General features: G+C 37.8%; 1 long non-coding RNA gene across 1 annotated transcript; it reads left to right on the forward strand.

The window, feature by feature from the left end:
* Positions 1–14664: 14664 nt before the first annotated feature.
* LOC135410620 (uncharacterized) lies at positions 14665–17577 on the forward strand. The gene is made up of 3 exons (XR_010428789.1): positions 14665–15430; positions 16270–16333; positions 17213–17577. It is a non-coding gene; the product is annotated as an uncharacterized LOC135410620 (long non-coding RNA).
* The last annotated feature ends 54512 nt before the right edge of the window (positions 17578–72089 follow it).

The following is a 72089-nucleotide window of genomic DNA, read 5'->3' on the forward strand; positions in this document are numbered from 1 at the left end:
TTGTATACTCTAAATTGGCCAGATACACAACCGGCTCAGCTCTTACTGAACTGCCTTATACATATTTTTTCCCTTCCCACCTACAGTAACCACTGTTATTTCATCACTGACTGTGCATTCTGATGACATGCTCTCTCACCAGAACTGAGCAAAAGTAGAGTTTCCTCTGTGGGGGTGACAGAGGTCAGTTGACATCTTGATAAGTTGGAGTTGAGATCCCTCTACTTGCCTGGCAGCATACTAGTGTATGAACTATAAAAGCTGAATGGGTTGTTTTTCCTAGGCTTTGTTTAGTAAACATAACCTATAAGTGGTCTATAAAACCTGAGACAGTGTTGAGAAGATTCAGAAGAAACAGAGAACTCAAGGTAATGCAGGAGGAGTGGTCCAGTGGAAGGTGACAAAGATGATTAGGAGGCTGGAGCATCTCTCTTATGAGGAAAGGCTGAGGGAACTGGACGTGTTCAGCCTTGAGAAGAGAGGGGACCTCATCAATGTGTACAAGTATCTGAAAGGAAGGTGTCCAGAGAACGGACTTAGGTTCTTCTCAGTGGTTCCAAGGAATTGGTCATGAGGCAGCGGGCAGAAACTGATGCACAGGAAATTCCACCTGAATAGGAGGAAGAACTTCTTTACTGTGCAAGTGACCGCACACAGAAACAGATTGGCAGACCAGTTGTGGAGTCTCCCTCACCAGAGATATTCAAGAACCACCTGGACAGAATCCTGTGCAGTGTGCTCTAAGATGACCCTGCCTGAGGAGGGAGGTTGGACCAGATGACCCACAGTGGTCCCTTCCAACCTGACCCATTCTGTGATGTGGTGGTGCATCCCCTCCTCCCATCTCCTCTGACTGCACTATGATCTCAGAAATGCTCATTAGGCCTCAGCCTTGATGAACAGCACCTGGGCTCAGCTCCTTTTGATCTTATCAGAAACACTGTCTGCTTCCAGGAACCTACGCTGTCTAACGAGCTCCTCTTTTTTTAATGAACAGCCTTGGAAACTTATTTTTCTTGCTTGAATAACAACCCAAGTGGAACAATATTTTTATTATCAAACTTTCAAAGAAAGTAACTGACCTCAAAGAAAGTTACCAACCCAAACTGTGGCCAGGATGGAAAATTACTACGACCAAAGCCAACTCTCTTATGACCCTATAAACAGTGGTCCTAAGGGAGACCCTTTGGCCTCTCCTAGACTGCAATGGACTGTGACCACCTTCTGGGTGGGGCCTCTCAGAGCTAGTGAACTCTCCAGTTTGCTAGGCTGATAGCCCCATTTCTTGACGGAGAAGACACAAAGACATCCAATGTCAGCACTTCAGTGAACAAAAAAGGAATTTTTCACTGGTAAACCCTTAGGTCTGTGAGCATGCAAGTGAGAGTATCCTACAGCAAATCTACTATGAATGTTACTCTCCTAGATTCTGAAGTACTTTAGATTCATAAGTAACTTAGGCCTATAAGTGAGTTACAGTTGTGCCTATAGTAAATTCTATAGAATCTTTTGTTTAATTGTTTAAAATTAGGCTATCAATTAAGTTAAGTGTTGTTAAAACCTTAAGGTCTATACTGTTGGTCAAGCTGGGGGCTCCATTCTGAACCTTGTGACTCAGCAGGAGGGTCTCCCTTATCCTTTTTATCCTTACCCTTTGCTATCCTTATCTTTTCCCATCCCCAGCCTCCAAATAGATAATATTTGGTTGATCTTTTGTTTAGATTGATGTATTTTAGATTTTAGTTCAATTTTTCCCTGTGTTCTTTAACCATCTAGTAAGGAGTAGAGTGAACCTTCCCAATGAACCTTGTTATGCTTTCGCTTAAATATTACACCTGCTTTTGCCAATACCTTTGCTGGTGGTTCTTCGAGCGATCTAAAACTCTAATTCATAACGTGATTCTGGAAATGGAGATAGCTGTACATCGAACAACCCTTTAAATATGGTGCTGCCATTGCTGGTAACAGACTGCAGGCTTTGCATTGACTTTGGAAAGTTTCTGGACTATGTGCTTGCTCTTCTGCACTACATAGAGTTTTATTTTAGCTTGTTTATTTAGATCAGCAATAGTTTAACAATCAGGTAACTGTTATGTAACTTGTTTAGCTTTAGCTAGCATTATACACTTTCCTAGTGGTATAGTAATTTTTATGTCCTGCAAATTACAGGTAGCAATACCAAGCAGTTCTTCTGTGTACAGTGAACTGTCTATGACCCTCGAGTAATAATGTAGTGAATTAGAGTACACGTAAAGGATGATAGTGGGGCCCTTGAACATACAAGAACAGGAAGATGCCAGAGGCTGTAAACAAATCACCAGTGGTCAGTTATAGCTCATTAAAGTAATGCCACCTTGGAAACTCATTAAAACCATTAAGGATAACAGAATAAACCCCAAATAGCCAACATATATAAAACTCAGGATGTGTAGTATCATCATCATCATCATGGCTAGGCTTCACGAATGAAGATTTGGGAAGGACTCTACCCACATTTGCTACAAGTGCACTGGTGGCTAAAGAGGCCAATGCAAGACAGTATTTAGGAAAGATCTTGAATTATGGAACATGTAAAAAAGAGCAAAGTGTAGCGCAAGTTAACATAAGAAAATGAACAGTCAAATACACTCTGAAGTGAGGAGAAAAGAAACCCCACGACCAATATAAATATTCTCCTCTGCTTATTCTCCTCCCCTTCTTCATGAAGAAGTTTGAAGCAGTAATTGGTTAGTATAACAGCAGAGATAGGAGTGTGTATGTATGTATGTGTAGCAATTTTAACTGTATAATTTTGAGAATTTAACAGTGAAATTTTCTTTTGTGTTCTTCCTTGCTTTTTCTGTAATGGTTATATTGGAACTAATAGTTATTTGGTTAGAATGTTAATATTATAATTATAAACCAATGCATTATTGGTTTCACCTAAAAAGTATGTTTCTATGGCCCACATATACTGCACATAATGTAGTGTAGCAGGGCACAGGTTAGAATCACTTCTAACTATATCTAGAAAAGTTGTCCTTTATAATATTGCTTCTGAGTATTACTGAGGTTAGAGATGAGGAGGCAGATGGAGTGGCGAGAACAGACTGGGTAATGGGGTCGGAACATGTCACATGACTCTGCTCTGGAGCTACAAGTAAGAGTAGTAAGTGTTTTAAAATAAGTAGTCAAGCAGGATAAACATTACTGCTCAGTTTAATCCTTAGATAAACATTAAATCAAGAAATGAAGCTCCATCTAGTGTCATATATTCCAAGTTATTAATGGTTTATTCTTTTTTAATATTATCTCTACCTATTATCTACCTCCATTTAGTGTTAACTGTTATTAGAAAGAGGTGGATAAATTGACAGTTTTATGAGTGAGACAGCAAAAATGCTTAATGATATTTCTAGTTTATAGTTGAAAAAAGACTGGCTTGGTTTATTTAGAGTATAATGATAAAAGACATCCTATTCCAATAATAACTAAGAAATATGTGAAAGAACCTCTGCTAAAATGAAACATTTTGCAATCATCTGGCCAAGGTGATTTACATACAGGAGTTTTAAAAGAGCAGAGTGAATGGTTCTTCCAACAAATCTGGAAGTTTTTACAAAATTCAAGAGATCTAAAAGAAAAGCAGAATGCCAATATTTTTTAAAAGTTTGAAGAAGAGGACTCAAGATTTTGGCCCCTTGTATTGATTGGGGGTAAATGAGGTCCTAACTGATGCAAGGTGTTAAAAGTACTTAATGAAGTTAATGCTAAGCAACACATGTCAAGTTGACAAAAGACTTTTTCAAATTGTCAATTTGAAACAATAAGCTTAGATATTATAGAAATCAGTCTTAATATATTTTTGTTAAAGATTTAGTTTTACACAATCTTAATTAGAGGAGCAGTAGAAGCCTGATCCCAATAGGCTGATTTAGCACTCCTGAAGTGAACCTGTGCAGTCTCAGTACATCAGTAACAATTCAAGCAACTTGGAGCTCCAGGGGCCTTCTGACAGAAAAGTAGGCCAGCTAGGAGGGAGGAAGTGATATGAAAAAGATGTTATAACCTTAGAGGAAGGAAGTCTGCCTTTTTATTAGTAAACTAAGCAGTGCAAGCATGGGCACTGGGTGTAATTTTCCATACTATTAAATTGACATTAGGGAGTTCTTAGAGACTGCACTGTGGCTGCACACAGTCTCCAGAAATGGAAATGCATCATATTTCTGGTTATTTCTAAGAAAAGTCATAATGACTTTACATTTTTGTACCTGTAACATACAAAGATTCATGCAGAATTTTGTATTGCCAAGATCTCAAAAGAGGCTTCTTTGTGAAATAATTACTCATACCCATAATGCCGAGTAGTCTCAGGGCTGGAGGTCTTCATCTAGCTCTGCTGTTCCTACCTCTTTCCCAGCCACTTCTATTGTGACATAGAAAGAACAGCACACCAGCATAAGGTTATTAAACAATCTTACATGTATACAGTATCTTACAGTAGCAAAGCAACTGAGGAATTTTCACTTAGAAAATTTTCTGAAAATCGATATTGTGCCAGCAGTTGTCTTTTACCATGCTGAAGTCAAGCATAATTTTTTTAACCTTCTTTTTGAACTGCTTGCTGCTCCTCATTAGGCTAATTAATTATGGTCGGTCAGCATGACACAATAGATGCACTGTTATTAGCCCTTGTGTTGAAATCATGCTAATCATGGTCCTTGTCATGTCATACTTCTGTTATGAATTCAGAAATGCTTCTCTAATGCTTCTCTGGCCAAATTGCATTTCATGAGGACCTTTTTTTTTTTATATATGTGTTTGTATTTCTTCTTTAAATTAGATTATAGGATGCTGTGTAGCCACCCACATGGTTATCATGTACACTGAGAAGACAAACACTCGTCTGGTAAAACCAAACCACTTCAGTAAAGAGTTCTTAGTCATCAGTAACTTCCAGAACAATGTATTATGTTTTTGTCTTGTCTTTTTCTCTGACTTAGCATGCATTAGAAAGTGTGATGAGTGAATGTAAGGGGTGCACAATAAACCTTTGAGGAGAATCAACCTTACCTTACTTAGCATGTTTAATAGAAATTGATGATCTGACTCTGGAGCAAGACCTGGATGTCTTAATACATGTAGAAAGTTTCTGAAGTAGATAATGGCCCAAGCCTACATGATTGGCTGATGGCTATAAAAAGGTATGTTTAAGGCAATTACTTCTTTTGCAACTGCATTGACTATCAAAGATAAACTTTGCTATTGTGTGGGTGAAAAGATCAGAATAAATATTTACCGTGTCTTCTGGTAGATTGTGTGCTCAAATCCAGTTCTGTCATTGTCAGCTGTAGTTGTCTGGCTGAACATTCAAGAAGCCATGTCCTTTAATGCAGCATTGCAAGCATGTTGCTCAGCATCAGTCCAAGTACAGTTTGAGACAGAGCTGACAAGGAGTTGAAGAGTGCCTTTCTATTACATCTGGAGCCTTCTTTGACTGGCTTAGCTTCCTGGAAATCACAGTCTTGTATCTAAAGTGATGTATGATACAGATGGGAAGATGCTTGATATTTGTTACTCCAGCAGAGAAAGTTAACATCTGCCATGAATAAATCCTGAGCATTTGTTGTTTTGTTGGCGCTGCTTATTTTGCCTCCTGTTGGCATTATCAGAGATAGCCAATATATACTTGTTTCAGTGGCACTTCTGTCATCTACTGAGTGTTGCAAGGCAGCAGCTGGTTGCTGAGAAGAAAGTTGCGGAGTCTCCTTCATTGTCATACTGATAGTGGGAAGGATGTTACCTCTTGTACTCTTCCTGTGGTCTTCACTCATCATGCTAAGAGATCAATGGCACAATGCAATGATAACAGCTACATTTATACCAGAAGGTGCTATATGGCACACTAATTTGCTCTCAGGGGAAATTGTTCAAGGCATATATTCCCTGTGGCATTTTCATGGGCACTGTATTCCAGCGCACAGTTATCATGATTTAAATGTCAGTTATAGTTCTTCTTTCAAGAACTGATGTTGCATTCAGCTGTATAAAATGCGCTTAATAAGCACTCTTGATTGTACTTGTATTGCCAGGCATTAACACATGTATCCTTTGAGGATTAAAAACCCAGAAACTTATCTTGTTTAAGGAAACTTGTTTAGGTGTTTACTCAGTAAGGGACATTATTGTACCTGACAATATTTTATAACAAAAAAAGTTGCCAAAACTAAGATATAAAGACTAAACTATATACCTTGTAGCTATCAAATATCAAATAAGGTTTGATATTAGGCTAGAATTATATTACTAAGTTTATGGAAGAAAAATCAGCTAAATTCATTAAAGTTTTCAAAAGGTAGGAAATTGAAATTTCAATTTCAAAGCCTAATGAGTGGGGGTTTTAAAGCCAATAGGATGCAAAATGTGAATGATTAACTTTCATAATAATAAATCTTAATTCTTCTGCATTGCAATGTTTACTTCCAATAAAGGGTCACTAATCGTTCAGAGGATGGAGGACGTGTTTCGTGAGGCTTCACTGAAAAGATCTTCTCTTGAAAGAAATTGCAAACCTGGTCAGTATGAAGGGCTTTTGAGAATGTAGGATTTTGGGCGATTCATGCTATCGCTGGGGAGATCTTATAGCAAATGCAAGAATTTTATGTGGGGGCAAATGAAGGATCACTCAGGATATCAGTAGAGAGCCAAAGCCATTTGTATTGACTGAATGGAATTGACTTTTAGTATGTAGTATCTATTCAAAATTCCTATTCTCTACTCTGAAGTAACACAGGTGGATCACAAGAATACTCCTGAGACCAGCAGTCAGATTTGACACTAAATATAGTCTACCATCTGCCAGCCTTCTACCATGAGCTGACGCAGAGATGGGTGAGCGGTGGAGAACTAAATTCATTCATGAAGTCACTGTTTTCTGCAGAAAGCACTATAATCTCAGTAAAATAAGAGAGAATCTAATCTTGACCACACTAGTGATCTTCTTTCAGATGTTTTTCAAAGTTTCTCTGGTATTTTGGTCTTTGGTGGTCTTATCCCTATCAAAAGTAAAGTGGCAAATTCTCAGCACAGTATCACTTGCGCCTCATAATCTGACTCATTTCCTGGCCCAGAGGTGAGTGACATATAAAAATGCAACAGCATTAGGACTAATGGCAAAGGAACTTGATCCTCCAACCACTAAGGCATATGACATACGAACCCAAAAGCTGGAGATTTGGAAGAGGGTAAAAGCAAGGACCCTGTCGTCTATGTTAATATTCTTTACAGTGAATGGGAAGATCTGGAAGGGCTGATGCCCCTTGTAGCTTTACTCAGTCTTCTCTCCCAAACCTTGGTGTTGGCAGTAGGCAGCTAAGCAGAAAGACCAGACACTGTGGACATGTGATAGTAGTGGTAACCTCTGGTTCCTTTCTCTCTGGCAAACAGGGACACAGAAGCATTCCTAATGTGTTACCTGCTATTGGGCCCTGACTATTGAACTGAGGGAAACAGGAGCTTAGAGACTGCAGAGATTTAATCCAGCTAATATTCATATATGCTATATTAGTAGCTGTTAGATGGCAGCCTCTGTTCTTTACTTTATTTTGAACATAAAACTAATTTTATATAATTGTAAAAGTTATCTTATAAAATTACCCATTATGTTAATATTCTATGTGGAACTTTACTGATTACCAGTGTATATGCAACTTTTAAAAATAAAAAAAAGCTTAAAATTTAAATGGACATACTTAAAGTACGCATCTTCAATGTTCCTGGACAATTCAAGTGTGCAGCTTATACTTAAGACATGGAAATAGATCTTGCCTTGGAATAAGTTTTTGTCAGCTAGCCTCAGTTTGGAAAAGTTCTGATTACATTACAAAGGAAGGAAAAAACTCCACAAGCCCAACACATTTTCTACAACTCCAACCCTACTGAAAGTCCAAAAAGAATTAACATAAAGTATGTATGATCACTCATTCAAAACCTGGCAAGACAAATATATTACAGTCTGCAACTAGCTTTACTGTAAAAATTGACAACTAGAAAAGCAAAAGAAGAAGAATATTCATTATTCAGCAAAACCAAAATTAAGTTCAAGGCAGTAATTAGTTTCATCAAGTTTCTCCTAATCAAAACATAGAATTATACTTGTTAATGCTATTTTATCTGATAGTTACATTACTTCTATTTTGAAGCTGCTATGTAGATCAAACAGCTGAACTAGAGAAACATCTTTTAGTATGGAAAAAAAATATTTTAAAACTGTCTTTATATAAAATTATTTTCATGTTGTTAAGCTGTACATTTCATAAATATATGTATCCTTTTCACAGTGTTTTCCTAGTATGGCTTAGCTCCTTACATAAATCAAACTTGTTATCATGTCAAAGACAGATTTTAAAAATCACCTTTTCAATGAAAATGTGGAGTTTTAATCTTAATTGCAATAAAGATCAACCCTTCAAGATCTGAGGATTAATAGTACAAGCCAAATTTCTCCATTATTATTAATCTTGCTGCTTGATTGAGCCTGATTTTTGTCTTCTTCTGGTGATCTTTTTCTGTGCTTTTTGTTCTTCGTTGTGACTTTTCAATACTTAACAGGGGCCTAGAATAAAGATGGTGACAAACTTTTCAGCAGTGCCTGTTGCAACAGGACAAGGGTTAATGGTTTTAAAATAAAGGAGGGTAGATTCTGAGGGCAGTGAAACACTGGCACAGGTTGCCCAATGAGGTGGTAGATGCCCCATCCCTAGAACACTCAAGGTGAGGTTGAATAGGTCCCTGAGCAACTTGGTCCAGTTGAAGATATCCCTGCTGATTCCAAAGAAGTTGCACTAGGTGACCTTAAAAGGTCCCTTCCAACCAAAACTAGTCTATGACTCTATGATTCCCCTCTTTTTCTTCTATTTTAACTTAGTTGTCTTTATTGATGTGGTCTATGCCATATCAATATTCTGAAATGCCTGTTGTAGTGGGTTTCTGTGGCTGGGTTTTGAAAGTGAGGGGGCTACAGGGGTGGCTTCTGTTAGAAGCTGCTAGAAGCTTCCCCTGTCCCATGGAGCCAATGCCAGCCAGCTCCAGGATGGACTTCCTGCCTTCCGGCCGAGACCGAGCCAATTAGGAGCGATAGTAATGCCTCTGTGATAACATATTTGAGAACAGAAGACTGTTGCGCAGAAGGAATTCCAGCCAGGGAAGAGTGGAGTGAGAACATGGGAATAACAACATAGACACCGATTTCAGTGCAGAAAGAGGGGCAGGAGATGCTCCAGGCTCCGGAGATGAGGCCCTGCAGCCCGTGGTGCAGACCATGGTGGAGCAGCTGTGCCCCTGCAGCCCATGGAGGACCATCGGGGTGCAGAGACCCACCTGCAGCCCATGGGGGAGCCCTTGCTGGAGCAGGTGGATGCCTGAAGGAGGCTGTGACCCCGTGGGAGGCCCAAGATGGAGCAGGGTCTTGCCAGAGACCTGTGGCCCATGGAGAAGGAAGCCCATGCTGGAGCAGGTTTTTTTCCCAGGTAGGACTTGTGGCCTCTGTGGGGGACCCACGTCAGTACAGCTCATTCATGAAGCACTGCATCCCATGGAGGAATGACCCATGGGACAGCAGTTTGGGAAGAGCTGCTGCCTGATGGAAGGACTCATGCTGGAGAGGTCCATCAAGGACTGTCTCCTGTGGGAGGGACCCCCATTCCCCATCCCCCTGCACTGCTGGGGGGGAGGAGGGAGAACACAGAAGGAAGGAGGGGTTGGGGAAAGGTGTTTTTTTTAAGACTGTTTTATTTCTCACTCTTTGGCTCTTATCTTGTTAGTAATAAATATAAGTACTGTCCCCACTTTGAGTCTTGTTTTGCCTGTGAAGGTAGTCAGTCACTGACCTCTCCCAGCTCTTATCTCAACTCATGAATTCTTAGCTGGTTTTTTTCTCTCTCCTCTGTCCAATTGCAGAGGCAGAGTGAGCGAGTGGCTTTAGAGGGTACCTGATATCTGGCCAGGGTCAACCCACTACACCCGTATATAGAGGTTGTTTGGTTTACATTTTCTATAGATATTTCTCTTTGTGCTGTGCTGATTTTTTTTCCTCTAAGTTGGAATCTATTAACATATACAATGGTGCTTTTTTTGTTCATTTTTTGTCTAATCCTTTCCAAAATGGAAATCTGGCAGAAATATAACACTCAAGAAATATTTCTCTATTTACATTTTATTTGTATGGGAGATCTATGTTGATTTTTTCACTGGGCAGGAGGTTACCTTCCAGTTTTCTGCATGTCTGTAAACAGCAGTGAGGAAAGCAATAGCAAATTAACTCACTACATGGTATGCATGTAAGTTAATAGATTTCTTTGTATTTGCCTTGAATCTGATGACTCTTTTACCACAGAGCAAAGTAAAATTGTCTCTGTCATTGCACATTGTAGATACTTTCTCTAGTTCCTTGGATCAATTTTATTTAGTGTATGTTTTGTGGTTATATTAAATATGTGTTGCAATACAAAGTCTTCTACATTCAGCTAATGTGTTTAGATAAAAGTCAGCATCGTTTTTATGGCTCTCATATTCAGGGTCAATTTGTATGAGTGTCAAGTGTGAAAAGATTTTTTTTCTTTTTATTATCAGTCTGGATACCAAACACTGCAGTTACATCTGGAGAAATTACAAGTACTCCCTCTCCTGTGTTCTGCAAATAGATAGCTTACTTCTTGGCATCTGTCTTCTACCATGCTGGCTTGTTCAGTTGAGGGCATAAAGTGCTATTGTAGCATGGAAAACCCTTTCACATAATTTTATCAGGAGCGGATTCAAGTATCAAAACATACAACAGGTTGAAAAAAGCAAGGCGTTAGGGCAAAAATACTATAAAAATGAAAAAAAAAAGATTTTTTACCCTGTTTTTATTTTTTCATTACAAGATACCTCAAGTCTTAAATCCTTATAAATGAATAGCATATTCTACCCATACCCTTTGATCACTTGTTCTCAGAAGAATACTGCTACATACTTGCTTTTTTTTTTTGCTATCTACTAGATTAAAAATAGTCTTTCCTGTCTGAAAACTATATTACATACATACATTCTGTGGGAAACTAAAATGAGTGTTTATGAAATAATGTTCACTTAAGCATCTGGTTTTGTGTAATTGGTGTCATTAAGCATTCCAAATTAGTATACTAATGCAATGAAACTCTACTAAAAAATATGTGTTATGAGTAATCCCCTCGCTTAAGTTTTCAGTGTGAAAAAAACTAAACTTCTTAACGAAAGTGAAGGCTTTACTGGGGAAAAAAAGAAGAAGTCTGATTTATTTTCTGATTTATTTTATAGCTTGGAAATTAATTGTGTTGCATTATCAAGTAATTTTAACTTTGAGTCTGTTTTACACAAGAAATAAAAGAAGGCAGGAGAACAGTTAAAGATTTAGCAACAAACAATTCTCAAAAACTGTCCATTCATGTTGAAAATAACTACTTTGTTTTGAAGTTTGTGATCAATACCATGCTATATATCTTGTAGTGGGTCCCACAGCAAGCATCTCTTCCACTGACTTTATCTCTTAATTATATCAGAACAAGAGGAAGATGGACTAACAGGCACATTTTAAGTGGTTGAGTTCTTTTTCTCAAAATTTTTATTCTAGATAAATGAAAGCTATTAGTTTGTTTCAGGAATAATTACATGTCAGGGACAGAAGAATTTGTAGCAATCTGTCACTAATCCTTTGTCTCTGAATCAATAAAAATATCACTAGAATCTGAGTAATGAACTGCTATAGGAAGGGACACAGTCATAGGAAGAGAGAATTGAGTCTGAGATTTCTGGCACTACATCTTGAACTAACGATATCTGTGTGGAATTTGATTAAGCTTGTGATTTCCATGGTTCACTGTGGCGTGCCAGAAAATACTCCAGCTCTGTGTCTGTGCCCAGGGTAGTAATTTCAGCAGTATTTAGATCCCAGTTTTAATGTCCTGACATGTCCAAAATAACTGAGAGGTATGCCAGTCACTACTGTCACCACAGCAAAGCCTAAGCAAGGCTTGTGCAGTGTTCACTAACTCAGATATATTTTTCAGTTTTAAAATAATTTTATTTTTATATGGAGACTTTTGATATCAATGCTTAATGATCAGATATATGTAATTTTTTCTCCTTGAATATGTCTAGAAGAATCTCAGAATCTGTGGAGTTCTTACCAGGCTGATATTTTGCTATCCATGGAACAGTTTCCAGAAGAGTCCTGTGCACACTGGCCAGCACCCGGAGTTTAGCAGAATGCTAATTTAGGGATTATCAATTGTGAGCTCCTGTTAGCCATTTGCCACCTTCTCTTGAAGGCCTGTAGAAAAGGATTTTGAGGTGGAGCAGAAACCATGACTGATGAACTAACTGTGTCATTTATGCACTGGTGTATGCTAAAGCAATGGATCTGTCATTTATCACTGGAGAAAAAATAGTTGCAGTTCTCTACGCAGTGGCAAATGGAACTGGCAGCTGATAGCCAGTGTTTGCTCTAGGAGTCTCTAAAGCTTTGATTGATTTGGTGTACCTTGTCTGGAGAGAGGATATTCCTAATATAATGGCTGAATTCCAGATATTTACCCAGTTGAGCCAGAGCAGCTGATAGCATCCATTTGCCAAGTAATTGTCTACTAAGGAGTTTTCCAGAATATGCAAACAGAAGACGACTTTTTCCCTGAGCTTCACCTGGCTGTTTCACTGCCTCTAAGCTGAACCTCTGCTGTTCTTTCCTTTGCTTTCCTTTGCGTGATATTGCCTTAAGAGACCACAGAAAACAGGACTCTGAGCCAACTTAATCTATAAGATAAAATAAAGAGTGTAGGTCCTTTAATTTCAGGCCTGAGGCCCACAGGGATACACATGACACGTCTCTTGTGTCCATGGGGTTCCACAAATTAAGGTATTATCCTAACGAATCCCAGATCTATCCGCCCCCCAGCACCTCCCCTGGCACACCCCTCTGGAAATTGAGGCAGGGTGTGGGGAACATTTTTTAGTGATGCTTGATGATGCATCCTGGGAGATGTAGTCCCAAATGTACTCCAATAGACATGGGCAGTGAGATACCCCACGGGGATTGGTCAAGGGAGTCACGTGTTGCTTTGAAGTGCATATAAAAGGCGTTGTTTGCTTCCAATAAAAGGATTTGGTTGCTGAACCCCCAACCAGCCGGGTCGTATGGGTTTATTTATTTATTATATTAATAAAGCCATAGCAGGGGCTCTGGGACCCCCTCTTCCCCATCTTCCTCTTCATCAGTCCTTGGAGCTCCTCCAAAATTCTGGGTTTGAAGGTCGCCGTGCCTGCACGGTATCTTGTTTTCCAGGCCAGGGTGCAGATGTTCTTAAACAGAATGAAGGCCTACCTTGAGGGAAGTCTAAACAAGCTAAGAGAATTTTGAGGGAGTGATATGGAATGGGGTAACAGTGTTGGGAAAATGTGTAAACTACTGTGATAAAGGGTGAGGGATATAATACAGCTACTTTAAAATCTACAAAAAGCTAAAAATCCAAAAAATCCATAGGCATCAATGAACATTCTCACAGGGTGTCTTGGTACACCACTGGGTGATTGGCTGTGGTCTTGGAGAAGCATCCACAAAGAACCTTTCACCACTGGGTTGCAGAAAACTACCTCATATACAGAGTGCAGCTGCTCTCCCTGACTGCTGTGCCAGGGATAGTGCAAGCCCCCAATACGTAACAATGTCCTTCAGATGATCCAGTAGCCAAAGACAGCAACAAAGGGAATTATTTCAGCAGCCGGTCTACAGTAAGTATGAACTGTTGAAAGTAAAGTGTACAGTGTTGAATATCAAAACCCCACAGTTCTCACTAGATGGATTTAAATTCATTCTTGAGAACTTAATGCATCTCTGGGAGGAAACTTGAATGACTCTGGAAGGACTATTACTAAAGATAAATGGGAGTCATTGCTGATGGCAGGGTATTTTACACTGTGTAGCCATTATTCTCTCACATTTCCATCTGTTGTTTGTTTAATGTGGCCTGTTATGTTTGTGCTAAGAGATTAGCAGGTTAACTAAAATGTTAATGTGAGCTCTAGCAGAGCCCAGAGAAAAAGTGGAAGTGGAGTGTGTGAATGTTAGAAGCCTATTATCTAAAATTTACAAATGCAGAAGGAACAATCCATTGCCTGCAGCTAGCAAAGTGTTTTGATTAGACGAGGACTACACAGACATCCATTATCCGTAAAAAGAGTGCTGGGCAGTTAGACATTTCATCTGTTATTGCCATCTACCTTCCAAACTTCCTTTCCCTACCTTTTCAGAGAAAACATATTGTGCAGAAATATTCTGCTGACATATAGAAGTAATAGCCCTACACATCCTTTGGTGGTGTGGGCTAGAAGGGGGATCCAGGGTACTACAGGCCTATCAGTCTGACCTCTTTAAGGAGCAGATCATCTTGAATGCCATCATACAGCACATACATGCGGGATAACCAGGGGATCAGGCCCAGCCTGCATGTGTTTGTAAAAAGTCCTGCTTGACCAGCCTGATCTCCTTGCATGACAAACTGGCCCACTTAGTGGATGAGGGAAGGGCTGTGGATGTTGTTTACCTTACTAAAGCCTTTGGCACCACTTCCCATAGCATTCTTCTGAAGAAACTGGCTGCTCATGGCTTAGATGGCTACACCATTCCCTGGGTAAAAACCAGCTGGATGACTGGGCCCAGAGAGTGGTGGTGAAGGAGTTACATCCTACTGGCAGCCAGTCACAAGAGATACTCCACAGAGCTCAGTATTTGGGCCAGTTCTGTTTAATGTTTTTGTCAATGATCTGAACAAGGGGATCATTCAGTTTGCTGACGACACCAGGTTGGGTGGGAGTGTTGATCTGCTGGAGGGTAGGAATACTCTGCAGAGGGACCTGGACAGGCTGGATTGATGGGACAAGGCCAACATGTATGCGGTTCAACAAGGATAAATGCCGGGTCCTGCGCTTGGCTCACAGCAACCCCGTGAAGCAGTACAGGCTGGGGGAAGAGTGGCTGTAAAGCTATCCAGTGGCAAAGGACTTGGGGATACTGTTTGACAGCTGGTTGAACATGAGCGAGTAGTGTGTCCAGGTGACCAAGAAGGCCGTGATTGTCCTCAATGATTTTAAAGATCTTTTCCAACCTAAACAATTCTATGATCTATGAGTTTGTAATTTTGTTTTGTCCTTCTGTAACTGATTTTTTGAACCTAAGGACCAAGAGAAGCCGTAAAACAAACCAATGACAAACTATTGCTTGTGGTTGGTAACTATAGTGATCTCTGGCAACTGTAGTGATGTCTGAGAGAAGTGGAGAACGGACCTGGTCTATTGATAGAACCAGAGAAAAGAATAGTGTGATACACCCTCAGGAAACATGATTCATACCTACGCTGCCTTCTTTTTTAGTAGTTCCTGTGAGGTAAGATTTTCCCCGATTTCTAACCCCCTGCAAAATTGCCATTTTTACATCTATGTGGCTCATTCAAGGATCAATGACCCCTGACATCTCAGCTGTGACTTATCAAAGCATGGAAATACTTTGATGCTATATGCAGGATGTGAGCTAATTAATGTAAAATTTCAGACGAAAATAGTTAGGGACTGCAGGCAATACATTTTATGAGAATGTAAAATCACAGTAGTGCTTTGATTTAGGTCTCTGGCTTCACCAAAATTACCTTTGATTTTTGTAAGTGTGGTCGTACAAAATTGTAGTTTACCTTTGTTTAGCTGATGATCTACTTTTATTGTTGCAAATTTTCAAAGAGAAGAATGTAATGCACCCTTGTTCAGTGTACTTTTAATCAAACCAGGAGCAGCTTCTTTTTCCTTGGTTACTTCCATTCCTTTATTGCAAAACACCTTGAAAGAAGTAACAGACATTATTGACCAATACCTTCTTTTGAAAACATGTTTGAAAACATAGGTGGGGGACTGGGAACTTTTAGCAGTACAGATTGTACATGAAATTTCTAGATGCAAGTAATGTTTCATTAGTGAAAAATGGCAGTAGTGGAGTTGGTAGCTTTTGTTTGCTGTCTGTGAACTTGGCAATTATCTCTCCTGTCTTTTCCTCTTTTGTGATTAAACCTCCTTTTTTTGTGACTTGCATTTTCCAGTTCCTTGAACTGTGTTTTCTATTGCATAGTGATTCGGGTGAGGCCTTGGAAAGATTGGGAAGGGTGGAAAATGTGCATCACATATCCTGCAGGCTGTGGTTATATTTGCTTTACCTTGACTAGGGTTCTCCTTTTCCAGACCAGCTGCTATTGATTATGTTCATCATGTCCTACACCCTAATCTGGGAAAGACACCTCTCTTTGTAAGTATGTTGATAACCTGGATCATGCAAAATGACTGTTTTTATGCTCCTGATATTTGTGATAGACTCTCCTTTACATCCCATTTTCATTTGGGAAAGGGATGGACCAGCACTCACAGACTGAATCTTCTGTATTATTCAGTGCCTTAAGAGGTTCCTTACTCCCAGAGCAGGATGAGAAAATGCCTTAACACACTCTCCATTTGTTGCCTGTTGTCTAATGCATACCACTCTACTTTTCCAGTTCCTAACCAGATACATGCAGTCGTAGAAATCTAAATTGTTACTGAAATATTAAATAAAAAATTTACTTTAGACTACTATATCTGTATTTCTACATCTATTTTAAAATAAAAAAGGAAGAATGAAGGTCAGAAAAACATGGTAATGACAGTGGTTAGCAGATTATGGTGTTAAATGATCTTTGGAGAATCTCTTAAGTGAGAGATGAAGAGGAGATGAATAAAAAGATATTACTAAAATTGCCTTGTTAAAACTTCATCCTGGGACCACATCCTGCTTTCACTAATGCCCAGTTGTTTAATCAGTTCTGAAATGATGTCAGGAGTGTGTGGGCTTTTCTTTGCTATACCAAAATCATGTTCAGCTCTATACTCCAAAAAAACCAAACCAAACCAAAACAAAAACCCAAGTGAATTCTGTTTCTGTGTAAACATCTTTATTTCTCTGCTAATCAGTGTTATGTTGGCTAGCAAAGTAAGGAGAGATGAAAGCTTAGATCTACAGTGTTACATGGCATTGATAGGCATAAAATAGGAATGATTTAGAGAAAACATTATCTAAATGATGAATAGCTAGAGGGGGGATGGGTGACTAAGGCTGAGCAGATGTAGGAATTTTGCTGTTTTCTTCCTGCAGGCTCTGTGAGAGGAAACCTGGATCCAAACTGGTATTCTGACCTAATCTGTGCAATGAGACAAGTTGGGTGCTACAGTCTAATCCATGATCTCTGCCTGGCTGAGATCAGCCCATGTTAAAAATCAGTCTCAACCACTGTAGATTTTATGTATGGATCCAAGACACATCAAAGCATTTTCGTGACTCCAGAATCACAATAAATCATTACATCCAAAATTAGATTTTGGGTCATTTTTATGTTTGTTAGTATGCTTTTCTTTCTTCACAATTATAGATCAACTTCAGTCAAGTGATGTTTTCATTTCAACACTGTTGTTTTGTTCAAATGTATTGAAACACTGAGCAAGTTTACATGCAAAATTCAAAACATGAGATAAAGGTCAGTCTAAACCCATAATTTATTTGTATGACTTGGAGTTTAAATAAGAGTAAACAGAAAATTCAACAATAAAACTACCAGGTTTCCAAGAAAACAAGTAATGGTATTTTAGTTTTTAAACACCAAATCCAGCTGTTAAGTCCCACTCGATATTACTGAAGTGTTGTCAAAATTAAGCACAGCAAATGATGTGACTCTAAATATCTAAACTATCCATATTGAAAAAAGAATTATCCTACACTGGTGTTGACATGCTCATGCTTGCTCTGTATCTTTTTCTCATGTCTCGCAAGCTGTTAGGTATTTTGTGTGGTAGCCTGGATTCCCTAGTTGTATGAAATACGCATCAGGATACTTTTGTCAAAGTCTTATACTCTTCAGAATGTCTTTCCCCCTATTTCACAGTCAATGTGTAGAACAAAGCAAGCAGTCATTCAGAGGGCATTATGGACATTTCAGTTTTTTCCCTGGCTTAAGGGTTTGTTTTGTATTTAAATTATCTGTGTAGTAATTGGCTATTAGGTGCTGCTCAATAAGTCAAAGTAAGTTTTAGGTCACAACACATATTCCCAAAAATTCTGTTGCTTGAGCATCATAGTGCAATGTCACAGTTTGTCTGAAGGTGAAACAGATGTATTTTGTTTTACTAACCAATTGAAGGGAAAAGAAAGACTAAGAATATGATGAAGGCTGTCCATTATTTAAAGTTCCACCTTACTTACCTTTGGCCAGAAAACTGATGGGACCTTTGGCGAAAGATCCATGTTGTTGCAATTGCACATGAGTATAGATAAAATAACATTCTTTGTATATGACTGTACAAAAAAATTCATAGTTCATGAAGTAGGGCTTGCCTTCTAAAAGTAAACAGTGATTGTTCCATCAAAGCCTCTGTTAACTTGGTTTTTTACACTGTGTCACTGTCAGAAATTATTTCAAGAAGCAATAGGTTTAAGTCGCTCAACATAAGCCTTTCATAATTCTTGGGCACTGCTTTTTGCTCAAAAAGGAGAGGAAAGGGGAAATGAGGAATTGAGGCTGAAAAGTCTGTTACATGGAGATGCAGTATGATCACTGTATTCCCAAAACTTTTAAAAGGAATTTTTGACTAGCAGCTATGACATAAATTCTCAAGGTAGTGAGCTAGATAACTTCTAATTTACTCTTGTCCCTGGGTGCTGATTTTGATCACTGAGTGCTGATTTGATAGCAAAAGATAGATATAAGATCTCATTTCAAGTGTAAAATGAGAATCCACTTTCTGTATATGCATAGATAAAGTTCTTCACATATTAATGACATACTGTGCAAAAAGTTAGCTATGAAATACTAGAAGCAACCAATTCTAAAGCCCTGACAGTGTCTTCATACATCACTCTGAATGGAGGATTTGTTCTCAGAGAGAATTCTTTAGATAGATAGGTTTATCTGTATAGACCTATTACACATTCTGTGGAGTAGATATTCCTCTCCTAACATGAATAAGTGCTGTCATGAAATAGAACATCACCTTTCAACTCCATTTGGTCTATCAATGGAACATCAGCCTTCAATGGAACATCACCCTTCAACTCCATTTTGGCCTATCAATTTTATGCTAATGTAGTTTGAAACTAACATTTTTTTACCATGTGTCTCAGGACCTCCTTAAGTTAAAATTTCTTTATGTGGTGGGTATAATGTGGGCCGTGTCACATTTTTCTGGACTCTGCAGGAGAAATGAAAAATTGTATAGTTCTTTCTTTTCAGCTATTTGAATTAAAACTAAGATATTTTGTCTCTGTCTTTTACTTATTTCTGTACAAGCTACAGAACTTTGATCAGAGGTGCTTGGAAACAAAGAGGTTTCGTGCTATTAAAATTAAGGTTCTGCTTATTTCCTTAGACAGAGTTTTGGGCATTAAAGATGAGTTTGTGTTTTGTCTCCATTCTCTACTTTGCATGAATATCAGTAGGCATAAAAAAATTGTCTTAATTCAATTCTTTGTGCATACTGAAAGCTTATCCAAATACTTATTTAGAAATGTCAGTGGAAATGGAGTAAGATAAGGCATTCTCCAGAAGTTTAACATTCTTCTTTGTCTCACTTTCAAATCATTATATGAAAAACTGAGAGAGATTTGGGTACTTTTGTTTTGGAGCTGTAATGTTCTAACCCTATAGAGGCAAATCCACACAGTGAAAGCTGATGTGATCCAGCTGCTTGGCACTTTGTGACCTTTAGATACCAGTAAGCTTTACAGTTACACAAAACCTTAGCATTTCATAGGTCCAAATATCTGATAGATTGCGGCAGTCATATCTGTCCTTTGCCAAAACTTCTCTTTATGCAAATAGAGAGAAATGCTCAAAAGTCACTTGAATTTCAGTGCTATCTCCATAGGGGTATGGAGATATGGAGTACATGCCCACTGGGGCAATGTGCTTTAGGTACCTTCCTGTGTCATGACTGGCATGGAAGTGGGCAGCTTATGCATTTGTCACCACTGCCCTTCAGAGAATCCATAGTAAAATCTCTTCAATGTAGGCTGAGCAAAGAATTCTGTGGGGATGCTGTATTTTAGCCTCAAAGTGAGATAGACTGCCAGAACAGGAACAGGTTTATTGCAACACTTGGAAAGGCACAGAGGTGCCAGCTCTTGATCAGGTGCAGCAAATATAGTCCAAGAATTACCTTCCTGGAAGGGAATTGGCCAACAGAAAGACCAATGTGAAAGGCATGAGCCAAACAAAACTGCAAAGTGGGCTGGGCAAGTGTGCTCAGGCAGCACCTGCCAGGAAAGGAGAGGCCGCATCCATATGTTCCAAAATGGGATTACATCCAATTGGCAGAAGCCTTATTGGGTGTTTTCAAAGAAATCTGCATCCCTATGTAACCCCCTAGACTTGCTACACTATACTGTCTGTATGATATTCTCAGGACTAGCCTTGGTCCAGACATGACCTTATGTATTTCAGAGCTGTTTGAGACACGGTTCTGTGGCTGCTCTGGCTTCTTGATCATTTTACTGGCTTCTTATAGCAACCAGTTTAGCATCATCACAAAGATCAATCATCATCCACTGTCCCAAGGCTTTTGTCATTGTGGATTGTTCATTGTATAAGTAAAATTCATCCTGCACCACAGAAACCTACAATTTATATCAGTGAATATATACTGCCCCTTAAATATAATGGCTGAGTGCAATGTAAACATTACTCCTTATGTCCTGCCATTCCTGGTTTATGATTCATCATATTCCACCTTCAGCAGGCTGGACTGTTTTTTTGCTTGTCTAAACTCTGTATGCATTATGTAGGACCTGAAGTACATTCCTTAGTTGGATTAAACAGCCCTCTCCCTCTACTGCCTCCTTCCTTCCTAGCATGGGTAAGTACCTAAAGTACAGATCCTGCAGTTAGCATCCCTGGAATAGGTTAAAGTTGATTTGCTTTTGTATTGTTGTGTGTCCTTTCAAGATAGCACATGTATATGTAAGAATATTTTCTCCCCCCTGATTTAGTGGTCCCGATATAACCAGTGCCTATTTGTTAGTCCAGATTTGTGCTACAAAATGGGTCTTGAAAAAGGAGTGAGGAAAATAATGGGAAAAATCTAAGTCATTCTCTGGAAGTGGCAGTCTTTCTTTACTGACTGTAGAGGGAGTTGAGACTCTAATTTAGGTGTTTTAATTAAGTGCCATTATTATGTGGTAAGGATTCAAGTGCGGGAATCCACTGGAACAAAAATGTTTGTATGTATGTGACCACAAGGGAAGTAAAGCAGTAGACTGTATATGTTTGCTTGTATGCCAGGTGTGATCTGACATTCCATAAATTTCACATAGCCTTAGGGAGGAAAAATGGGGGAAATTGCTGAAGTTACACACTAAGGAAACATCTTTCATTGTGTTAGTTTTGCAGCCTATCTGTCCAATTTTGAGTCTGCAACATCCACAAATCTTGCAGTCTTTAAGCTCCTCGGTGTTACAGAAGTAAGGAAAAAGTTCCTTTCCATTATCAAAGTATATGTGTAACAGGAGATTTATGAAAACAAACAGTAAAAATGAAACAAAACCATAGAAGCTATCAATTCATCATTCAAATAATGAGCCAGAGCAAAGTGACTTTTAACATCACCATAAATGAGTATTCGCATTGGATTAAAAGAAAATTTATGGAAAAGTGAAAGTAGGTAAAGGTAGCTGAAATCTCTCATTTCTACTTACACAACATTTACAGCTGCTGTTAAAATAAGATTTTTACTGTGCAAAGGAGGAGTCTTTCAGCAAAGCCAAAATTCATTTTGTATATGACCTTTAAAAGTCATCAGTTTCAGATGACCTCCTCACATACAATGTAGTAGCCCTTTTCAGGTAGTAATGAACTGTCTGCTCCAATACTTCGAGGTAGAGCAGCAGTTAAAGTTATAAATATGGAGAAAATAAGCTCCCAGGCTTATCTCATTGGCTTCACCTTTTAAACAACATCAGACCTGTACAACAAACTAAGTTAATATAGCCACTAACTGAAGTTATCAAGGCACCAGAAGCAGAATGCCTTTCATTTTTCATTTAAGGAAAATGTGTGGCAAAGCCTAACTTGTAAATACGTTGAAGAGTGATAAATTCTTTTTATACTTGGCACTGACTAGAGAATAGATTTTAAATTTTTAAAGTGCTATACTACTACTGGTTGCTTCCTGTCAATATTAATATTAGAGAACAGTAAACTAATCCAGTATTTACATGATGGGGGAGGCACACTTGGTACAAAATAAAGCATAGCATCATTTCAATTAATGAAAACATCAGTTTTTAAACTCCTCTTGAAAATGCTGAAGAAAGTATTTTGATATGTATCACTTCGAAGAAAATGTTGCTAATACTCTATGACTTGCTTTCAAGATAAAATCTGTTCACTAGTGTAGAGAAACCATTTTTGAAAATGCAGAATATTAAAATGAAAAGAGTCAGTCAATGAAAGTACTGTGAGGGGGAAAACTCATTTTTTAAAAGTAAGGGTGTTGGGATCAGGGACTTAATTTATTTACTGTGTTCTGGAGGGTTTAGAAAGATATAGGTTTACATTTTTCCAGGCTGTATGTATTTGAGGATAAACTGAAGTTGAATTGTTTCAGTTCATTATAATTGTTTTGGGGAGCACTGAGAACAGTCCATAGAATAGCACACAAGATTACAAAAAATGTTATAAACTGCAGTTAGTCTAATTCCTGTATAAATAAGAAATGTCTACCAGCTCTGGTTAAAGTTTTGTTAAAAATAGTTTTTTTAAAACCTTAATACAGCATTTCTACAATGAATATTTATTTCACTTCATACTGTTTTTCAAAGATATTAATTTTTATCTCGTGTTTTGTTGTCTAAAGAAGCAATTTAAAATATTACTTGCACATTAAACTGATAGTGTGGTTAACTTTGTACATTAACATTTTCTGTTTAGTTAATTTGGGATTTCTTGTATCTATAAACCCAGAATGATAAATCAGTTAATGAAACTGTTTAACATCTGTGTGTCATCCAATTTTTATCCTTCAAGTCTTAAAGAGTTTTGCTAATTATTTCACAAAGAACAGAGAAGAAGCTTGCAAAAGTGGAAGTTTTGATAAGAAATCAGTTGTTCATATTAAATAATTGAAGAGGAAAAATGGATGGGTGATGGTTGATAACTGTTTAATAAATCAAATATGCTTGTCCTTGGAAACTCATTTACTGATATTTGATGTTTGCAGTTTCCAGTGCCTATGTTTAATAAAGTTGGGGTGCCTAGAGGAGCTGCTTCATTTTCTGTACAATCAGAATTCCTTAAATGATCGATGGTTAGCTGTACCTGATGCAGGAGCCCCTGTGAAAAAAAACACAACTGTACTGAAAAAGTACAGTTGTACTGAAAGTGCTGAAAAGGTGGTTTGGACAGTTATTCTCAACTATCATATTTCCCGAATATTTGTCTTTCCAACAGGAAGAATATTATCTCAAGGGGGTTTTTTTGTTTGTTTGTTTTTCTTTTCCTCTCACTTTCCTAAAATTTGATATCATAGGATTTTTTAAAAAGCAAAAAAAGTGTGTGTAAAACATGTTGGAGGTTGGAAGGAACCATAGGATGTCATCTGGTCCAATTCTTCTGCTCAAGCAGGGTCATCCAGACCTGGTTGTCCAGGACTTTGTTCAGACAGCTTTTGAATGTCTCCAGTGAATGACTTGACAAAATGTCCAGGCAACCTGTGCTAGTTCTCAGTCATCCTCTCAATAGCAAAGTGTAGAACTCTGATGTGCAGAGAGCAACTCCTGATTTTCAGTTTGTGTCCTTTGCCTCTTGAACCACTCATGGCATCTTATTTCATTGTTCCTATAACAGCAAATTTATCCTCTCAAAGAAACTCATCAAAAAACCCTTGAAACCCCTAAAAAATATTTACAAAAGAGGCCCAAATATGAATTGGTATATCTTAGATAGAAGGTGATGGTGTACAAGACTACTTTGTGCCTCGTTAGACAATGCTCTCTGAGCAGCTTGACTGTAAACTGCATAGGCAGCCTCTTGATTCCTCCATTCCTGAAACAGGGAATATATAGTTTGCTCTGTTACAGAGTAAAATGGCCAAGTCTAAGTCTGTGGAGAAGCTTTATGTGAATTCAGCTGTTACAGTTCAGTGAAAAAAGTGTGGCCTTATAATTCCTATAGTTAAATTCAGTGAGCTTTCACTGGCATTGTGTGGATGATAGCTAAAAGACACCTTAATTTATCTCCTGCCCATATATTGACTCCTGTGCAATGCTTTCCTGTGGCATTGGGCAGCTGTATGGACTTTAGAAATCAATAGATGTAACTAGAAAGTTTTGAGATTTTAGGAGTTCAGTAAGAAGTTTTAATGTAAAAGGTATTTCTGTTATTACAGAATTAGACTCTGGTTGTGTTTCAAACTTCTACTGAAGCCTCATGCCATTATTAGAACTCTTGAAAATCCATCTTGGAAAAAAAGAAACCCTTCAGGGATGACAGTAGCCCATATTCTCTTCTAAAGTTAGTGTTAAAAACTATTTTATTCCTTATATAAAAAAGCAAATGGATAATGTAAAAAAAATAGTTTGAAGAACTATTTTGATTTAAATCAATTGGAAGAAGAATTGTGTTTATAATTGTGCTTCCAGATAACATATGTGCATAAAGAATATTAAAAAGAATACAGTACAGCTACGGTATATAGTTCTGCTTGAAGAGATTGCTGTGATGTCAGTGTTTGCAGAAAACACAGCCAACAGAAAACTTCTAGATTGTAAATCCAGTCCCTTATTATTACAGTTAGAAACTGCAGATTATAATTCTTTTCATAAATGTCACCTTTTTGGGTCTGAAGTTTATTTGTATTCAGACTTGGCTGTCTTGTCTTTTCTTGTTCTTCTGTCTCCCTCCTACAATGCTGTTTAATCTTTTATTTCCTTCCTAAAATTACCCACTGTTAATTCATACCTGTATATTCTGGATCCTTGGTCTTTATTTTAAATAGCTATTCTCCATTCCTGATGTATGTTCCTAGATGTATTTACAGACAGTAACGAGGTCTTCTGGAATTAGTTCTTTTAAAATAAGTATCACACTAATTACCTTCTTGCAAATCTTACAGGCTGGAAGCCCCTCTCTACTCTGGACTACTAGATTTTCTAACTTTGTTTGCAGGGTGGTCTTTGTTTTCCTGATTCTCTACCCTGTAGGAGCAGATGCTCAAGGGGTTACAGGCAGAGAAGATGAAGGTAGGAATACTCTGAGCTTCCCTGCTGGCAAGGTGTGATGGGTTGACCCTGGCTGGCTGCCAGGTGCCCACCAAGCTGCTCTATTGCTCCCCTTCCCAGCTGGAGACAGGGGAGAGGGAATAAGATGGAAAATGACTCTTAGGTTACAATAAGGCAGTTTACTGAAGTGAAAGTTTGTACACACACGTTTATTCTCTACTTCCAGTTAGCAAGCCATGTTTGGCTACTTCCTGGGAAGCAGGGCTTTCAGCACACATTGTGGTTTCTTCAGAAGCCAAATATTGTAAATAATTAATTCCCTCTCCTTTCTCCTCCTTTCCTTGGCTTTTATACCTGAGCTGACATCATATGGTATGGAATATTCCTTTGGTTAGTTTGGGTCAGCTGACCTGATTGTGTCCTCTCTCAGAATCTTGCCCTGGATGGAAGGGGATGGTAATGTGGGGAGACAGTGCTAATGCCATGCCAGCACTGCTCAAGCAGAAGCCAAAACACTGGTGTGTTATCAACACCCTTATAGCTACCAATGCAAAGCACGGTACTGTGAGGGCTACTGTGGGGAAATGAACTCCATCAGACTCCATACACAAGGGTTATGCGGTTACCTACCTATGACACCTATACTCCTGTGGTTTTATATTCAAGACCTTCAGGAAAATTGCTTTCCTTTGCCTTTATTTTTCATTAGCATTTGAGGAAATACTTTGTCTTTGCAAGTGTTGAGCTAATCTCACTCTCAACACCTGCGTTAAAATGGATTCATTTCATAAAAGAGAAGCAAGAATATCATCTTTGTTTCCTACAGTTAGATTCCAAAAGACATTAGAAGGCAAAATCGGACAAACATCTGACTGAATTCCTAGCTATTTATTAGAATTCCAATGATGATTAAATGTCATTGACTTATAAACCACCCTTTCTTAGTTCTTTTCAAAGGCTATGTCATACTTTTCCCTTCTCCAAAAAAGAAAGGGGTAGTATTAACAGGTGTAAGTATTAAATGTTCCCACAGTTGATACCTTTACACCAGAGCTATAAATGGATAACTGCAATCCAGGGACACACTCTTTTGCTAGCAGAGCAGAACTACAGATCAGACTTACAGGGAGCAGAAGGTAGAACAAGCTTTCAGCCAGACTGCCTCTACCACCTTGCTAAACATTTTACAAATGCGATTAAAGGTCCCTTATTGTATCTGAGAAGAATTTAGAATGGGCTTAGATGGGGAATGTCCCCCGTTCCCCGTGTCTTCCCTGTGAAGGAAATAGGTCATAAGCATAACTGCGTTCTGATGTCTGGATTTCTCGCTTGACAGTCCTCTGTCACAATCTGTGAATGAAATTCAAAATAGTTTGAGGGCATCACGGCTGAAAAGCAGGAAGATTCAAGAGGTTGTTGGAAATCACTTTCTCCTGGAGTTCTTTGTTCAGTTTGTTCTCCTAGTTCACCAGGAGGAGGTGTGAATAAATTCAGCCCTCAAAAAGGAAGTAAACCACAGAAACACTTACTTACAAAGGTCACAGAAACGCTTGAAAAATCCTTGCCCAACAACTTATAGGAACTTAGATAATGATGCCTGATATCAAAAGAGAGGAGCTTAAATTAACAAGACTGCTATGATTGTATGGTACATAGAATTACAGTACATTAAATAACTGTAACTGAATTGGGCACAGTTATTTCTTCTTTTGAGAAAGCGCTGTTGCCTGTACCTGAGAGGATTTTTGTCCATATCCTTTGTCAAATCTCTGTTTATGGTCTCTTTTTGTGTGTTTCTTCTAAACCAGATGTCAGTTGGCCATCTTTGTTTTAATGTTTCAAAGGATCAGAAGTATGAAGAAAACTTTGAACTATCTAGTGACATGGAAGACAGGTCTATTACAGTTCAACAAAGTCAATAAAGACTATGAAAGTAAACAGTCTGTATTAATGCTTAGGCATTACTGACTTTCTGACTCCTGGGCACCAAAAGATTAATCAGCTTTTATTCTCACAGAAGAAATCACTTAGGTTTTGGGTTTGGATTTTTTTTTTTTTCCGTAAGAGGCATTTTTGGTTTCCTGCCAACACTAGTAAAATTGCACAAACAGACAAATTGCACTGGGATAGTATCTGTAGTCTGTGAGGGGAGAGGCTGCTTGCAACATACATTTTTATAACATGCTTTAAAAGAGATGTGATTTGCACTTTTTGACACTGAATTCCTTTATCACAGCCAACCAAAGCAAAGCAAATCACAGAGTGTGCTTTTGTGTGTTATACAGAATTTATATATGCTTCCTCAGGTTTTATCTCATCTGGGAATTTATATTGATTAAATGTGTGATTGGAACGACCCATTACATTGGAACGACTCAGATTACAAACATCTAGGGCTTTCTTTTCATCTTTCTTTCTAGTCCCATTAGTTCATTAGATATATTTCTACGTGAGATTTAGAAATGCAGGCTTTTGCGAAAAATGTGGTAGTAGATATTGTTGTCACAGTTTTTCTCTTCCAGCTATACTTGGGGTTTTCTGTGAAAAAGCTGTCAGCTAAGGAGCAGTAGTATGAAAGCGGTCTTCTTCTAAATTGTATGCATTTTATCATGTTTTTCTGTTTGCTTCCTGCGCTGATTCTGTAATGTTGTTAGAGGTTGTTAGACGTTACATTTATTTTATACTTCTCTTTGCAGTGCCTTATCAATATATATATTCCTATACATTAACCGCAAGTTTTGATTTATAGTGTTTCTTGATGTAATTCAGGAAGAAATAGCTGATCTAAAGAGTTTCAGGTGGTTGATTGACTGTGAGCAAAAGCATGTCATATTCAAAATGTTTCTTTGTGATGACTTGAATAGCCATTTAAGTTTTACAAATTACCTGTTATTTCAATCATGTGGACTGGTGAAAAAATATAGCATTGAGTGTATAGATTTCCTACAAGGTGCTTCTGTTCTACCACTGTAATTAACATAATTTCTATCTTAATAATGGCATTTTCTGTTGCTTAGAAGTCAGTACTGTACTTTCTTCTAATGCTAATGGATTTTTTAATGGATATGGAAGTATGCATTACTTTATAGGTTGGGTCAAACCAACAAAGGTATATGAATCCCTACATGAAATCATCAGATATGTTTGCCTCCCTAGAAATCCCCTATTTGCGAAAATAATTTAGCCAGTGCCACTTTTTTTTTTTTTATTATCAAAAATACCCACCTATTAATGTGGGTGAGGAACACACATATTCATCTGATAGTGAATACAGAGGCTAGACTTATGGCTGCTGGGCCAGAAAATTGTGCCATGAAAGGTCTCAAGAAAGGTAAATTCAAGGCTTATGAAAAGAAAGAAGGAGGGGGAGGCGCCTTTTTTTTTTTTAAGTCATCAATATTTCATGGAAGCAACATAAAGAGAATTAAATTTGTTTGCTTTTTGTTGATTTCTTCTGGTCGAGGTCTTAATTCCCATGGACACTTTGAGTAGTTTGAGTTTTTTAGTATCTCATTGCTCCACAGTAATAAATTAAAACCTTTCGCTGTCCAAAGGAAGATGGAGTTGCCCATGAGTCTTATGATTTTGTGCTTTCTGTTTCCTAGTATGTTCCATGTGATAACAGCCTCCATAGCTGTGCACTTCTTTTGACCATATTTCCATTTCTAGTTAGAGTAGGGAATCTTCTATCTATTCCTAAAATGGTAGCAGACTTACTCAGTCAAGGTGTTGTCTGTTCTGTGCTCCAGTTCTTCTGTTTAATGCTTCGTTCTTTCAGCACATCAAAGTAACTTCTGAGAGACCTTCTTATTAATGTACTGAACTGAGAGACACCTGAGGTGACACCTGAACTGAGAGACACCTGAGGTATGGTCGTTCTGATTTGTTATTCAGCTTTCCTCATGTTGGTCGTCTTCTTTATAGGGTCTGACAGATACTACCTATGAGACCCAACCAGTGAGGGATGAGAGCTGACAAAGAATGAAATGCATTAAAAACTGTGCACTAGCTGGTCATAATCTTGGGGATGGAGAGTGGTGACTGCTATAAACAGGGAAATTCAAAGACACCCAAATCCATGTTTCATGACTTATCCTTAATGTGGTTTCAGGACTTTAGGATGGAAATACTCAGATTAACAGGTAAGAGGGAGAGCTGCCTGGTTGCACTAGGCAGCATGTATGCTAAAGACTTCAAAAGGGAATTGGTTTGGTGTTTCCAGGGAACCAGATTGCAAGGCTAGTTGTTGGTTTTGTTTGATTGGTTCTTGATTTTTGTAAATAGATTTTAGAGACTGCATTGTGCATCAGGTATATGACCCTCAGAAAGATGTTTTTCTACCTGTGGTACTGAGAGTAGGTGGGAAATAGGGTAGGTGGATGGTCAAAGAGAGGAAATGGGCAAAAGGGGGTGTCCTGTGATAGCTACATTTTAAAAGCAGTGGTATGTACTGTAAAGCTACATTTCCTCACCTCCTTTTTCATTTATGCAGTCACTATTTGCTTTTGTTTATCTTCAATCACATCTGGTCAGAAGAGAGTCATTGGTTTACTAACATTCAGGCTTCATAGGTTTTACCTTGTGATGAAACCAAGTTTCTCTGGAGGTTTCCTTCCTTGTCTTCTCTTCTCATTTCCCCAAGGCTAAGACTGACACCTGTTTTCCCTGGCACGCTCTTCTTCAGGGTATAGTGGTACATCAGAATCCACTAAATTCACATTAAGTAGCAAACCCAAAGTAATCTCTGACAACTGTCGTGGTTTGACTCGTTTAGCCTCCTCTGGAGCTGGAAATGGTTAATCCCAAGTAAGTTTCCGATATAGAGCCAATCAGAAGCTGCAATTTGCCTCTGTGAAATCAGCATATTACACAGACCAGAAGAGAAGTTGTTGGCAGAGAGAATTGGAGCCATGAGGTAGCTGAGGGAAGCCCCAAGTTTGGGGGTGCCCCTGGGCACCCTGCGGCCCCGGCGCTATGGCCAGGGCTGCGGCAGTTCCTCGCTGTTTTCCCCCCCCAGTGAGCAGAGGAGGCAGCAGCGGCAATCGTGAAGCAGAGCAGAAAGAATTCCAGGCAGAGAAGAGAGAAACTTCAAGCAGTCTCGCTGCCACCTCCCCCACAATTGCGGGGGGAGGGAGCAACCCGAGCTGAGACTGGAGCAACAGAGACGCGCTGAGGGGCTTGGAGGTGCCCTGTGTGGGGTTTGGATGAGGGCAGCCGAAAACCAAAGGACAAGGAATGTGGGGGATGTCCCCCCTCTTGCCATGTGGCAGCTGAGCTGATGCCTGCAATTGAGACAGAGAGAAGCCAAGCCAAGCAGGCTTTTTCTTGGTAAGGACTTTAATGAAAGCTATTCGGGGTATAAAACTGAGCAAAAACCCAGAGTCCTGCAACCTGGGGAGATGAGTGGACTCAAAGTGGAGAAGACCCTGAATTTTACTCCCTGGGAGGAACCTTCATGAAACAGGGGGAAAGGACTCAAAGGCTGACTCCCTGTAGCTCATAATGCAGACCTGATGTAGCAAGTGTTCCCTTTCAGTCCAGGAGGAGACCTCGGCAGAGACCAAGCAGCTGGTGGGAGTGCAGAAGACTCCTCCCCCATACCCCAATGAGAGAGAGGCTTTAGCTATCGTCATGAAGGTTCCTCTTCTGGATTGATGTGGGAGGGCCCCAGAGGTGGTAGATATTGTATTAATACTGTGTATTTATTTGCTTTTTTAGTTTTTGTAGTTTTCATTCTGTTAGTAATAAATTTTGATATAATTCCCCACGTTGGTAGTTGTGCACGTCTGAAAACTTCTCTCGCACTGAAACAAATTGCAGGGGGCTTGGAAATTGGATTTTGGGGGCTCAAACCACAACAACAACCCACAATTTACTGTGAGGGATGGCAAGGAATTTCAATCTCATATTTCAGTCTCATAATTTGTTTCCATTCCTGTACTTGATAAGAGTATAATTGTCTGATAAATGTGGAACATTTGTCTTTGAACCAGTGTCTTAGACTGGCTTTACACTGAAGGTGTAGGCTCTGTTGGTACAGAATGATGATAACAGAAATCAATGCCCAAATGTTTATCCAAGGATAGCCTCACTTCTGTCCTGGAAATACTGTCATAATCAATTTTAAAATGGATGATTCCACTTGTATTAGATGGAAATGAGAATCTGAGGGAGGGAACAGGACAAAAATGATGTGAGGCCTTCTGTGCTGGGACTTAGAATGTCCTGTCACGCAGGTAGATCTCTAATAAACCAGTTTTATGTTGCATGCAAAGGAATGCAAAGCTGAGAGTCCCCTGCCTGGAAGCTGTCTATTCTTGGTCAATATTAATGCTGATGTGGGCTTCTAGAGAGGTTTTAAAGAGAGGAAAAAAGCAAGACAGTAGGCACAACTGTTCTCTTGAGGAAATTCTGTCACTTTTTTATGCTGTGATTAAGCTACTCCTTTTGAGAGAGATTTTAATTCTACAAGAAATAAATAATGAAAAAGACAGAGTTGCTTACCAGAAAGAATGATGCACTGTCCCACTATGTTCACTAGTTCTTTCAAGAACTTTTTATTTTTAACTGTAATTTTCCCCCTCAGCTACTAGCACCAGGCATGGTTTACCTGGTTCACATGATTTATCTGGCTCTGTACAAGACAGTCAATTTCCACTCAAGCATGCACTGCTCTAGTACAGTCACAATGGTAGTCCCTTGCATGTAAAGTGCAGAGAACTTTTTTTTAATTATTATTAGGACTCTAACAAGCTTTTTGGAAGTGTCAAGCACTATTAATAAATAGTAATTAGTAATAAATGGTGTTTGCAAAGGAAAAAAACTCAAGCCACAAGACGAGCTAAGTGTCTTCTCATCTGGAATCAAAGGAAAAAGTTAGAGAATATGTACTTCTCAAAGCTCATTTGTTTCAGCAGTTTACCAAGGACATCCTGTATGTCAAAGAGTAGTCAAATAAAACAATTTCAAACTCTAAGATGGGGGCATAGGTTGAATATCCCAACCAACTTGCCGTGTGAGGACTTTGAAGTTCATGACTTACATTAGCTAGTGTCTGATCTTTCAAGAATGGGGAGTAGTCTTGAATCAGACAGTGACTTGAATTTACTGTGATTACTGATTGGTAACATTGATGTGGAGAGAGGCATCACAACTGCGTGGAGATGTAGCTGGATAACACTAGTTAAGTTTTGTTTGGATCAAAGTTCTGGGAAGGAAGTGGTAGGAGTATGGGAGAACATGTCTGTTCTGCAGGGTCTGCACCTGGAAAGACAAAATGAGAGAGGAGAAATGGATTTAACAGGTTTAGTCATAAAAGATATGAGACCACATTTCTAAGCAGCTCTGTTAATTACAATGGCAATTTAGATGTTCACGATTAATGGTTTGAATCACACTTCAGGAATGATTCACTATCCCAGTTTGGGGCTGTGAGTTTAGATTCGTTTACTATTTCAATAATCTCTTATTCCTGTTAGTTAAAATTTCCACTGAAGTCCATGAGACAACTTCTGTAAGACCAGACTTGATTTCCACAGACTAATTTGGATGTGTATTTCCATGTTCAAGCTCCAGTAAAATTCTTGGGCTGTCAGACTTACTGTAAGGACCTTTTGTTTGTTTCTTAAAAAAACACAAACATTTCACCATAGAGTAATCCATCAAAACCTTGATTTAATGTATTTTTTGGTATTTTTATATTATTTTATTTGCCCTTTTAACATAGTGCTATCAAAATTGTTGTTGATTATTTGCAGGCCATACGCATGGAGACAAAGGTAATTTTAACAATAAGTTCAGTGGGTCCAGAGTCAACTGTTTTGTGAATAAATAATTTTATTTTCAACAAAGTCTTTCAACACTGAAAATATTCTAATGTCAAAGAATTCCTCCCTCCATTAATATTCATTAAGAACTGAAAGAAATACGTATTACATTCCACTGGGATAAGGCTTTACTTTTTTGTTCCTACTGAAGTTTCTTTTAATGTATTCTGAAAAGTCTTTGGTAACCTTTATGCTCTTTAGTTGTGTGCAAGCTTTTATACTTCTTCCTCCACAGAAATCACTGTCTAGTTCTGAATTTATTTCTGTTGTTTTCTGTCATATTGCAGACCTCCTTTGTAGCTTGTTGAGACTGAGTGAATCTTCTGCTCATCTTGACTGAAACTTGGTACAGAAAATTGGACACATTCACCAGGGTAATTGCATCTATTTGCAGTTCAGCTACCAGTGGTTTTGTTGCAGTGAAAGAATTGAGATGTTAGGCTTTTTGATGCAAAGCTGGCTAAGACTCAAGTATGATGGATTCAATTAATTCCTTGTTCTATGGCAAAGACCTGCAGTACAGATATTTGTTTTCCCAGTAACTGTCATCTAGACTCACTGTCTTTCGCTTCCATCGTCTGTATTAAAATGTTGCCTGTGATTACAATGTACTTATATTTGCTTTGAGTAGTTGTAAGATGTTCTCCTGTGTTGGAATATTACTATATGCTAAGAAGTATATTGAAATACCATCTTCACAGCTATCAATAATACACTTGGTAAATGTGAGGCTCAAGATAATTGATAGATTGTTAATTGTTTTAATTAAAGGGTAATACCTAGGTTACGTAGGTAATTACTGGATAATTACAGGGTAAATTTCTGATTTTCTAGTATTATTTTTATTTAATTGGTCTTTGAAAATGTTAGTTCCAATGTCATTTGACTGTTCTTAATTCTTCAAATGATTCTGTGACAAACAGATGAATGCATAAATCATGAAGAAAACCCATTTTCATTCTCTGTACTGATGGAGTGCAAAAAGAGACGCCACCATAATTCTGTGAAGATTTAAAGAAAAAAGGTATTCATGGCATAGATTTACCATCAGAAATAGATATGCTTTTCAAGTTATTCTGCTAGTGGCAAATCATGTTTTGTAGGTGGAAAATTATTTATTGAAAAACGTAAATCTTCTAATATAAAGCAGTGATGAAATCTTAAGTAAAGATCACATTTTTTCAGCAATATTTGCTGAAGTCAATGACAGAAGTTACACAAGTTTTCAAGCAGATGGATAACCTGAAATTTCATGAGCAAATAAAAATGTATAATTTTGCACAGAGAGCTCCAACCCAGGTTTTGACTGGTATCTTTTAAATGATTGCTTTAAGAAGTCATATGAAGAACTTAATGAAGATCTCAGTAGCAGTGGTACTCTAAAATTCTGAAACATCAGAAGGAGAAAAATGTATACCCACTCACAGCAAGGTATTTTTTGTGGCAACTAAAAGAAATTTTCATTAAACAGTTTGAAAGTCAATCAAGATATTGACATTAATACAGTATATGCTTTTCAGTATTGATTAAAGCAATGTTCAGTGACAAATGGCTCTTTAATCCACAAGCTGTTCAGAACTAGCAACAACAACATGAAAAGCAATTGCAATCCCTCACTACCAAACCTCAGCCTTAGTCTCCTTCTGGCACTATCACTCTTGCGCTGTGTGCTACCTAATGACACAAATTTGCCAGGGGATAATGAGACCTCTCGGCTTGTTGACTGCAGCACTTTTGCAGTAGATGAGAGATGTGGTCTTATTTTCTCTCAAGCTGCAGAGAAGGCTCCTCTGTGTTTTAAAAGTAAAAGCATGAAACAGCTGTGTTACACAAAAGATAGATCCAAAGGAATCAAAGTGCAGGAACAAGTTCAGGCTGTGAATCCCTAACACAGAAATAAGACCAGTCTCAGGAAGAGAGGGATTTCAGACATGCCTCTGTCTCTGTAATGTTTAGGTATTAGAAGGATTGCTGAGACTTGCCTGATTTTTTGCCAAATAAAGAGGTAAAATGACTAAGTATGCGGTTTAAGTATTTAATTTCCAGTTGGATTCTTAAAACCTAGGTATGACAGCCCAGAAATTCCTTGTGAATTGAGGCCTGCAACTTTTCTCACGTAGTTCACAAAATTCCTACATGTTTCTGTGAAAAATGAGAAAAGTCAGTGAATGCTCAATTTGTGACTTAAGAACATGGATTGTTGCCGGAGAAAATATATATGAAAATATATATGACACGTTTATAAATTTTACATCGTAAAATACTTTATCTGTCTGGGATAATTCTGTAACATGCCTTGTCATTATTTTATTGATGAAAAAAAACATTCAGAACATAGAACATGCCATGAATAATATGGTTTAGTAGTGATTAGGATAGGCCTGATGACTGAGGTCTAAAAGGGACATGAATCTTTCTTTCCCTCCTAAAGGAGTAGTTTGGAGCCCAGTACGAGCTCTACTACTGACATATGGTGGAGATAATGAGAGATAATTGAAGATATTCCAGTGAGCAATCATGAAACATGTTTACTTTATAGGTGGGATTTGGGATTATTTTTTGGTACACATTTTTGTTTAAAAAGGGAAATGTGCTAAATAGGTGGTGAAAGTTGATAGTTGTACAATTTACTATCACAAATGAAAGACCGAGCATGCCAGTTGTGTTTAAATGTTCTTGAAGTTCATGACCACCCATGTTTTAGCAGCTTGCAATCCCAGCATCCTTAATCTACAACCCTAAGAAAGGAAAATTAATAGCCCTTCTTGGCCCTACCTAACCTTTCCCCCTCCAAAGGAACCAGGAGACCCATTCTCACTCATCCCAGGGCCCCCAGTACTGACTGTTACTGGTCAAGCCAGTGCCTAGCCCTGTTCCCTCACCTCATGGCTGGATTTGCTGGATTGATCTTGGATCTGACTTGTCATTTGCACCCATCTGATATGACTCTGCATTGTGAGATGCAACCATAAATTGTGTGGAATAATCAGAGAAACAGAAGTGTTTAGGGATCTCCAGGAGGCAGGAGACAGATTGTTCTTAACACTTGTCCTGACTGAGGAGCCGAAAGCACAAGGAGTGGTAGTCTGTAGCTCAGGGCATGAGCGCAGGGTGAAGGGGAGCAGCTGGTGAGGCCAGGAGCGGCTGGGAGGGGTGGTGCCAAGAGCCAGAAGGGTGTGGGAAGGAGATGGCAGTTTCAGACAGGCTTTGCCGCTGGCTGAGAAGGTGTCAGAGCCCCACACTCTATGAATCCCAACCTGGGCACCTGATGTTACTGAAGAACAGCTAATGCAGTAGCTTTGTCAGAAGGATAGAGAAAAGGATTGCAAAGCTATTATAGGCAGACATTAGAAGCAGACATTGCCTCTTAATCTGCTTATGTTTCTTTATTTCCTCTAGTATGATAAAATCAGGTCTGCGAGTAGGGAATATCAGCTTATTAAAAAAATCTGAAGCTTGGGTCATTATTCTCAGTCTTTTGAATAGGAGTTTAACACCCTTTTTTTCCTGACTTGGAAACTTGAGTTGGTTTTGCTATCTGTAAACAAAGAAGAACATACCTCATAGTATGATGGTTACTACTCTGAGGTGTTTTATTATTATTAATTCCAAAATGGAGAGTTCTGAGAATTTTTCCATGCTCTTATGTGGATGATACTTGAAGGTAGTAGTCGAGAAAGCATGGGTATTCACAGTGTGAAGGAATTCTGATCTATCTGTCATTTGGAGGAAATGACCCTGAAGTGAATGACTTCTGTCAATATTTTGACACTGTCAACACTGATCAATATTTTTGTCTTAGCAAGTGCTCTCCCTACATAGTATTTCTTTTATTGAGTACTGGTGATTGGTTTCATTACCATGTTACATAGATAATTTTCACAAGTTTTAAAGGAAGCATGCTTTAGTTGTGCTACCATGTGGACTAAAATATTACCAAGAAAAAGAGCAAGGATATACACATTGTGTTTGTATCCTCAGTGCTGGAGACAAAATTGCTTAGTTGCTCTAAGACTTCTACTCTCTACAAAACCTGATAAATACCCACAACATTTTGCCCTCTTTGTGTTGTTCTTTCTCCTTGCTAAGGAGTTTATTAGTAGTTATAAAACAGATCCTTTCTTCCCACTGCAGAAGACATAAACCTACACATCCTCATAGAATGAAGCTGTTTACCTTTCACTCAAAAATACTAGACTCAAATCTCACTGGACTCTTTATAAAATGATATCTGTATATAAGAGGTGGTAGTACTATTTGCCTTTTATGAGGCTTCAGCAGAGAATGAAGAGTTATTTCTCTATTAAGCAAACATTAAAAAAAATATTAAACAAACTGGTATAGACAGAAAATTGTAAAGATTCCTGGTTACAGCAAAACATAGTCATGTGGCTTGTGCACTTTTTTTACAGCATATAAACTTTTGCTGAGATGTCTTCTGATTACTGCATCAAGAAAAGAATACAGTAACTAACATAGGCAAAAGAAATCTTAATCAAAGAATGCTAAGGAAGAGCAGTAAGTGACATGAAGTTTCCTGCTCTATTATGTGGTGCCTTTATCAGAGGGAAGTAGTTAAGAAGTGAAGAAAACTTAATCAAGAAGGAAGCAACATCAAGTTATTCTAGCTATGCAAGAGAATGTACATGAATCTCAGGTTTTTTTCTCCTGAGAATAACTGCAGTCATCAACTAATGAAATTTTTAGGTTAAAGGAGTGCCAGTGCAGGTCGAAAAAATAGGACATGGAATTTTCAAAGCTATTCAGCTGTCACAGTGTGATTTACAGGAAATTTCAACATAAATTAAAAGAAATTTCATTCTGTAGAAGATCTCTGTATTGTAATATGAAAATGTACAGAATAATTCTGTTTGTATTATGTAAATGTAGTATGAATGAAGCTCAGAGCTTGGTGTGCTGTTCATATGGATGTAGATCTGTGTTTAAAGAGAGCTATGGGAACTCTAACAAAAATTCAGTTTCTCCATATACTGTTTTAAGAGATCCAGGTTTAAAAGGATGTGCTTTCATGGAAGATATATGGATTATTTTGAGAATTGAATTGAAGAGGCTCGTCAGGGACTGCTTATAGCTAGGAAACCTCTTCTATATGTGTCATTACCTGGAAGTGAGGAGCTCACACGAAACTTAGTGTTGCGTTTGTTACAGTGGAGATCAACACCACTCCTTCCCGATTTGTTTTTTAGTTTGTATTATGTTTGTTTTTAAAGAGAACCTGTTCTATCTGGTGTCTTTTCTCGTATTTTTAAAATCATTTTGCAGGCTCCATCCCATCCTGTGGTACAGGGCCTCTCTGTACCAGTTAATCCTGGGATTTTGCTGATGCCACAAGAGCCTAATGAGCCACATGAGTGGTTTGTCGTGCTTCTCTTCAGAACCATCTGGGAACTTTCCGAAAAGGGGATCATTGTGTTAGAGGTGCTGTTGGCTCTATTCATGTTCTTGTGGATGTATGTGCATCTCCAAGTGTCAGAACACTGTTTCATGTCCACTGGAGATGTTATTTGCTTTGATTACCAAGAAAACACCTACTTATCTTGTATAGCAGCAATTTTTCCTCAAAGATGCATGCAACACTTCTTCAAAAAGAATATCTTTCAAGTAAAAAAAAAAAGTGAAAAATACTTAAAAAGAGATGTTTTTCAAAATGTTCACAATGCAGTTTCTATTAATTCTGACTTGTCCAAACTGGTCAACATACAGCTGTTGCAAATTAGCTTCCTTGTTAAGATAAAATGTTATGTGAAGCATTGAAGTAAATTGCAAATGGATCAGATTAGGAACTTTTGCTGTCAAGAGAAATAAAATATAACATCAGAAATTGCATGAGGGCCTGCTTTTCAGTTGCTGTTTTGAGAAGGATACAAAGAAGTTAGATTATAGTTGTGCCTGAGTTCTTAAGTGCGCTTTGCATATTCACTTTAGTTTGCTTTTCACCATCCATTGATAAATGTGATGAGGTTTTTAATTTTGTAAACAAGCAAAAGTTGCCTTGTTGAGGACATGGTCTCTAACTAACAACTTGAATGGCTAGCATGAAAAATGAGAAATAGCATCTCATAAATGTTTTGATTTTATTCTGAGTTCTTCCCTTGCATAGTGCAGAGCTAATTTAAATTCTTGTATAGATTTGCCTTTGTTTACAGTTACACATTTCTCTTAAGAAGTATTCTTTGACTGTTCTCTGGTCCAACTGATGTGTTCTAAAAATACTCTTAATAAACTTTTCTGGGAAATTCTACCTTATTTATTAACAGCATCACAATGCAGCAGTTTATAAACCTACTTTTTTACTGTGGGGGCACAGATGTCCTGGAGAGGCTGTGAAGTCCCTCTCCTTGGAGATAGTCAAAAGCCATATGGACATGGTCCTAGGCAACTGGCTGTGGGTGGCCCTCCTTGAGCAGAAAGTTTGGATCAGATGACCTCCAGAGGTCCCTTCCAGCCTCAACTGTTTCATGATTCTGTTGTTCCACTCAAGCATCCCATGGTTGTTCTGAGCTTGATTTAGACAAGCAAATCAGCTGTGCTCCAAAATTATTACATGAAAACTATTGAGGAGAAATTGATAAGATCTCAGTGCCTTTAAGTAAAAATTAACAGTTTTATTTCCTTAAATGATTGGAATTGCATTGACAGCTATCCCCTTTCTCTCATGAATGCGATAGTGGACTTACTCATGTAACAATATGCCCCTAGACAGCATCTTGTCTCTTGAAGGCCCTTGATATCAAGGTTCTCAGAGGTTAAAATTTAAAATTTATTTTTCTTATAGACTTGTAAGCCAATTTTACCTGGAGAAAGCGCTCTGTAACTAAAGGCACTAAGTCTTTATTCTATCAGTTGGTCTAATAAAAGATATTATGTCTCTCTCCAAATCTTGCCTCTTGTATAATTGAGGATGTTTCAGGATTTTGATCTAGTTTTATAGCATTTGTTGTCAGTGAAGATACTTTCAGCTTTGCAGATGACCTAAATTTCACTTGACCTACAACTGAGATGTGTAGTATCCAAACTGGTTCAAGTCTACTCTGCTGCAAAGAGCTTCAAATCACTATTGATTATACACTTACTAAGACAAAAGTTCTTTAAAAAGCAATATATTCAGTAATGTTTTGCACCATCCATCTTTATCATAACATTAGTATCGCCACACTACAGTGTAACTGAATGTGCTATAGTTTTATTACTTCAGTTAACTAATAATCAAACTGAATAACAGTAGTAGAAGAAGTAACACTGCATTTTTTCTTGTTAATCTTGTTTTTCTACTGTGTGTTGTTGAACAATGAAATAATTGAGCAATAAAGAACAATTGCTCTTTTTTCAACATCTTTGTCTAGCCTGTGTTCCTGTGTTAGAAATCTTGTAAGACTGCAAGACTGCATGTAGTGAGCAATTGCCCTATTTGTTTCACATTTTTTTTGCTTCAGAATGAAAGCCAATCGTAGATAGAGGCTTTGTACCTGGACATTTCAAGATTACCTCATTACTATTTTTATTTCTGGTTTTCAGGCCACATGTATCTCAAAAATTATTATAGTAATTCGTTTCCTTGTCTTCTAATTCCCGTTCTTTTTCTTTCTAAGGAGAGAAAGTTTTCCCAAAGTCTGCATTACCACATCTTCTCCAGGAAATTTTCTGTGTTGATGTAGGTTCAGGTTAAATGCCAATAAACTGATGAGATAAGGGCACCTTTTTTAAACTTTCATAGGATCCTAACAAGTTCTCTAGTGCAGCCTCCTGCTCAAGACAGGGTGAGCTGTAAGATCCAACCAGACTGCTCAGGGCTTTATCTAGTTTAATCTTTTTAATTTACAAGGCTGGAGGCTGGAAAACCTCTCTGGGCAACTTGCTTCACTGCATGGCTGTCCTTATGATGGAAAAGTTTTTCCTATATTCAGTCTAAATATCTCATTTTAATTGATGTCTCTCTCACTTGTCCTGCGACCAGATGCAACAGAAGAGTCTGGCTCCATCTTCTAGTTAAACTACTCATAAGTACTAGGGAGTTGTTTGTAGGTTTTTCTTTTTCTGCTCCAGAAATGTAGAATTTATTATATTTTTTTTAATAAAAACTCTATTACGACTTTATTGCTTATATTCTAATATTATTACTTGTACTTCCATAAACGTGTGCTGGTAATATCACTTTATTGTCTTTTTAGAAGAAAACTAATAGGAATATAAAATTTAGTAATTGCTCCATTTACCCTAGCTGAGATTGTTTAATACTTTTGCTTCTGTCTGTTATGCAAGGCACAAAAGGGAAAACTGCATCCAGGTTATTTCTGTTTAAAAACTAACTCAGTTACATAAGGGCACCACTCCTTTGAACAGGCAGAAAAATGTATCCTCTCATTAGCAAAACCAGATCTTAGTTAACTTGTTGACCATATTGCAGTTTTATTATCTCAAAAGACTGATGAGCAGCTGGCGAATTCTTCAATGAACACAGTGTCCTGTTTGAATTATTCTATGTCTAAAGCCAGTCCAAACAAATTTATCAGTCGGGAAAAATACTGGCTTGCCTGCAACAGCTGAAGGTGACTGAAACAGGTATTTTGGGGAGCAGAGAAACCAGGTCTGTGGCTGGAGTCAGAAGCTGTGGGATAAAGGAGAGGCTGTGGGACACGGCCATGTATTTGGCAGATGAACAAAAAGTTGTTCAAACAGCCTTGCTGCCCAGAATGAGCTGGAAGGCTGTCTGTAGGCCACAGGGATACTGAATAAACATTGTCCTTGTTTCTAAACAGGTAAACACATATCTTTTTTCAAATTAATTGCGACTAAAAGACAAGACACTCTAGAACTTATATTGTCAAGTACTTAGGAAGAAAGTATGTGATTTCAAAACATGAACTCCTGCACCTTTTTAAAAGTAAATTATATACTTTTTATACCAGTCTGTATACTTGTTTATATATATATATATTCTATACCTATGTGAAGACTTGATTTTTATCTGACAAAATATATGTAATAATTAGCAATGTACAATTATTACAGAAAACTATTGCTTTATGCAGAAATATGACAGGTTATGTTTCTGTGTTGCCATGTGCATACCACACCATGATCCTTCTTACTATGTTACGTTCAGAACTGTTTTATGATGAGAGGTGACACAGGTTTCATTCCACAACTATCCTTTTTGTCAGTTTTCCTTTAGCAAATGATGTGATATAAGGGAAGCTTCTGTAGGCAAAAAAGGTCATGATCTTTACTGTAACATGTCATACTCTGGAAAATCAGAAATATAACAATTACATATAATAAGCATTTTTTGTAGTTGTGAATATAAAGACTGACATAAAACTTATGTCTAATACTCCTCCCTTACCAAAGTAATTTTTTTATTTGTAGATGAAACTGCATGGATAATGGAAATTGAAAGTAGGAATAACAATTTTAAAATTAAGCTGTAAAATTATAATGGAAACAGCTTCAGCTTTTTTTTTCCCCTCATTGAGCGGAATCTGAAATATGAATGTAAGAAAAACGGAGAGCATACAACTGGAACAGAAGGGAATTCCACTGACAGGCTATGACATGCAACAGAAGAATGTTTGTAATAAGCTAGAACCGCTAAAAATATGACTCCATCAACTTAATGTTATATTGACCTTTCCGAAAGAACTGCCTTGAGGAAAGTGAAGGATGTTGATTGGTGTGTGGCTCTCTTGATCTTCCATTTTTGTCTGTGACACACTGACTGAGCACACTATTCTGATTCAGATGTTAATTTATGGAAATGGATAATACAATGTATCTGATTGCTTAATTATGCATCCTGGGGATTCATTCAGAATCCTTATAATAAATCTTGATGACCTTTCAAAGGCAGAACTCGCAATTTGCAACTTTTATTGGGATTTAATCAACTGGACAATATTTCTCACATCTTTTTAAGATGGGGGAACTGACCTCTGTCTCTGACACCTTTGTCTGTACTATAATCACTAATCTCCAATGCAAAAATAAGTCATTCCTGTGTTGCATAAGTGAATCCAAGAGAGAACAGAGCTAGCCCACAGCTCTGTCTCCTCACACTTTAATACTGAAAAAGATGCTATGAAGGTTTGATATTGAGGGGCTTGCAATGTGCTGGCAAAAACGTGGTATAAAGGCCGAATCAAATTAGTGGTGAGTACAGGAAGCTGTACATTACACAGTATAATAAATGGCATGGAGAAAGCAAGTTTGTAATTTCCATTTGGGATGTTTCATTATACAAAACCAAGGTTTTTCTACTGGAATTGTAAAATAACATACTGAAAAAGGAAGAGAGGGCTCTTTGCTGCATGGGCTTCAATTAACATGCATAATTGATTGCCAAAGTGTGTGACTGAAGAAAAAATATTACGGACTAAAAAACCAGTGTTTCATATGTATAATATGAATATTTTGAGTTATAATGGTAAATATGGAGCTGTTAGAAAGGATATAAATCCTTATGTAATTCTCCAGGGCATAATAGCAAGTCTCTATATTTGAATCTAGGAGCAACCCTCCCTTGAGTTTAGTCAACCACCAACTGCAGAGTTTTTTCATTTCTTTCAAAAAACCTCAGCCTCTTTATTGCTTTCAGCCTCTAAGTCTGGGTGAATGCTGATCACCAGGGGATTCCTAACCAATTATGACTGATGGGTTGGTTAATCATAGTAAGAAAGGTAACACTCTTGGTTGCCACTCCAAAACAGAAAAATTAATAACCCATGCAGAAATTACATGCCTTACTTCTGTTCTGTATTTTGAAACAGAGGCAAATAGATGCTCTTGAAATCACAAATTCTGTAGCAGTTTTCATATTTCATTACCCTCCAACAAGAATCTTAGTATAAATACCTTAAGTGAAGAATATAATATGTCGTAGTCCTAAGTAAATACAAATATAAGAAGGGAAAAAGGTTCTGTTGACCAATAAAGATATTTACAATATGAATAGCCTGGTAGTATTTCAGAGTTTATATAACTCACTGCCAAGAATTAAAACTTTCACACTTTTCTTTCTCTTTTAGTTTTCTTTTTTTTTTTTCTGACACGATACAGCACTTTCTGTATCATGTGTGTGTTGAATTTTTTCTTTGGTGTTAAAGAACAAATTGACCCTGTTAGAGCTAAAAAATCTAGGAGAGGTAATATTCCACCAAACAAATTGACAGGGCATATAGGAAGGGAACAAAAGCATTTGATGGCACGGTATTGATAGGCCAGTAAATGGCAGTCTGTTTCTACAGAGAGTTGGCATTAAATGCATTTGAACACACAAATACTTTAAATTCTCACCACCTGCTACATGCTGCTCTTTCATGTATCAAATGCATCTGAGAGTTACTGGACGGGGAAAAATGTAGTCTTTGCAATAGCGGATAGACAGGACAGCAGAAGAGAATTTTCTTTTAAATAGTTGCAATTAACTTCTTTGATTTTCTATTGATGTGTAGGTCTGGTTTTATATCTTAAAGCCATTATTGGCTACTAGATTTTATGAAACTTAAGGCAATTTTATAGAAATAAATTACATGATGAAAAGTAACTAAATGAACAAGTATACATTTTTCTTTCCTTGATTTTAATTTCCTTTTGTGGACTGCCTTCTCAAACAGAACTGATAATGGATAATACTAAGAAGCATGATCTACATTTTCTATATTTGGTTAAAAAAGACCATCTCACAATTGATTAAAGTTTAAAATGAAGAAGCATGCTTACTTAATTAGTGATTTTATTTAAATGACTAAAGACACCATCATAGCATGCAAATGCACTTAATGTTTGCATGCAAGTACAGTCACACACTATACTGGGATTGAAGAGTGAGAATAGACACTGTTACCCCTCAAAGAAGAGAGATTAATAGTTCCCACTGCCTTAAACCTGTGTCTGGAATGACTTTGTAGTCTTTAGTCTGAGACTAATCTGCTGCACCCAGAAGCTGAGAAGTCAAGGTAAGATTTTGCTTATTTACCAACTACTCCCAAAACAGTTTATTTTCATGTTTAAAGTGATTTTTTAGCACACCAGCTGTCTGAATAATAGTGAACCATCAAGTCTTTTGTTTACAAACAGGTTTGTTTGTAACATTTTGCATGACAGGTTGCAGATTGTGGCAATTCCCCTGGGCCAGAGGAAAGAACATCAGGTAATACCAGTGCTTATAATGAAGCATACTCTGACCTGATCGAAGCATCTTGATTGAACATGTCATGTTGCATTTCATACAAAAGCTAAAAAGAAAAAACACCCAAACAAACGTCTTTTATCATAATATTGAGCCAAACCCACACATTAGTTGCTTCTCAATATTGTTTCGTATTATACAAACTGTGGCAGGCATGAAGATTGTTACCTGAAGGGTGGCTGGCAATTACTCACTGTGATAAACCTGCCCAGTACACAGGTCCCTCCTGTTCCTTTGGGTCATTTGCTACTGTCCCTGCCTTCTCTCTGGAGCAGACTTTCACTGTTGTGCTGGGCCATTGCTGCCAGTGGCTTTGCTTAAAATTTCTCTTCTTTATGTCACTTCACATCAGCTGGTTTCCATTTACCAAGTTCACTGGGGGGACTCTTTTTTGTCAGGCATCTGGTATATATATATCTCAAATATTTCCAGTCTCACTTTCTGATGCAGTAAACCTCCTGGCTGGTAATCACTTATTTCTCTTCACTGAAGGACAAAGCCTTTCTATCCAGCACCCAGACCACAGCAATTTGTTGTTAATTTTAGATGTTGATTTAATCTCTAATGTTAGGTCTCCAGGTCTCATAACTGCTTCTTAACAGTGAGACTGTTCTATATTTTAAGTTTATGCTAAAAAAAAGCAGATGTTTTGTGTATCTTTACTTTCACCTTCTCCTGCCTATAACATCATTTTCTATTGAGCATTTCCTTTCATCTAATATATTTCTGTAGAGATAGATGAATTCCTATTGCTACTTAATTTTTTGCTTTCTCCTTGACATGTGGTTTTCCTGGCATGCAGCTGCTCTGCTATTTTTCAACCCAGTTTTTGTTTTATGATAGTGGTGCTATCCCACTTACGGCAACACCAAACAACAGTTAAGAACCTATTTTACCAACCTGATGTGTCGTTGAGGATCACTTCAGAGTACTTCACATATCTGTAAAAGGCCTTGAGCAAACAGGCATCTTTAGATGGATTTTCGAAGAGAACTCTTTTGTCCTTTCATTTTTTCTGTTATTTTTGCCATTGTAGTATTTCAATGGTCTTTAGTTCAAGATTTTCCTTTCGCAGAATTTTCCTTTGTGAGGTGCCATATTTCTTTGCTTATCCTTTCTGTTTTGCATATCTCTGTGGATATGCAGCCATAATTGCTGGAGCTGAAGTTAAGTCATTGCTGATTGCTGTACACCGTTCTTCACAGCAGCCTTTGCTGCTTTTGACAGTGCCTTAAGTCTGCTCTTTAGTTTGTTCTAGATTTTGTTTGAAGAGTCACATGAGATCATTTTGGCTGCTGATGATATGGGTCTCCTTGTATTTCTTTACATTTTCGGCGGGTGATCTGAGCATTAGTAGAGAGATCCTTGGTCTGTTTTGTTGTTGCATCTGTTCTTGCTATATGGCAAGTCTCAGAGCTTTTTTTCTATATGTTGTTTTGAGGGAAAACAATTGCCAAAGCAAAACTGGAAACTAAGCAAAATTAATGCTTAGTTTCTATGATTGTGCTTTCCTAATGTTCTTTCCCCCTGTCACTTCTAATTTAGCATTAAAGTCATCCATCAGAAGGAGCAAACCAGGCTCTGGTGTTGCCAGTGACACCTTAGAGCAATTGCAGAACCCATCATTGCTGGCAGCACACTGTTGTTCTGTCTGAGCACAGCGCCATATGGGTGTCAACTCTAGAGCAGGTCCTGAGTCTGCTTGATAGGTGCTCCATTGACTAGCCATCTTCTGTGTGTTCTGTTAAGATGGATGCTCTAGTTTGACAAAGACATACTCTTCTTTAGTTTGAAACAGTTGGCCATTTTTTCTCTCTAATCTTAAGGTGTGAAATTCACGCTTTTAATACACTGCAATATTGACCAGTCTCTTAACATCCAAAAATATTTCTGATTCATAGTAACAGCAAGACAAACACCAAACCAATCAAAATCAATAGATGTATTCTCTGCAGCATCAGTGGGCTTTGGATGGTGCCAAAATTTGTTCATGGAATGTCTGTGCACCAGTAGAGAAACAGAGAGACCATAGCTCAGAACGAGCTAGCAAGAATGTTGAAAGCCTTCCTGTGTGCTTGGCTGAGTGTGGAGAGTTTTTCAGACTGATTTGTGTAACTGGTTATGAAATTTTATAAAATTAAGCTTTGTAGCTGTGAATGTAGGTTCACAGATTTCCACATCTAAACCACTTAATTTAAATCATTGTATCTTCGCATGGTCCTACATGGTCCTGTGTAAGTTTGTACAACAGAGCTGTTAAAAAGTTTCTCTTTTTACAGTCACATTTTATTCAATAGTCAATAAATAGGCAAAATCTGTGCATAACATAATTCTATTAATTTTGAATTACATAAGAAAAATATATGATTCTAAGAATATCCAAAGTAAAGTAATTCTTCTCACCCCACCAGCATATAATTTTTAGTGTGTTTTTCCTTGTTTGTCAAGCATTTATGGCTGTTTTCCAAAACAGTTTTGATAGATGTTGGATCCATCATCAAATTGAATAATATTATTTTTTTCAAATGAAAACATTCAACTTGCCAGACTGTTTAGCTTTGAGTTGTTAATCATGAAATCTGTTTAAAAATTGGTGGTACCACAGTTGGACTGAAGAAACAGTAGGAAGGAAAGTAGCTAGAGCTCAGCACAGTGATAAGACTGTGAGTAGACACTTTTTAGGGGTCCTATTAGCCTTGGTTCAGCTGGGTGAAAACATCTCAGTGCTTGCTGAGGTCTGTCCTTTAGTAGGAGGCTTTTGTAGCATCGGGGCATCTCACCAGGTAACAAACACTGATTTGCTAATCACCATTAATGGTAATGGTGATTCACTTCAGTCCAAAATCTCTTTACTCTCTAATATTGAAAGCACATTTACTTTTCAAACAAATGCCCTGCATGAAACAGGCAAGGATTTACACTTTGCACACCATGCTGCTAATACAAACTTATTTAAATTAATACATCTGCTGTAGGTACAGGTTATTTCATACTTTATTAGTTGCAAACCAAATCATTGCCACTTTGTGGATTGTTTGGGATATTATTTCAAGGCCAAAGGCACAATAGAAATGAGTTATTTCTTCTGCACATGACATTCCCTGAGGAAGACTGCTAAATTGCAATATAGATCTTAAAACTTAACTTAAAATTTTTCTAAAAGAAAAAAGTAAAAGATAGTTTTGACTGAGTAATTACTCCTGATTCTGTGGACTGAGAGGTCAGTTCTGCTGCAGGATTTGCTTAGATTATTAGTGATCCCTAGGTAAGGAGGAAAGTGGTGAAAGCTGGAATGTGCTAACTCCGTGTTAAAGATCATATTGCTACTTACCAAAAAACTAATTGCCTTTTTTTGGGTGACTAAACAAAGAAATTAGTACAAACAAAGAGATGCCAATGGCACAGGAGAAAGACTCAACAAAACCATTATGTTCTCAGCTTGGTTATGGTATAGGACAACTAAGTAATTCATTTTATTTTCATACCAGAGACATGACTGGCTGTTCTACTGGCAGGGGAATTTTTACTATTGTCTTCCATAGGAATACAATTAAAATTACCCTATGTAATCAAGTCACATATTATATGTGATTCTTCTTTTTTTTCTTCTTCTTTTTTCTGTTACTAATTGAGTTATATTAAGCATCACATTGGCTGAACTTTCTCACAAAGATTTATGCTTTTCTTCAGGCAATGTTTCATTCTCTTATGTTCACTCGAAAGCCTGTCATCTGAAATCATTCTATGCTTCAGGTTCTAGGAATCAGATGAAAGTGAAGAATGCTTTCATGCCCCATAGATTTTAATCCCATATTATTCTGACTCGGTTATTTTAAACAAAGTCTTATAATTTTGCTGTTGCACAAGTTGAACAAAAATTATATAAAGGAGAACAAAATGAGTTTTCTAATTATTTTTTTTTATTTTCTTTTTGTGAACAAGGTAGGTGCTTGCTTTTGCAGATTGAATATTTCCAAGAAATGAAATATCTCTACAATGAATTTCAAAGCAACCCTGAGAGTATGTATTTATATCTGTAAGAATAGTTATCTGCACAAACAGCCCATCACATAGCATCATTAAATTGATAGCCTTTACTAAATAGTAGCCAGCAAAATGCCACTGTAAGAGATTGTATTAATCAGAACATGTTTTTGCAATTATCTAGAAGACGTGGAGAAAGGAGATCACACAGTTACTGTGCCACATGGCTGGATTGTTTCTCCTTGCTCAGTGTAACAAATGTAGCTAATTGCACTGCACAGCAGTAGATAACCCAAGTTCTGGATTTCATCACTCACTGTAGTACTGGCAGGAAAATCAGTATCATGGAACAGTAAAATTTGCCAACACCTGCTACAAATATTACTATTTCCTTTCTCTGTGACTCCAGGCTTCTGATTTTTTTAATTTATTTTTTTTTTTAATTTTTGTTCTGGATCAACTTGGATGTCCTTATGTATCATACTCTGCTGGAAAGTTTTAGGTATGTGGAATTTAAATAAAAATGTTAAGGTCAGATCACCAAGGTACTTATAAAGAAGCAAATGCCAAATAGTAAAAATATTGATGAGGAAAAATGCTGGGTGGTAAGCTTAAAAATCTGACCGAGCTTGTAAATTCCCCTATCAAGTAAGAAATGCCTTATACCACAATATGATAGTGTAGAAATTTGTCCCAACTTGATGTTGAGGGGGAATAAAAATCTTGTGATACAGACTAAAAAACACAAAACATTTCACTGAATACCTATGACTTTTTTTTAAGATTGATAGTTTGAACTCTCATAAAGGTGGGTGTCAGGGAATTCTGTTTGGGCATGAGGACATCAGAGAGTATTTGCTAGCTACTAACCAAATTAAAGAGACACAGAGGAACTGGAATTAATTTTATATCTTACTGTTTAAAAAGAAAAAAAAGCCACAATATAAACAAACCTTCGTAAATGAAAGGTAAGTACAGTAAGTATTTAATAAAACTCCTGAAATTTTCTACCTTGATTATTATCAAACACCTATTTTTGGGACAACCTAAAAACATTTTCCCAAATTTTGAGCAAAATGACCTTTCAGAAGGTTACATGGCTTAAAACAGTGGTGAGAGATAAAGAATTTGATTCCTTCTAGAGAGAGACGCTGAACAGTTTGTCTTTCAGAGTACAAAACAGTAAATTTGAAGTGGATTGTATAAGGGGAGCTAGAGAAATTGTATCAGCTTCTGTGATAGAGCTGCCTCTGATATTGAACTACGTTTAGTGTGAAACAAGGGTTGCATTATAAACAAAGCCAGTAATATATTGATAGGTAAGTGATAAAAAAGGTTCCTGACTAAAATGTATTAAATGAGGGAACTAAAACTGAAATATTTTAGTGGTATGAGATACAAACTGAATAGATTTATATTAAGGGTAGACTAAACAGAAGATGAACGGTTCATCTAAAGGATTAATTTATGAATTTCATTGCCAATAAAAAGTGCAGTATCTTGAGAAGAAACAGAGATTATCTGAAATATTAAAATGGGATGTTGTTGAGCCTTGTATCTTTTTCTTAGCTTACTGTGATTATTTCATAAAGAGTTAATTTCCATCACAAATTTGCTATTTAAGAAAGAATTTATGCCTTGAACTTGATAGTGTTTAACGATTACTATCGTGCTTTATTTTTACTATATATATAATCCTATTATTGTATCCTCAAATTAAAAAATTTTTGTCCAGTCTAGAATTTTTAATGAGTCACATTTTTTATAAAACAACTTTCAGTCTTTTATTTAGGTTTGAAATTCTATGAGTACAATTTTTATGTTGTACCAGATATATATAACTAAGCAGTCATGCTATCTTTTGTTATTTAAAGGCGCCTTTATTACATCTTGTGCCACCTGATTTAAAATTGCATTGTGTGATGTTCTGACACAGCTTATTGCTTTGTTCTTTATTTCAGTATCTATAAACAGTGCTGTGATCAGTGAAGTGCATATTTCATAGTGTCATCTTCACATCCTACTAAACCTTTTCCCTAGCAGCATATGACATTTTTGCTACATGCGTTTGGGACAGGTAAATGGTATGGGGCACACTACCCGATATACTTCATAGAAATATCTGATTACCAAGTCTGGCATCATTTTCAGTGAGGAGAATTTGCTGTCTTTACTCCATGCAACATAGACTGGCTGGATGCACAGATGCTTATTCTGCAAGGTGAGCAATAGTCAATAACAGTTAAACTCACAAAGAGGGAAGAAGAAAGGGAGGAAAAGAGAAAATATCAAATGCCTGAAATTTTTTTGTGCATTAATGAATAAAAAATGCAGCAGAGCTCGTGTGAATACAAATTACTCTGGTCAGCTTCTTTTTGTGGCTTTGCATTTTTCATCATATCCATCTTTTTTTCACAGAGCACCGTTGCACTTCACTAATCAGCACTGCTGGGATTGTGAAATACAATTAAGTACACAGAGTATAAAAGAATCATTCAAACATTTTCTCTCAAGGATTACTGATTGCATTTATGGGAGTTCTTTATGATGTGGTGAAATTAAATTGAAGCACATTATCTGTACCTTGTAGGGTTCTTGGCCTTGCTTTGCTGACTGTGGAAAAGGTTCTGTGTGTGTGTGTTCTACAAAAAGATGATCCCAGCATTTATAGTTCTTGATCATTGCTAAAGTGGTAACAAGTTTCCCTCCTATTTGTTCAATTTCATAAGGAAAATGTATTAATAAATCTATGCCCTAAGTGAATTTAAGTACATCACCTTAATGTGTTCAGACTCACTGTTCTAGAGAGCTTGTGCTATCTGTTATAACAGATAGACTTATAGAGAGACTTAAGCTTTCGTTTTGTCTTCCCCTTGGTTTTGGGTAACTTAACTCTCCCACATTGCAGAATCCCTAACTGGTAAATGGAAATTAATTTTTACCTAGGTCACAGGATGTTTATGTGAAGCTCTAATATGCCAGGCAAATTTTACAGAATCTAGTCTTATGTTTCACATTCTTACTGTTTTAAAAGAATTGCATTGTTCTTGTAGTTGTTGAATAATGCAACCAGCCCTATTGACAAGCTGTGTGACTGAAGATGGTATAATCTGTTTATCTGTAATGCAGATTTATGATGCTTGTATTGATCTTTTTCCTTCCTTTTAGTTTTACACTGTGAACGGCAGTCGTGTTTTGGAAAAGTTCCCATCTCTTTCATTAGGACAGATTATCTGGTAGTCTGCTGAGGAGAGGTTTAGAATTTACCTTGTGTGCTTAGAAAAAGAACTTTGTTTTTTTCCCCAAGAGTTTAAATACAATGTACAGTAATAAAACAAAGCAAACTATATGGGAAAGTTTCAGCAATTAGCTTTTTAGATTGAATCTGAAAAGAAGATGGTGCTAGTAGCTCTCTGCTCACTCTTTTCATGGAGCTCCTAAAACCTGTTTTATGCAAGTGGAATTTCAGTTTTAGCTGTGATTTGTCACAGAATCACAGAATATGCTGAGTTGGAAGTGACCCACAAGGACTATTGAGTCCAACTCCTGGCCTGGCACAGGACCATGCCCAAGAGTCACACTATATGCTTGAGAATATAATCCAAATGCTCCTTGAACTCTGTCAGGCTTGGTGCTGTGACCACTTCCCTGGTGAGGCTGCACTTCTCCTTGTTGAACTTCATGTGGTTGATGATTGCCCAGTCCTGTAATTTGTTGAGGTCTCTCTGCAGGGCCTCTCTGCCTTCAAGGGAGTCAACAGTTTTGTGTCATCTGTAAATTTGCTTATTATCCCTTCCAGTCCTGTGTCCAAGTAATTCATAAAGATGTTGAAGAGCACAGAGCCTAAGATGGAGCCCTGTGGAACCCCACTAGTGACAATTCACCAGTTTGATGTTACCCCATTCACTGTTACCCTCTGTGCTCGACCCATGAGCCAATTACTCACCCATCCCATGATATGTTTATCCAGCTGTGTGCTGGATGTCTTGCCCAGAAAGATCCTGTGAGAAACATATTGAAAGCTTTACTGAAATCCAAAAAGATGACATCAACTGGCTTGCCTTGCTCAAGTTGGTGGGTTACCTTGTCATAAAAGGAAATCAAGTTTGATAAGCAGGGCTTTCCTCTCAAGAAGCCTTGCTGGCTGTGACCAGTATCTGTGTTCTCTTTCAGGTGTTTTTCAATACCTCCCAGAACAATCTTCCCCGTAACTTTACCAGGCACTGAAATGAGACTGACAGGCCTGCAGTTTCTGGGGTCTTCCTTCTTGCCCTTTTTGAAAACTGGGACAATGTTCACCAGCTTCCAGTCAGTTGGAACCTCTCCCAAGACCGCTCAAAATTCTTTGAAACAGGTTTTGCAATGACATCAGCCAGTTCTTTGAGGATTCTGGGATGAATCCCATTAGACCCCATAGATTTGTAGGGATCCAGCTGGAGCAGCAGATCCCACAGAATTTCAGGGTCAACTGGTACTTGATCATTCTCACAGTCATGATTCTTCAGTTCAGGGCACTGAGACTCCCTTGGTCCATAAACTGTGTTGGAGACAGAGGCAAAGAAAGCATTAAACACCTCTGCCTTGTCTCTGTCCCTGTTTGTGAGGTGACCATCTTCATTTCTGTACTGCCTTTTGCCATTAATATATTTTTAAAAATTCTTTTTATTGTCCCCCACATTTCTGGCCAGCTTCATCTCCAGTTGAGCTGTGGCTACACAAATTTTTTCCCTGCAGTGGCAATAAAATGTCTCTATTCTTCCCATGTCGCTTGACCTTGCTTTCACTGGGCATATACTTTCCTTTTTGCCTTATTTCCAAAAATAGAGAAAATCCCTGCTTAGCCAGGACAACCTTGGGAATTACCTGCTCCTGGGCCCTTAGGAGGTGATGTTTGAAAAGTGACCACTGCTGATGGACTCCAGTATCTGCAAAAGTATTTTCCTAGGGGACCTTACTTACTAATTCCCTGAGCAGCCTGAAGTCTACTCTCCTCATGTCCAGAGTTGAGCTTTTGCTGGCACTTTTCCTCTCGTCAACAGAGATTTTAAACTTGATCACTCTGTGGTTGCAGTGGCCAAGATGGCCACAAGTCTCCACTTTGCTCATGAGATCCTCTCTGTGGACAAGCAGCAGATCAAGGACAGCATCTTTCTGAGTTCCTTAGGACCTGTTCCATAAGGTTGTCATTCAGGTTTTTTAGGAATCTTCTGGCCTATATTGGCACACCCACTGTGTGATGCTTCCAGGTAACTTCTGGCAAGTTGAAGTCCCCTATAAGGACAAGGGCAGTTGACTTGGAAGTGTCCCTTAGTTCCTCAAAGAATAATTCATGGGCGTCTATAACAGACTGCCACAGTGACATCTACATTATTTGTTTGTCCTTTGATTCTCACCTAGAGGCTCTCAACTGTGCCACTGCCAGCTGGGAGTTCCATATATTCTGACCCTTCTATAACATACCGTGCCACCCTTCCACCTCTTCTACCCCGCCTATCCCTCCTGAAGAGCCTGTAACCATCCAACAGTCACAGGTATCATCCCATTAGGTTTCACTTCTTCCAGTGATGTCAAATCTCTCGGACTGGGCCAAAGCTTTGAGCTCCTATTGTTTGTTCCTCATGCTGCGTGCATTAGTGTAGGAACATTTCAGGTGTGGTACATTGTATCCAATACATCTCGAGTCAGATTGAGGGACTCCATTAGTGCTCATTTGTAGGAAGCATGTCCCAGGGGCAGAGGAATCAAGGGATGTGCGCAGGACAGACAACCCCATTGGTTAGAAGGTCACAGGGTTTTGAGGGATAAAAGGGGGCGCAAATTCAAATAAATCCTCTTTGATTTCCACCTCAGAAGAGCATGCCTCATTCTTTATCATATAAAGACAGCAACGCTACACTCATTTTCTCAAGTTTTGGCATATCATCCCATTGCTCATCACTAGTGAGCCTGGTTTTGTCCCTTTCCCCCTTTCAAGCTAATTTAAAGCTCTATCAATGAGCCCCGCTAGCTCCTGCGCTAAACCTCTTTTTCCCCTCTAAGACAGGTGCATCCTGTCAGGTGTCAATACACTTCAATAAGCCATAGCCCCTACTGTATTTTGGGTATATGACCCTCATCCACACCTGAAAAAACATTTGTTCACATGGTCATTAATCTCCTTGAATTTACTAGCCTAGGATGTGAAGCTGATCTGCAAGTCTGTCATTACCATTTTGCATATGCTTTTGGACACCTTAAGATCTGTATAGCTAAAGCAAGAGGGATGGAGCTAGTAACTGATTCTGGAACTGGATGTATTCAGTTGGCAGTAAAAGGCTGGAATTGTGACCCACTTGTCACAATTTTTATTTGGTGGTTTTCTAATGTGACTGTGTGGTGCAGGAGGTACCAAACTTGAATTCCCTTTAGATGAAGATACCTAGAACCCAGTCTCTTGCATCCTGGGTAGATGTTATGACTAAAAGTCTGTCTTTGCCACTCACCTTAGGTGTTGAAAAGAGTGGTCTTTTAAATATATATTGGTAGAAGGTGGCTCCCTAGATTTCAAGGGGAAGAGATATGTAATGTGCAACCCTGACTCAGGTTCTGTGTTCCTGGGGCTGAGAAAAAATCAGACACATTCATGTTCTTGGGCTTCTGCTTAACATAAATGAATGGCTTTTTGTGGGTCATGCTTAAACCCACACAGTTCTCTGACCATCAGGCCTCTTAGACACTCAAAGCCTCAATTTTTTCAGATCTGCCTGTTAGAGATGAATGCTTAGTTCTCATTTTTTACGTTATGGAGCTTAAACTAATTGTGTGGAAGGTATATTCCCAATTCCTGCCTTAAGGAAAGCAGATTTAGAAATTATTTACTTTCTTAACAATATAGAAAAGATTTCATAGGGATTAGGAAAACTACGTTCTTTGTTGTATATTGAAGTCCTGTTCTCCAATTCCTTCATTATGTTCTTAGGTGTCTCTCAGTTTTACCTATTTTAATTAATTTTGTTTGTGCCGGTTGATTTTCTCAATACATTAGATCTCACTTTATCTTACAAACCCTGGGACTGTAAATTGCAGCATATTTTAAATCCAAAGTCCTTGGAATCTTTTATTCTTGTTAAGGGAAAAAAATAGTAGATAATTGGTAAGAATGATAAATAAAGTTTGTGAACTTATAACAAACAATTTTACTCTAAAGATTAAAGATAATTTAATATACTTGATTCTTACATGGACTTAGAAGAGTAGTATGTGAACTGATTTCAGCACTAAGACATGAGATAACAAGGTGAAGTATAACATGTTGAATAGAGGTTTTCTTTTGACCAAAACAGTGCTGTTCACCAAATCGTTGGCAATATCTTATCACACTAAAACAGACATAGACTTCTAACATTTCGTTTTGAGAGGCTGCTAGAATTCAATATGTGTACAGCATCTTTAGATGGTATTGAAACTGCTGGTCTACAGAAAAGGTAAATAGCATTGAACAATAATATCTTCCACACACTTTCACTTTCTGAAGCAAACTGGTGTTTACTGGAAGAAAAAACAGTTTTTCTTTAATTTTTATGTCATTCAATGAGATTTACTTCATAGAATCTCTGAAACTCCTGCCATTCCTGTGAACTCACAAGTTATTTTTAACTTTTGATAACTCCCTACTACTTCAGTATAATTTTGAAATGAACAGTAATATAAATTATCAGTTTAGATGCACAGTAAGTTAAACAGTTCCAGGTCCATACTCTCTTTCTGAAACCAGTTAGTGCACTCTTGGCCGCAACTATACAACTAAACTCTAAGATCTTCCAAAGCTGGTCTGCTTCAGGAAAAGCATTGCCAGAAGGTCAATGTTTTTGAGATTTTTACTTTTTTGTTTGTTTGTTTCTTTTTGATACTAAGAGCAAGGTAAAGCCTTGTCACAATGTATCTCTGCCTCTGTTAGATTATTTTCATTTTACCAGAGAAAGCTACCTCCTTTTGTGTCAAGGAAAGGCTGCCGTAGCCTGAAGAAGCCGTTCTGTATATGGAAAGGAAACATGCTATGTCCTAATCCTCTTTCATGAGTGCAGATTTGAAAATTGGCAGGTCTTTCCGGGACCCACAGAATATCTTGTCAGCTTCTGTTCTCTCTAGGAAATATTTTTCCAGCTACAGCCTCTGAGGCAATTCACCTCCCTGCTCCCTGCCAGAGCCCTCTGATAATAGAGCCATAGTCCAGTTCACGAATTGCATTATTTTTGTATACAATCCATGAAATTGCCTCAGACATGTCAAATGTGTGGTGTAAAGTGATTGCATACAGATAAAGATATTCTGAGAGGATATGCCCACAGGACGTGTAAAGTAGCTGACATTTTTACAGTAACTGAGACCTCCAACATCTATTCATTGGGGATAAAGGTATTAACCCAGTATTAAATAGATAATCTAATCTTTCAGTCACAGTGTCTTCTTTGATCGATAGGATTTTCAAGTGCAACTGTTTGTTATCTGCCTCTCTATTCACTTTTGTAACTGAGCAGCAAAAGGAGAAATTTACTTGTGTTACTTTTTTCCAAATTAAACCCACAGTGAATACTTTGCTCTTCAAAAGAGCATTAAAGAAAAGTGGTATCTTGGTTTAAGATTTCTGTCTAGTTTTTTTTGTGAATGCTTGAATATACATGCACGTTGTGCCCTGTATATGATGTGACCTAACTGCTTCATCATAGAATAAAATTCTGTGATGCCTGTTGCTGTGCCTGTGGGTAACAAAAATAATCTGAAGGTATCATTACTTGAAATTTATAAAATACAGAAAGGGTCAATCGTGTTTATATGGCCATTGTATTTTTTGGGGGTTTGTTTGTGTATTAAACCAAGGGAAAAGGAATATAACTGAGAAAAGAAATCTTTAAGCATAGCAGAATATTTTTTCTATGATATATTAGGAATAGATACTTTAATATGCCAGACATATTTCTATTTACATCCACTAACACAGTATTTCTCCTGTACAGAGAAATATTTTATGCATTTGTTAGGTAATAATTGTATTAATATTGTGTCTTGAACAAGGTTAATTCTTAAAGATATCTGATCTTCTTTGATCTTCAGTTTGCATGTGTATGCTTTTTCATCTTTTGAAATAAGGGACATCAATTTGAACAAATTTGAACAAATTGATGTTCTAGTGCTTTTTTTTTTTTTCAAAAGTCAGTACACTTTTAATTTGTTAACAGTAGTTTTTTACATATATTGAGTAGTAACATATCATTTAAATTATGGTTATAAGAACAAAATACTTAGTGCCTTGATGAGCTTATATAAGGTAAACTGCTGGGATATAATCCAGCAGAGAAAATAATAATTAGAACAGCCGAAAGACTTGGCAGAACTTATCTTGGTGTGAGCTGTTAAGGAAATGAATGATTTTTTACAGAGTAGGTAGGAAACAGGGAAGCTGCTACATCCAGATGGCCTAGGAACATATGTGGCCCTATAGCTTTCATCCTCATGACTTCAGACAGAGGAGTGGCCTCTGTCCTTTTCATTGCAGACCTGCCACCTACATTTCTGTCACCTCAAGGTGTGAGTGGTATGATGTGTGCCAGGCCTGAGAACAAGCAAAGGTGGTAGCAGTACAGAATGTTCTACCTGCTTTACAAGTTGAACTGCAAACTGAGGCACTTCAACCAGTGAGTCTCTGTCATGGTTTAACCCCAGCCAGCAACCAATCCTCACACAGCTACTCACTCACTCCCCCACCAGTAGGATCAGGGAGAGCATTGGAAGAGTAAAGGCTAGAAAACTCATGGGTTGAGATAAAGACAGTTTAATAGGGAAAGCAAAAGCCACACAAACAAGCAAACAAAAACAAGGAATTAATTCACCACCTCCCATGGGCAGCAGGTGTTTAGCCATCTCCAGGAGAGCAGGACCCCATGATGTGTAATGATTACTTAGGAAGAGAAATGTCCTCACTGTTCCTTCTTTCCCACACTTTATATGCTGACCATGATGCCATATGGTATGGAAAATCCCTTTGGTCAGTTTGAGTTAGCTTTCCCAGTTGTGTTTCCTCCCAGCCTCTCATGCAACCCCAACTTCCTTGCCAGCATGGCAGTACGAAAAGCAGAAAAGGCCTTGGCTCTGTGTAAGTCCTGTTCAGCAGTAACAAAACCATGTCTATATTATCAACCTTGTGTTCAGCACAAATCCAAAACCTAGTCCCATACTAGCCAATGTGAAGACAAATAATTCTCCCACAGGCAAAACCAGCACAGTCACCCACTGCGAAGCCATTCGATAGCTCTTCTTCAGTCTTTTTAGAGACTCTCTCCTGATCCTTTACAGTATGCACAGGTATTTTCGTGCCAGACTAATTTTCCTTGCCAAATTAATAAGATTGCTGAATAATGCTTTATAATAGAAGCTGGCTGCAACCTTCACTACAGGACAGCTAATATTTCCATGTAATAATGGAGAAGTGTATTCTGTTTGTGTGATTTAAATAATAATGTGGAAATTGAGGAGAGACAGAAAGCATTACCATATCATTAAACATAATTGAAAGGAGTCAAAATGCTCTAAATAGAGAAAAGGAAAATGACAGTTATTGTTATTTCTATTTACTCCCTCTGTTCTACTCATACTTTCACCCTTTTTCCTCCTTTCTCATTTCTTCTGTCACTAATTTTTCCTATTTTTAAATAGTAGGTAGTGGCATGGATTTCAGACATAACACTAAAAAGGAAGTTATCAGGTTGGGTATTGTGCTGCATCAACAGAGAAATTGCAGGACTAAATACAGTCCTAGATGAAAGTTATTGCTGCAAAAGGCAAGTTTGTCTTAAGACTGCCATATTTAGAAGCAGAATTTATTTTGTATCGTAGCATACAAAAGCTTTCCTCAGCTACTAAGCCAGTAAGCACAAGAGTTGGGAAACAATGTAAAGCCACTTGTGCTGATCCTTATGTTTTTCTTTTGAGGCAAATTTCTTTCTCACTCTGGTATAATTTATATGCTGCCCTCAAAGCTGACAGTAATGGTAATATAGCTGCAGCATGTCAACAGGACAGGGACTGTGCATGTGGTTAATGCCTATAGGCCTATCAATAGATATTTCCATCAACCCTTCAGCTACTTGCCTTTGGAAAAAAAAAAGTCTTATTCCTGTTCTTTCCTCATATTTTTCTCAGTACTATTTTCTGCTTGCTTCCTTCCCTCCTGTTTCTGTTGCATTTATTAGAAATTCCACATAGAAACTCCAAGCAGTGGGTAAACAGCAAATCCGGGTCAAACTGTAAGTCAGTCTAACATACTCACTCAACTGTTTTGTGCACAGCTTATTTATCATCACTCATTACATACATCCCCTTCTTCATGGTAGTCCCTTCTGTTTTGAAGTTTCTTCACTTTTTGGCTGATAGTTACTCTTGGGTAATGTCTAAATCTTAACCTTATCAATACTAATTGGCTGTTACACAAATTATTGTACAAAGACAATTTCTAATATATTTTTTATTTGCCCTCCTTTTGTGTCTGCATAAGCTGCATAATCATTGGTTTTTGAGCCAAACCTGGAGTCCATTCATTATCAATGACACTAATTAAAGGAAAGAGAAAATTAGTAGGTAGTTGTACTCTGTAAATTCTTACCAGATACTTGTAAAGAACTATTGGTATACACAGTGTTTCTCCTCTTTGTCTGTAGTTCTCTGAATACAGGTAGTTCAAGATAGAGATGGTTTTAGGGTTTTTTTGAGCTAATCTAACCTTAGGTAGCAGAAAACAAAGCTACAAAGTAGAAGTTATTTTTATAGAAATAATTTAAAATAAAAAGTTAGCATTTAGACTTGTGCTGAGCTCATATGTTTTATATTCTCGCAGCAGTCAGGTGTACTTCTGTCCTAAATGCAGGTAATTATACTTATCCACCTGAGTACAGAATTTTTAAATACTTAGTTAAAAGGTATTCATCAAATATGCATTTATTTCATGAAAGCAGTATCAAAGATTCTAAAGAAAATTCTGTGTTAGGCTGTCCTTTCTTGAAAATTTTGTTACCTTGCAAGAATATACTGGCAGCCTTCTTCCTGGCTCTTTTTGCTAATTTACTAACTTGAGAATGCATATTAAGTCAGTAAAGACATCTTGCAGCTAGCAGGCCTAAGAAAGAGGCATTATTGCATGGATACTTTGGGTAAAAAAAGAACTTAGTTTAGAATTTATGTCTGCCAAGATATTAATTACCAAAAACACAGACAAGGAGATGGGGATATGATGCTATATAAGAGAGAAATTGTGAGATCCTGAATGTGAATGCTGTGGGATAGCAGTATTAGTACTAATACCTTTCAGATCCTTGCCTGACTTTGGCACCCACAGGCTTCACAGGCAGTGGGGCCCAACAGCCCACCTTGTTGCCAGGACATCTCAGTCATACACTTTTATCTGACTGCTACATTCTCATGTTTTGGGAAAACTTTAATGCTGAGGCTTGCACCCTGTGCAAGGGTGCTTGCACCCTGTGCAAGCAGGGTGAGGAGCTGGACTCGATGATCCTGATGGGTTCCTCCCAGCTCAGCATATTCTATGACTATGTGATTTTCTAGATGTTGATTGATAACTGTTTCTTTTCTATAAGCTAAACATATGCCCAACTAACGCTCAGGTCAAAACTTTATGGCTATCCAACTTGTGTATAAAGAAACTACATTCCTGCTAGTGTTTAGTAAGAGCTTCAAAGTATGCCAGGTTAAGAAGGATGTTCAGATAAGACCATTGTTTTACTATGACCCTGGGAACATGCAGTATGGATGGTCCAAGCACGTTTATGTTGACAACATTCATTTTGAACCTCTCACAATAGCACCTTGCAATGCTTACAAAACATGACACTGCAACACATCATAAGCAGAAAGCTGGTCCCCTAGGCCTGAAACACTAAATGTCAACAACACTTGAAATATGAGAACTGAATCTCCTGAGATGGCTGTTGACTAGTGTGAAGCACAGTTATGAGTCTTTCCCCATCTTTTGTAGCAGAGCAGCCTTAGGGTATAAACACTTGAAAAAGGTTTTCTGCCCAGTTATCTATGAGCTAATTTTTTAATGTTGCTAGAGCTGTCTTCTTCCTTTTCTGCATCTACATGTTGGATGTTATATTAATAGAGAGTGATGCTTTGAGTTACCCTTTCTTGTAATTTATCATATGTGAGTAGCTTGCTGTCTGCTACTAGACATAGAGATTTCCAGTTTTACATTACTTGAAACGTTTCATCTGACTCATTTTCCCCTTTTTTAATGTGCTCTGCTAACATGGATGACTAAGGCAGCTTTTGAAAGGAAGTTGTCCCTGTTGTCTGCAGCATGCTTCATTTTTTTTCATTCTTGCTGTTTTAAAACAAGTGTGTCATAGATTTTTTAATTTCTTCCCGGGTAGCCCTTGTTTGCTTCTTTTTAAAATCCCTGTGGATTGTTTTTATTAATTTCTGTGCCCATAGTTCATCTAGTTCTGGAGGAGATTGTTAAAGAGTGGAAAGCAGACTTCATAACTCTCTACCATTAAAGGTTGAAAGCCTATGAGGGTGGCAATTTGCCATTAATTGAATCATCAATTGGAATTACCAGTATCAGCCAGGTTGTCACTAGGCTCAGTAATTAGTGTCATAAACTTTGCTACTGCTGTTGCCCTTGTTGAGAATTATTGATGTGTAGTTATGAGGTCCCGAACATTGTGATGCCAGCTAAATTGCAGTAAAGAGATCTCAGCAGTCTTGATTTGGCTTGACGAATGGCCAAAGATTTGGTACAGTGGCCTAGATTTATTGGAGAAAAACATAGTTCTAACACATTTAACCTAATGATTATCATGGAGTTACAGGATATGTACTGGTGGAAAAGTTGTTCCCATAACACAGTGATATCACTTACCCTTCATTGCTCATTGGCAAAATTTTATCCTCCTTTGTGATATAGTAAAAAGAGTACAACTTGTACATCGCATGACAATTCTATCTTTGTTTTTCTAACTGTCCTGTATGCTCCATTTCTAGCCCTACCTCGTTATGTGCTTACTACATTTCTTTTCAACCATCCCAGTAAGACTGCACATATGAATCAAGGCCTTAGCAAGCCTTTGTGTTGCTGGTACTCTGGTGGGCACCCATCAGAACATATTTCACTGTCATATTTCCATCAAAGTTGGAACAAATAAAACCACATTTCTTATTGATTTGTGTCTTACATTCACTTCATGAATTTTATGTTGTCCAATAAACTGTGAAATCCCACTGTAACATCTCCCTCACATGGAATTCTTATAGGCTGTCTTTTACTCATTTGCACAAAATCTGTAAAGAATTCTAACTTTCTACCAGTTGCACAGTACCATAAGGGCAGGAATGTGTGGAAATTAACAATTATGCATGTACATGTGTTGGGGGGAGTGAGAAGGATATAGAGGTTCTGCATTCCGAAGTAATTTGCAATTGATTTGCATAGGCAAAAAGGATTTCTGAAAGCATTATGGACACCCAAAAGTTCTTACTGAAAAATTCCTGAATCGGTATTAGTTGGAAGTCTTGATAATAGCTGAGCTGGGATGTTTCAGGACTTGTGCATGTCATACAGATATGGGTAAGTCTGTACTCAAAGTGTAGATGTACACAAAGGCAACGGAGCAACAGTCTCAGTCAAAAATAGGGCAACTGTCATTATGTTACTTGCAAACCAAAGAGTCTCCTGAAATGCCTACATGGCTTTGAAAATTATTATCAGGGAATTCAGATGTCTTCACAGAAATAAAGAAGGAAACCAACTAAAGGAAGAAGAGCAAAGATAATAATCTGAGATAAAAGCATCCATCCTCTTCTTGAAACTTTTTTCACAGAAAAGGTAACTGATAGTTCACAGAAAAGGCATGAAACTCTTTACAGTGTTGTTCAAAACAAGTACCAGGTGATTAGTGTTGTCTATCATGACTATTTCTTCCATCTCTTCAAATATGAATAATCCTGAAAAAAAATCCACCTCGGAAGGTGTATTCATTTCTACTCAGAATTATACTTTGCCAGATGTTTGGATTATTGATGTGGAAGAAAAATAAGAATTGACTTAGATACTTTTGAGGGTGATTTTTAAAAAAAAAAATGCTGAACTTCTGAAATTGTGAAAAGTGAAAGGGACAAAGTGCCCTAAAATGTCCTGTAGCTGTCTGCATTCCTATAATTACTGTATCAGTTTCTCCTTTTGGTTTGGCTTGTTTCAAGCTCTACCACAAGGAAGGCTATCTGTGTGAACTCTCGTCTTATTATTAGCACAATGATGAAGAGGTTGACAGGTTATCTCCTTTTGCCTGAAGCTGCTATTAAGATCTCTCTCACAGCTGCTAGCTAGTCAGCCTGGCTGATGCTCCCTCTGTAATTTTTTCTTGTTTTATATTCTTGTTTCCTGTGGTTTTTACTTCTTTAATACATGACAGTCACACAGATGAAAAGCTGCCAAAGGGAAAAAGAACTGAGTAAAAAATCCAATTCCGTCAGTAACCATAAATAACACATCTTCAAGAAGAAAATCATGAAATTAGGTGAGAAGTCCAGTATACAAGAGCCTACTAAAAGGTTTGGGAATATCTTACCAAAATCAATAGTCAAGATCAAGTCATGTGATCATGAAGGCAGAAAACACAAATGAAAATATTTTTCAAAATGAGCTTTTTTCTATTACAGTTCACAGTATGATGACTTCAGGTGTCAAGATACCCAAGTTTCCAACTTCACTCAGAAGAAATAGCAAGTATTATTGCAATATCTAACAAATATAAAAATTACAATTCCATAGTAACTGGAAGTTATATGGAATTATAATATAATAATATAATATAATATAATATTTATATATTATATAAATATAATATATGGAATTATAATAGAAATAATATAATATTTATAATAAGGAGTTATAAATGTAAGGAATAAATAGGTAAGGGAATCTAAACATAGCAGGAACAACTTCCTGTAAGTTACCATTGTGAAGGCAATGGTAATGTCAAACTATAAACTTTAATATAGTTACGTATATAGTAATCCTAGTATATCTGGAATGAAAGATATTCCAGTACCACTCAAGGATACTTTAAGATTCAGACAACCAAACTATGATGAAAAACAATAGTATTTAATAACTTTTAATTTCCATATTTTAAAAAATGGGGTATATAATCATGCATCTGAATAACAAAGTGCTCTCCAGTCCACTGATTAAAAATTTCATAAAAGAGCAATAATAAAAAAATATTTCAGATAAGAATCCTTAGATAGCTTTGCCCAGAAGTCTTAAAAGATTTCGTAGATGCTCTTTTTAGACCTGAGAATCATGGTGAACAGCAGCTTTAAAATGGACCAATAGTGTGTCCTTGGATCTAAGAAGGCCAAGAGCACCTTTGGCTGTCTTTGACTATTGGCAAGAAAGTGGGTCCAAGGCAGCCATCCTTCCGCTAGTTCAGCACTTGTGAAATTTGGAGCACTGTGTCTGGTTTGGGGTACGTGAAAGTCATACTAAAGTGGGTCTGGTGAAGGGCCACCAAGATATGATGATGGTCAAGGAGAGGCAGGAAGAAATGTGATGGTTCAGCCTTAAAAAGGCTAAAGACAAATCCAATTTCTGCCTGTAACTATTTATTGGGAGGTTACAGAGAAGGTGCAGCCATATTTCTCAGATGTACACAGAGCAGAATGGGAAGTTCAGCACAGGGAATTCCAATGCATGTAAGGAAAAAATTATTTCTATGAGAGTGGACAAACATTGAAAAAGGTTTTCCAGACAGGGAGTGGAATGTCCATCCTTGAAGACACACAAAACCTAATGAGGCTATGAACAACCTGTTCTAATTAGGACTTCATTGGTAAAATGAGCTTTGGATGTTCCTTCAAACCAATGTGATCCTATGATTTTATAGTTAAAGAATACTAATTTTAATACATATGAGATTATCAGAGGTATTCTAGAATTGTAGAGAACCCTCCAGTTAGAAATCAAAGTGGGCTTTGTGCTGTTTACCCAGTTATTTATTGGTTAGTTAGCCACACAGGAATACTAGACAAAAAGTAATAGCTGAAACTGGATACAATGAATTAGTAGCAAGTCATGTGAGTATCAGAAACAATGAAGACTGGATAACCAAGACTTGAAGACCTAGGATATCTGATATCTAATAAAAGTAGAGTTCATGGGTGCTTTAAAATGTCTTTTTTCTTTTGTTGTACCATTATTTCTTTTTTTTAACAGAAACATGAAATCTCTGGAATCTCTTCCATCCTGCAACATATGTTTGAAATTACTGATTAGGTCAAGATTCTTTTTCATGAGACTGATCAACAAGGAAGAAAATGCATAGACAATCTCTTATTTCTCTAGGAAATCTGGCCAAAAATGAAAGGATGATAATCTAATTAAGACCAGGCAACTCAATATTATGGAAGGAAGTCCTGTTAAAGAAACATGATTTCAGTCATTTGTGCCATTAGAACTGGGATTCATAAAACTAAAAGCAAAGAACAAAAATATTTAGGTGCTTTATTAGTCACTTATAACACCTTGGCTACAAAAAAATATGATTATGAAGTATCTATAAAGAGATTTTCTAAGAGATTAAGAACTGCCTTTTTGAATAGAACTGGAAAATGAGCTGTCAGTGGGGAGTCAAAGTTGCATAGAAACTCACCTAGTAGGGTTCCTTAATATCAAATTTTTCGGTCAATGACTGAAGGTGAATATAAAATCACTGATAACAAAGTAAGGCAATTCAAATAAAAGCAGGGCATGCATTTTCACCACTAGGAAGTATAGTCCCCTGTAGAAAAAACTAAGGGATGCACCAATGTTTTAATCCAATGATGTCTTCAAATAAAAGGAAAAAAAGACTCTGTTAGGGTGCTTTTGTGTTAAGGTTGCTGACTTAATTCAGATGGGGTGAGTAAGTGGTGTCCTATGGTCTTTTCTCTCTAAAGAGTTGAAATAGATGATATTTAAAATCCTAGTCTTTGAGAGCAGTCACACAAAAAAAGTCATTGATAAGACTAGAAAGATAAACACGGAAAGTGTAAAAATATTTGTGAAAAAAATAAGAGTGGTGATTAAAACCAAGATGACTATTGCCTGATTTCGTATTAGTAAAATGAATATTTTTAAAATGCATCTTCAGCTAAGACTGGACTTTCTCCAAACTTTTGAATCAAGGAGAGGGCTAAGTAGTGAGCAATTATTGATGCTTGGTGGTTGTCCTGTTTTTGGCTGGTATAGAGTTAATTTTCTTCCTAGTGTGTTTTGGATTTAGTATGAGAATAATGTTGATAACACAACTGAGGTTGCTAAGCATCAACTAAATAAAACTTTAGATCTTCACTGACCAAGATGTCTTAGTCTCAAACTGATTCCCTACCTACACTTCTAGTGATGATTCAAAAGATTTTATGAGTAGCAATTCATGAATGAGATAGCAATGAACAGAACAGAAATGAGACAGCTAGTCAAGGAAAGTGACTGTCCTACTCTACTCTGTGCTGGTGCAGCCTCCTCTTGAATACTGTGTGCAATTTTGGGCACCACAGTATAAAATATGAAGAGAGCATCCAAAGGAGGGCAACGAAGATGGTAAAGGGCCTTGAGGGGAAGCCGTATGAGGAGTGGCTGAAGTCACTTGGTCTGTTCAGCCTGGAGGAGAGGAGACTGAGGAGAGACCTCATTGCAGTTACAACTTCCTCATGAGGGGAAGAGGAGGGGCAGGCACTGATCTCTTCTCTATGGTGACCAGCAACAGGACCTGAGGGAATGGTCTGAAATTGTGTCAGAGGAGGTTTAGGTTAGATACTAGAAAAAGGTTCTTCACCCAGAGAGTGGTTGAACACTGGAACAGGCTCTTCAGGAAAGTGGTCACAGCCTGACAGAGTTCAAGAAGCATTTGGATTATACTCTCAGGCACATGATGTGACTCTTAGGGATAGTCCTGTGCAGGGCTGTCTAAGTTTTATTTGGCTCCCCGCCAAGTCCCAGATCCAACACCAAAATACCTCCAGCACAGTGCTAAGGAAAAAAAAACCATGAAAAATCCAAACTAGCCCAACTTATATGAAAATAAATGTATTTATGTTATATACAACTATATACAGTTGAAATACCATGCACAACTCCAAAGAAAAGGCAAATGGAAAGGGGAAGGAAAAGGGAACAAAAGCAAAATAAACTATACACAATCAATAACCCAAGATCTAGCAACTAAAGAATTAGCAAAAGAATATCTTACTACTCTCCTTAGGACAACAGAAAATTGTGCTGGAATGACTGCCAGCAACCTCTACCTCCCAAGGTCAACAAGGCCTTACCAGGCCTCACTCCCCAATATGTCAGACTCAACAGCAGGGAAACCTGCACCTCCAGGGCCACCGGAATAAAAGAGAGAGAAGGCCTCTCGTCCTTTTTTTTTTATGTCCCTGGCTTACATAAAAATCGTAGGGAATACTGGGTAATCTGGCCACTTCCTTGGTTACAAACTGGTCACCAAGGAAGGCCTAGACTAAAACTATCACAAAGGTTGGACTTGATGATCCGTGCGGGTCCCTTCCAACTCAGCATATTCTGTGATTCTGTGAACAAGAAACTTTATGAAAATGCAGTGGAAAATTCAATCTTATTCTTAGATTCTGCTTTTAAAGACAGACCATTCAGGCAGCCAAGAAATCCCATCACAATGTCATTTATTATACATTGGTGTTATGCAGTAATTCAGGCTTTCAGTAGGATCTTGACAAAGATTTCAAGGGCTTGCAGTAGCAAACAAAGTTGTTAAGGTACCTTTCAAAACAGAATTACTGTAAAAGTGGCAGTGTGTTGCTAATGACTGTCTGGTTATGCACATACTCTCACCCAACCCCACATCTCCCTTATTAGAAATCCAGAAAAACTCAAGCAATTAGAGTAGAAATGTGTTCTTTTGATTAGGTAATAGGAGTTCCAAACAGAAGTGTGTACTGAAACCTCTGCATACAGATTACAGGTTTATTGCTCCTCTGTGCACACTGATGGCCATTAGTAGCTTCACACTTTTGTACATGCATTGTTTTCAGAAACAATTGTGTTGAAGAACTTTCTAACCATAACATTCTTTCTTTGTTCATTGTAATACTAGTTGTAAGTCTGGGTAAGCCACTGCCAGCTGTTTCACTTCATATTTGTTGCTAGGAGTCCAGTTTACTGCTTTGAAAAAACACTATAGAATCCTAAATCTTTATTTAACCTTGTGTGATGTCTTTTTACTTATTAAAAGCTGTGTTTCAACCTAGCCTGTTAATTCTATATTCAGTGTTCAGTAACCCATGCTTGGTCTTTTCATAAACATATATCAACTCTTATATCCAAGTGCCCCAGAGTACCAGTTTGCTTTAAGGAGTGTGCCTATCAGCGTGCCACAGAACTCTATGGGGAGACAGTTGCAGTCTCATACCCCTATGAAAATCTATGTCTCCTGTGGTTTTTTAGTTCTGTGTCTCTCTGCGTCTTCTTTAGCTGTCTCTTTGGAAATCTTGGCTCTTTACTGTGCACTTCTTTAAACTCTCATGCTTTTCTTTAGTCACTCATGGGTTCTCTGTACAAACTTTTGTGTATGTACTAGTGAAAATAAAAGCAAACAAAAAAAAGACTTAAAGAAAATTATTGCCAAGATCAATTTTTAATTTTTTATTTATTTTGTGGAACTTTCTGATGTTGCTGTTTGCTATAACTGTAATTAAGTATTAATTATACAAGATGTCTCAGTTTGACGAGACTGGAATTTTTCGCTAAAGAAGATGAGTTATGAGATAGACCAAACTCCTCTCTCTCAGCAATTGTAAATCCAAAATTAAGGGGCTTTAATTGAGGAAGTGTGGAAAAAAAAAGAAGAAATAACAACCCTTTATTAAAAGATATATGTATATATATGTTGGGAAGAACAGTAACAGAACACGAAACCAGCTAGACAATAGTCCTGTACCCAAAAGTCCCCTTCAAACAAAAGAAAAGGTCTGAATACTTCTCTGTCCTTTAGCGCAGTTCTAATCACGGTCGGCAGGGGGCGCTGTTGGATCACTGGGGGTGCAGGGCCTGCAGTTCTCTGTCGTGTTCTGCAGGGGCACTGTTGGATTCCGGCGGTCACCATGTGGGGAGGATGTCTGGGGGGCGGGGGGGTGGTCTCGGATTGCAGGAGAAACTGAAAAGAAAATGGGGACCCTTTCCCCAGTGGAAGAAGGGGGAAATGAAAGCAGTCTACCCCTACGGAACTCACTGTTGTTCTCAGATGACGGTGTTTCAAGGCTCCTCCTTTTTCTCCCAGTGAGCACAAATCTCTCCAGTGAAAACACAGCAGGTTTGGGGCAAACCCTGTCTCCGTTTCAGAGAGCAAACACAGCAATCCATCCTCTCCCTTGTGAGGAAAGCCAGTAATTCCTCCAAAAATCTCCTCCCCCCTCCCCCCAGCCTCTGATGGGCCATCCGTTAGGAATGCAGCTTGGCCAACTAGATTCTTTTGTAAAGCTAATTGCCCCCCCCTTTCCATTCAAACTCCATCTTTCCTACAGTGGGGGCAGGGGGAAGAAAAATTCCCCCTCTTGAATTTCTAATCTATAACACAAGATCATTGAACTCTGGCAGAATCCTACCAGAAAGGTGTCACTGCTCCAGTTTTGCTATGTTCAGTTTTCTAAACCTAATCACTTGGATCCAGAACTAGGATACCATTCTTTTCTGGAGCATACCTTCATGTAATCTTTTCACCCACACTCCTCTGTAGTTTCTGATTCATGGCTGAACAGTGATTATCTTCATTGAATTCTCCATCTGCTCATACCAGGACAGGGACTTCCACTTCCTCCAGGCTCAGTGGGTCCTGCAGCTACAAGCTACGAGATGTTTTATGGATGGTAGATGTCACAAAACTTCTCTGTTGGGCCTAAATTTCACTATGAATGGTTGTGCCTTGCTCCACTTTGTACCACACTCAGAATTTTTGATGTTTAGTAGGTGAAGTCTTTAAAAAATGCTATATGCAGTAGTGTTGGAGCCAAGTAACTCAGTGGTTTCTCTGTGAAGCGGACTGGTTGATGTTGAAGACCCAGTCACCATTGTATATGAATTGAATGGCTCTCTTACATCCACTTATGTACCTAACTATACCCCAATTTCATTTAGATGTGTCTTTTATACAAATAGAATGCAAAATATTAGGGTTTTTTTCCATTTTCTGGTGGTACCAGCTGTAGTTGCAATGTTTTTCATAAGCATAGAGAAAAATACGAAATTCCTTTACTCAAGCAGCACTATTTCTGAACAAACATTTTCCTGAGCTTCTCTAAAATCATTGACATAAGATCATTCTCAGGTTCATCTATTGGGATGGGCCTGACTGAGTGGAAGTGGAAAGCTTCAGGCTGTGATCTCTGCATGGAAGTTAAACATTAAATTCATTGACACACTAAAATAAATAAGGGCTGGAACAAAAAGAATAATCAAGATGCTTGTAGTGTAAATGAGCTATAAACCAAATGTATGTGCCAAAGACATGGTCAGGGTAATGGCCAGAGTAAATTATAGAGATCAACCTTCAGACTCAAGCCACTGAATACCTACATTTTTATGCTTTTTAAATTACTCAAATAAGCTGAAGACTCTATGTAGAGTTATGTTTGTGGCTAAAGAGGCCAAAAGGTCCTGGTAAGTGAGAAAGACAGTCTTTGGAAGGAAAAT

The sequence above is a fragment of the Pseudopipra pipra genome, chromosome 3, assembly GCF_036250125.1.
Source record: "Pseudopipra pipra isolate bDixPip1 chromosome 3, bDixPip1.hap1, whole genome shotgun sequence".
In the NCBI taxonomy this organism is placed as follows: Eukaryota; Metazoa; Chordata; class Aves; order Passeriformes; family Pipridae; genus Pseudopipra; species Pseudopipra pipra.